The sequence below is a fragment of the Aegilops tauschii genome, chromosome 5, assembly GCF_002575655.3.
Source record: "Aegilops tauschii subsp. strangulata cultivar AL8/78 chromosome 5, Aet v6.0, whole genome shotgun sequence".
Taxonomy (NCBI): domain Eukaryota; kingdom Viridiplantae; phylum Streptophyta; class Magnoliopsida; order Poales; family Poaceae; genus Aegilops; species Aegilops tauschii.
Window position 1 is genome coordinate 517620860 of NC_053039.3, and position 72089 is coordinate 517692948.

At 47.0% G+C, this 72089-nt stretch overlaps 2 protein-coding genes and 1 pseudogene across 2 annotated transcripts; 1 reads left to right on the plus strand and 2 right to left on the minus strand.

The window, feature by feature from the left end:
- Positions 1-19707: 19707 nt before the first annotated feature.
- Positions 19708-26777, minus strand: LOC109764441 (uncharacterized; annotated as a pseudogene).
- Positions 26778-38844: 12067 nt separating this feature from the next.
- Positions 38845-39690, minus strand: LOC141023098 (uncharacterized). Its single transcript, XM_073499410.1, has one exon. The coding sequence runs from the start codon at positions 39688-39690 to the stop codon at positions 38845-38847; it is 846 nt and encodes a 281-aa protein (XP_073355511.1).
- Positions 39691-50569: 10879 nt separating this feature from the next.
- Positions 50570-52161, plus strand: LOC123494103 (uncharacterized). Its single transcript, XM_045228765.1, has 2 exons — positions 50570-50934; positions 51735-52161. The coding sequence occupies exons 1-2, from the start codon at positions 50570-50572 to the stop codon at positions 52159-52161; spliced, it is 792 nt and encodes a 263-aa protein (XP_045084700.1).
- Positions 52162-72089: the final 19928 nt, after the last annotated feature.

A 72089-nucleotide genomic window follows, 5' to 3' on the forward strand; every position in this document is an offset into this window, starting at 1 on the left:
AGTGTTCGGTGTCGCGAGTTTGGACTTATATGCATCAGCTCCGAATCATGTCTTTGGTCAAATGTTGGGTTTGCCCGGCTCCCGTGTTTTGATACCTTACGTTCCGCTCTATCGGCTAAGGTGCCACCGGGAGAACTACTGCGATTGTGCCCCGGTTCATCTGGGCGAGCACCTCAGTAGAGAAAGCCGAAAACTGACTGTCATGATAAAGCGTGAGACTGGTCAACCACTCGATGACTCATCGGAATCTTCGGGATTCCTCCGCATTAACGAAGGACCGTTTCCCGGTCATGTACGTACGCGCACCGTATTCGGATGAACGCGGAAGTACCAGGGGCTATATAGTAGCCCCACCGTCAAACTCCTATGGCTAAGTGAAAGGGTTAAAGCAATATAGTCCGATTGCCTTGTTCGCCGCGCTATCACCTCCTCAAATGGACCAAGACGTTGGATTAAGTGTGATTATGCATTTTACCGAACACCCCCGCATTATATGCGTGGGGGCTGAAGCCGACGACTGCAATCTTTCAGGTTATATAAATATATACATAAACGGCCGCACAGGAGGCACTTAATACTTTACGGGTAAAAGTATAAAAATAGCCTTTATAATCAAAATAGCATTGTTTTTGCAATCAAGATACATGTCATTAGAACATGGTACTTTTTGAGCACTGAGCCTCTATTAAACGGGCACCTTCTAGGACTTCTTCAAAATAGTGCTCGGGCGAGTCCTGGCCTCCGGTCGGACCCCTGGTTGCAATGGCGGTGGCCTCCATCTCTGCCCAGTATGTCTTAACACGGGCAAGAGCCATCCGCGCACCCTCTATGCACGCCGACCTCTTTATAGCGTCGATATGTGGCACAGCGCGAACAAATCGTTGCACTAAACCAAAATAACTTTCCAGACTTGGTTCCTTCGGCCAAAGATGATCCACGACAGATCTCATGGCAAGCCCGGACAACCTATGGAGCTCGGCCCACTCGGCCATTTGTTCATTTAACAGCAGCGGATGCTTTGGAGCACTGAACTGCGACCAAAACAACTTTTCCACCTCATGATCTTTTTGATCTTTGAAATAATCAGTCGCATCAGCAGCACTCTTTGCTAGGTCCAGGTATGCGTCTGCAGCACTCCATAATTTATCCAGAGGGGCATACTTCGGATCGCCGAACTTCGCCCGTAATAGGAAGGGCTTCTCAGCCGTGATATCTCCGGCTTGGCGAAGCTCCTCCCGCGCCGCTCTGATTCCAGAACGCGCTTCCTTGGCTGCTTCTAAGGCCTTCTTTAAGTCAGCTGCTTTCGTCTGGTTCTCCCTCTCGAGGAGCTCATAGCGGCCGGCGGCATTTTGCAGCTCAAGAGCCATGTTGGCTATTTTCTCTTCACTCTGGCGATGAGCAGCCTGTTCGGCTATCAACTCTTTGACTGCCTTCAGGGCAGCCACATCACTTCTTCTGGCTTGCTCCTTGGCTCAGGCAAGTTCCGCCCGCAGGGTCTCCACGGCAGCAGCTCCATCTGCAACCAAAGCATATTATAGATACTAGCATAATGCTCCTCTTAATATTCGCTGACCACCCGAAAATACATACCCTGTGCCTCGTCAAGCCGCTTGTTCACAAGCACGATGTCCGCGTCGGCCACGTCAAGCTGCCGCCTCAGTTCGGCGAAATCAGCAGTCCGGTCAGCCGCCGGACCCTCAGCCGCCTGCACATGAAAGCAGTGCGGTCATTACCTGGGACTATGATCCTATGTTCGCCGCTGGTCGGCAACCAGAGTCTCAGGGGCTACTATCTATACAGAGCACACCTATCGTGTGCGGTACAGTCAAAAATATATATATTACTTTGCGTACCTCAAAGCCTCTTAGCAGGCTCGTAAAAGCTTCATTTAAGCCGCTCTTAGAGGATGAAATCCTATCAACCACCGTACCCATTAAGGTATGATGTGCCTCTGAGATAGCCGCTTGCTCGAAAAGACCCATCAATGTGTCCGGTTGAGCACTGGACAATCCCGGGCTCTTTCTGTTGCTCTCCTTGGGAGCCGGATACTCCAGACTTCGGGCGGCCGAAGAGTTACCTTCTGGCCTTTGCGGATCCGGTGAAATCCTCCGCGACGACACCTCAGGGTTGTCCGTCTCGCGATGCGGGGAAGCAGGAGAAGGCGTCTCGCTCTCCATCATCTCCGGAAGAAGATCCCCCGAAGGCGAACTTTGCTGAGAAGGGCTAGGAGCCGGACTGTAAAACATGTGTCCTGGTCGTTATTCTCAGAGAAGAAAAAAAGATATATTTGTCAAAGTGCTTTTGTTCACTTACGGCTCGGTTGATGGCTGGCCCCCTTGCGGGCGCTGTGTGGCAAGGATGCCCTCCGGGCCGGGGCCCCTGGAGAAGGTTTCTTCCCTCGTTTGGAAGCCTCCGTTTCCAAATCTTCAGGGGCGCCCCTTTTCTTCCCATGGGGAGAGGCGATTTTTGATTCACCTCTCCGATCACCCTCCTTTGCGGAGGTACCAATTCCCCCGGTTTGGATGTGTAATGCATGAAGCCCGCTCTCGGCTTCTCTGCGCCTCCCTTCATCTTCTCCTGATGGCACTTGGTACGGTGCACGCTCTAGCATCCTGGCTAGAACAGGATTCGGCGAGCCTTCAGGAAGAGGGGCTGAACACCTAATCCTCTCCGCCTTCCTTATCCAATCCTGGCCGAGGGTGGTTTATCAGAATGATGTTATAACAAACATAATAACGGTGTGTTCGGTTGCAGAGTTACTTACTTGGGTATCTGGACGGTTGCAGTTCAGACCCGCATCCTCGGTGGTGTCCGGACACTTTATTCATGGTCCGAAGAATAGTTGATACATCCCTTCGAGCGTCACGCCAAAGAAGTGTTGAATAGTTCGCGGTCCTTCCGGGTTGAACTCCCACATACGGAGAGGGCGACGTTTGCACGGCGGGACCCGACGAACCAACATTACTTGCATTACTTGGACGAGACTGACGTCCCTCCTGAGGAGATCTCGGATGCGGCTTTGCAATGTCAGCACGTCATTAATTGGCCCCCAGTCCAGCCCTTTGTTAACCCATGACGCCCGTTGAGGCGGAGGGCCCGGGCGAAAGGCTGGGGCGGCCACCCAGTTTGTACCCCGGGGGGCAGTAATGTAAAACCACTCCCGCTACCATAATTCGGACACCTCCGGGAAGGAACCCTTCGGCCATGGGGCGTCGGCACCTTTGCTTATTATAGCACCTCCGCACTCTGCGTGTCGCCCCTCGATCATCTTCGGCTTCACATTGAAGGTCTTGAGCCATAAGCCGAAGTGGGGGGTAATGCGGAGGAAGGCCTCACACACAACGATAAACGACGAGATGTGGAGGATGGAATCTGGAGCTAGATCATGGTAATCTAGCCCGTAATAAAACATGAGCCCTCTTACGAAGGGATCAAGACTAAAGCCAAGCCCTCGAAGGAAGTGGGAAACAAATATGACACTCTCGCTGGGTTCGGGAGTGGGAATAACCTGCCCTTGAGCAGGTAGCCGGTGGGAGATTTCGGCGGTCAGATACCTAGCCTCCCTAAGCTTCTTGATATCCTCCTCTGTCACAGAAGAGGCCATCCACCGGCCTTGAAGGTTGGATCCGGACATGATTGAAGGTTCGAAGCTTAGCCTGAGCCTTGGGTGTTGGAACTCGAGGTAAGGGAAGGGAAGGATTGGGCGTGGAAAGAAAAGGACAGGTCTGGACCTCTTTATAAAGGGGGTGAATATCAAGCGTCCTCCGCGTGACCGTTTGGAACTTGCCTAAAAGCATGGAGTTATATCAGTAACACGATTGGGTTACCCATGCCCATATTGATGAGAATCCCATGATAAGGGGGACGCGATCTCTGCTTCGACAAGACGTGCCAATAAAACCGCCTCGCAATACGTGTTATGGCAGGCAGGGAGAAAACAGTTCGAATAATGACCGGGCCGCGGCGTGATGTCACGCTATGAAAAGTTGTCAGCAGATTAGATTCGTGAAATATATTCTCTCTACGGTGTTATGTGGAATTTGTTTTGCAGAGCCGGACACGATCCTCGTGTTCACAATCTTCTATGGAGTATTCGGAGAAGGAACCCACCTTGCAATGCCGAAGACAATCTGCGCGCCGGACTCATCGTCATTGAAGCCTTGTTCAGGGGCTACTGAGGGAGTCCTGGATAAGGGGGTATCCGGACAGCCGGACTATATGCTTTGGCCGGACTGTTGGACTATGAAGATACAAGATTGAAGACTTCGTCCCGTGTCCGGAGGGGACTCTCCTTTGCGTGGAAGGCAAGCTTGGCGATTCGGATATGTAGATCTCCTTCTCTGTAACCGACTCTGTGTAACCCTAGCCCCCTCCGGTGTCTATATAAACCGGAGGGTTTAGTCCGTAGGACCAAGATCAACAACTATAATCATAGGCTAGCTTCTAGGGTTTAGCCTCTATGATCTCGTGGTAGATCAACTCTTGTAATACTCATATCATCAAGATCAATCAAGCAGGAAGTAGGGTATTACCTCCATCGAGAGGGCCCGAACCTGGGTAAACATTGTGTCCCCCGCCTCCTGTTACCATTAGCCTTGGACGCACAGTTCGGGACCCCCTACCCGAGATCCGCCGGTTTTGACACCGACAGACACTCATGGAAGAAACTTGGTTCAAGGGATTTGGATGCACAAGCAGTATTCCCGCTTAGTACAGATATTTAGGCTAGCAAAATATTCTAAATAGCAAGCACCACATGTTGGAGGATCTATAACAATATAACTTCTATACAAATATACCCAAGCATAACTCATTACGTTGTCTTCCTTGTCCAATTTCAACTAATTTGCTCAAGTTTGAAAATAATTAATGGGGCTCACAATCATAGAAGATGTCCAAGATAGTATATTTATATGTGAAACCTCTCTTCCTTCAATATTCTTTCATGAATTGTTCAAGTGACCAACACAGAGTTTGCTAACCTTGAATAAATTTACCACCTCTACTTCTTAGATGTGAAGTCGTTACTCCCCATGGGAAAGGCATATGAAACATATATAATTTCAAATTTATGACATTCAACTCATTCAACCATTTACTCATAGGATATAAGTGAAGCACTCGAGTAAATGACAAACTACTCCAAAAAGATATAAGTGAAGATCAATGAGTAGTTAAATAATTATGTAGCTTTGTGAAGACTCTCTCTCATTTAATAAATTCAGATCTTGGTATTTTATTCAAACAGCAAGCAAAACAAAAGAAAATAACATTGCAAGGATAGCACAACTCATGTGAAGAAGCAAAAACTTAGGCTCAACTGATACTAACCGATAGTTGTCGAAGAAGAAAGGTGGGATGCCAACCGGGGCATCCCCAAGCTTAGATGCTTGAGACTTCTTGAAATATTACCTTGGGGTGCCTTTGGGCATCCCCAAGCTTGAGCTTTTATGTCTCCTTAATTCCTCTCATATCACGGTTTCCTAAATCTCGAAAGCTTCATCCACACCAAACTCAACAAGAACTCGTGAGATAAGTTAGTATAAGCCAATGCAAAAACCTTATCATTTTCTACTGTAACATATCACTAAAATTACTATTCAACATTGCATACTAAATGCTTCTGCATATTTAATACTCCTATCCTCAAATAGAATCATTAAACAAGCAAACATATGCAGACAATGCAAACATAACAGCAATCTGCCAAAACAGTACAGTCTGTAAAGAATGCAAGATTCATCATACTTCCCTAACTCCAAAAATTATGAAAGAAAATTCCCACTGTAGTAAATTTATCAGATCTTATTATGCAAAAGGTTTCAACATTTTATCACATTCTGACTTTTCTAGGGAATTCTTGCAACAGCGGTAAACTTTCTGTTTTGAAACAGCAACATGTATACTTGCAAAATAAGCATGGTAAAAGCTATCCTTGACATTTTTATTGAAAATAAATATGCAAAACAATATTATAAATAACAGCAAGCAAATATTAACAAAATAAAATGACTCTCCAAGCAAAACACATATCATGTGGTGAATAAAAATATAGCTCCAAGTAAAGTTACCGATAGACGAAGATGAAAGAGGGGATGCCATCCGGGGCATCCCCAAGCTTAGGCTCTTGGTTGTCCTTGAATATTACCTTGGGGTGCCTTGGGCATCCCCAAGCTTAGGCTCTTGCCACTCCTTATTCCCTAGTCCATCGAATCTTTACCCAAAACTTGAAAACTTCACAACACAAAACTTAACAGAAAATCTCGTGAGCTCCGTTAGCGAAAGAAAACAAAACACCACTTCAAGGTACTGTAATGAACTCATTCTTTATTTGTATTGGTGTTAAATCTACTGTATTCCAACTTCTCTATGGTTTATAAACTATTTTACTAGCCATAGAGTCATCAAAATAAGCAAACAACAGACGAAAAACAGAATCTGTCAAAAACAGAACAGTCTGTAGTGATCTGTAACTAACTCAAACTTCTGCAACTCAGAAAAATCTACCAAAATAGGAAGACCTAGATAATTTGATTATTGATCTTCTTCAATTGGAATCAGTATTTTATCACGTTCTGGTGATTTTAAACAATTGTTTTCGTGAGCAGAAAGTTTCTGTCTTTTTAAGCAAGATCAAATAATTATCATCCAAGAAGATCCTATAGGTCTTACTTGGCACAAACACTAATTAAAACATAAAACCACATCTAACCAGAGGCTAGATGATTTATTTATTACTAAACAGGAACAAAAATCAAGGAACAAAAAAATAAAATTGGGTTGCCTCCCAACAAGCGCTTACGTTTAACGCCCCTAGCTAGGCATGATGATTTCAATGATGCTCACATAAAAGATAAGAATTGAAACATAAAGAGAGCATCATGAAGAATATTACTAACACATTTAAGTCTCACCCACTTCCTATGCATAGGGATTTTTTGAACAAACAATTTATGGGAACATGAAACAACTAGCATAGGAAGGTAAAACAAGCATAGCTTCAAGATTTTCAACACATAGAGAGGAAACTTGACATTATTGCAATTCCTACGAGCATATGTTCCTCCCTCATAATAATTTTCAGTAACATCATGAATGAATTCAACAATATAACCAGCACCTAAAGCATTCTTTTCATGATCTACTTGCATAGAAAATTTGCTGCTCTCCACATAAGCAAAATTCTTCTTATTCGGAATAGTGGGAGTATCATAAGAGACTCGAATACTATAAATTGTTTCCACCTTGAAAGAATAAAGTTCAGAAAAAGGGTAATCATAATCATGACAAGTTTTCTAAATATAACCATCACTACTTTTTATAGCATAAGTTTCATCACAATAATCATCATAAGTAGCAACTTTGTTCTCATCATAATCAATTGAAACCTCTTCCAAGATAGTGGACTCATCACTAAATAAAGTCATGACCTCTCCAAATCCACTCTCATAAATATTATAAGATTCAACATCCTACAAAATAGTGGGATCATTACTTCCTAAAGTTGACACTCTTCCAAACACACTTTCATCAATATAATCATCATAGGTAAGAGGCATGCTATCATCATAACAACTTTGCATATCAAAACTTGGGGGACAAAAAATATCATCAAACATAGCTTCCCCAAGCTTGTGGCTTTGCATATCATTAGCATCATGGATATTCAAGGAATTCATACTAACAACATTGCAATCATGCTCATCATTCAAAGATTTAGTACCAAACATTTTATAGACTTCTTCTAGCACTTGAGCACAATTTTCCTTTTCATCATACTTACGAAAGATATTAAAAAGATGAAGCGTATGAGATAAACTCAATTCCATCTTTTTGTAGTTTTCTTTTATAAACTAAACTACTGATAAAACAAGAAACTAAAAGATTCGATTGCAAGATCTAAAGATATACCTTCAAGCACTCACCTCCCCGGCAACGGCGCCAGAAAAGAGCTTGATGGCTACTACACAACCTTCTTCTTGTAGACGTTGTTGGGCCTCCAAGTGCAGAGGTTTGTAGGACAGTAGCAAATTTCCCTCAAGTGGATGACCTAAGGTTTATCAATCCGTGGGAGGCGTAGGATGAAGATGGTCTCTCTCAAAAAACCCTGCAACCAAATAACAAAAAGTCTATTGTGTCCCCAACACACCCAATACAATGGTAAATTGTATAGGTGCACTAGTTCGGCGAAGAGATGGTGATACAAGTGCAATATGGATGATAGATATGAGTATTTGTAATCTGAAAATATAAAAACAGCAAGGTAACAAGTGGTAAAAGTGAGCGTAAACGGTATTGCGGTATTGCAATGCTAGGAAACCAGGCCTAGGGTTCATACTTTCACTAGTGCAAGTTCTCTCAACAATAATAACATAATTGGATCATATAACTATCCCTCAACATGCAACAAAGAGTCACTCCAAAGTCACTAATAGCGGAGAACAAACGAAGAGATTATGGTAGGGTACGAAACCACCTCAAGGTTATCCTTTTTGCTCGATCTATTCAAGAGTCCGTAGTAAAATAACACGAAGCTATTCTTTCCGTTCAATCTATCATAGAGTTCATACTAGAATAACACCTTAAGACACAAATCAACCAAAACCCTAATGTCACCTAGATACTCCATTGTCACCTCAAGTATCCGTGGGCATGATTATACGATATGCATCACACAATCTCAGATTCATCTATTCAACCAACACAAAGTACTTCAAAGAGTGCCCCAAAGTTTCTACCGGAGAGTCAAGACGAGAACGTGTGCCAACTCCTATGCATAGGTTCATGGGCGGAACCCGCAAGTTGATCACCAAAACATACATGAAGTGGATCACGTGATATCCCATTGTCACCACAGATAAGCATGGCAAGACATACGTCAAGTGTTCTCAAATCCTTAAAGACTCAATCCGATAAGATAACTTCGAAGGGAAAACTCAATCCATTACAAGAGAGTAGAGGGGGAGAAACATCATCAGATCCAACTATAGTAGCAAAGCTCGCGATACATCAAGATCGTGCGAAATCAAGAACACGAGAGAGAGAGATCAAACACATAGCTACTGCTACATACCCTCAGCCCCGAGGGTGAACTACTCCCTCCTCGTCAGGGAGAGCACTGGGATGATGAAGATGGCCACCGGTGAGGGATCCCCCCCTCCGGCAGGGTGCCGGAACGGGCTCCCGAGAGGATTTTGGTGGCTACAGAGGCTTGCGGCGGCAGAACTCCAGATCTATTCTTGTCCCCGATGTTTTTAGGGTATATGGACTTATATAGGCGAAAGAAGTCGGTCAGGGGAGCCACGAGGGGCCCACGAGATAGGGGGCGCGCCCAGTAGGGGGGGCGCCCTCCACCCTCGTGGCCACCTCGAAGCTTCCTTGACTTCAACTCCAAGTCTCCTGGATCACGTTCGTTCCAAAAATCACGCTCCCGAAGGTTTCATTCCGTTTGGACTCCGTTTGATATTCCTTTTCTTCGAAACACTGAAATAGGGAAGAAAACAGCAATATGGGCTGGGCCTCCGGTTAATAGGTTAGTCCCAAAAATAATATAAAAGTTCTTAGTAAAGCCCATAAACATACAAAACAGATAATAAAATAGCACGAATACTTCATAAATTATAGATACGTTGGAGACGTATCAAAACTGTTATTCAAGTATCCTTTTATGCTATCCAGAAATTCTATATCATTTCCAATCAACAATATGTCATCCACATATAATATTAGAAATGCTACAGAGCTCCCACTCACTTTCTTGTAAATACAGGCTTCTCCAAAGTCTTTATAAAACCATATGCTTTGATCACACTATCAAAACATTTATTCCAACTCCGAGATGCTTGCACCAGTCCATAAATGGATCGCTGGAGCTTGCACACTTTGTTAGCATCCTTTGGATCGATAAAACCTTCAGGTTGAATCATATACAACTCTTCTTCCAGAAATCCATTCAGGAATGCAGTCTTTACATCCATTTGCCAAATTTCATGATTATAAAATGCGGCAATTGCTAACATGATTCAGACGGACTTAAGCATCGCTACGGGTGAGAAGGTCTCGTCGTAGTCAACTCCTTGAACTTGTCAAAAACCTTTCGCAACAAGTCGAGCTTTGTAGACAGTAACATTACCATCAGCGTCAGTCTTCTTCTTGAAGATCCATTTATTCTCGATGGCTTGCCGATCATCGGGCAAGTCAACCAAAGTCCACACTTTGTTCTCATACATGGATCCCATCTCAGATTTCATGGCCTCAAGCCATTTTGGAATCTGGGCTCATCATCGCTTCCTCATACTTCGTAGGTTCGTCATGGTCAAGTAACATCACCTCCAGAACAGGATTACCGTACCACTCTGGTGCGGATCTTACTCTGGTTGACCTACGAGGTTCGGTAGTAACTTGATCTAAAGTTACATGATCATCATCATTAGCTTCCTCACTAATTGGTGTAGGAGTCATAGGAACAGATTTCTGTGATGACCCACATTCCAATAAGGGAGCAGGTACAGTTACCTCATCAAGTTCTACTTTCCTCCCACTCACTTCTTTCGAGAGAAACTCCTTCTCTAGAAAGGATCCATTCTTAGCAACGAATGTCTTGCCTTCGGATCTGTGATAGAAGGTGTACCCAACAGTCTCCTTTGGGTATCCTATGAAGACACATTTCTCCGATTTGGGTTCGAGCTTATCAGGTTGAAGCTTTTTCACATAAGCATCGCAGCCCCAAGCTTTAAGAAACGACAACTTTGGTTTCTTGCCAAACCATAGTTCATAAGGTGTCGTCTCAACGGATTTAGATGGTGCCCTATTTAACATGAATGCAGCTGTCTCTAAAGCATAACCCCAAAATGATAGCACTAAATCAGTAAGAGATATCATAGATCGCACCATATCTAGTAATGTACGATTACGACGCTCGGACACACCATTACACTGTGTTGTTTCGGGTGGCGTGAGTTGCGAAACTATTCCTCATTGTTTCAAATGAAGACCAAACTCGTAACTTAAATATTCTCCTCCACGATCAGATCGTAGAAACTTTATTTTCTTGTTACGATGATTTTCCACTTCACTCTAAAATTCTTTGAACTTTTCAAATGTTTCAGACTTATGTTTCATCAAGTAGATATACCCATATCTGCTCAAATCATCTGTGAAGGTGAGAAAATAACGATACCCGCCGCGAGCCTCAACATTCATTGGATCACACACATCAGTATGTATGATTTCCAACAAATCTGTTGCTTGCTCCATTGTTCCGGGGAACGGCGTTTTAGTCATCTTGCCCATGAGGCATGGTTCGCAAGTACCAAGTGATTCATAATCAAGTGATTCCAAAAGTCCATCAAAATGGAGTTTTTTCATGCGCTTTACACCAATATGACCTAAACGGCAGTGCCACAGATAAGTTGCACTATCATTATCAACTCTGCATCTTTTGGCTTCAATATTATGAATATGTGTGTCACTACTATCGAGATTCAACATAAATAGACCACTCTTCAAGGGTGCATGACCATAAAAGATATTACTCATATAAATAGAACAACCATTATTCTCTGATTTAAATGAATAACCGTCCTGCATCAAACAAGATCCAGATATAATGTTCATGCTCAATGCTGGCACCAAATAACAATTATTCAGGTCTAAAACTAATCCCGAAGGTAGATGTAGAGGTAGCATGCCGACCGCGATCACATTGACTTTGGAACCATTTCCCACGCGCATCGTCACCTCGTCCTTAGCCAATCTTCGCTTAATCTGTAGTCCCTGTTTCGAGTTGCAAATATTAGCAACAGAACCAGTATCAAATACCCAGGCACTACTACGAGCATGGTACACATCAATAACATGTATATCACATATACCTTTGTTCACCTTGCCATCCTTCTTATCCGCCAAATACTTGGGGCAGTTCCGCTTCCAGTGACCAGTCCCTTTGCAGTAGAAGCACTCAGTCTCAGGCTTAGGTCCAGACTTGGGCTTCTTCACTTGAGCAGCAACTTGCTTGCCGTTCTTCTTGAAGTTCCCCTTCTTCCCTTTACCCTTTTTCTTGAAACTGGTGGTCTTGTTGACCATCAACACTTGATGCTCCTTCTTGATTTCTACCTCTGCAACCTTTAGCATTGCGAAGAGCTCGGGAATTGTCTTATCCATCCCTTGCATGTTATAGTTCATCACGAAGCTCTTGTAGCTTGGTGGCAGTGATTGAAGAATTCTGTCAATGACACTATCATCAGGAAGATTAACTCCCAGTTGAATCAAGTGATTGTTATACCCAGACATTTTGAGTATATGCTCACTGACAGAGCTATTCTCCTCCATCTTGCAGGTGTAGAACTTATTGGAGACTTCATACCTCTTAATCCGGGCATTTGCTTGAAATATTAACTTCAACTCCTGGAACATCTCATATGCTCCATGACGTTCAAAACGTCGTTGAAGTCTCGGTTCTAAGCCGTAAAGCATGGCACACTGAACTATCGAGTAGTCATCAGCTTTGCTCTGCCAGACGTTCATAACATCTGGCGTTGCTACTGCAGCGGGTTTGGCACCTAGCGATGCTTCCAGGACGTAAGTCTTCTGTGGAGCAATGAGGATAATCCTCAAGTTACAGACCCAGTCCGTGTAGTTGCTACCATCATCTTTCAAATTAGCTTTCTCTAGGAACGCATTAAAATTCAACGGAACAACAGCACGGGCCATCTATCTACAACAACATAGACATGCAAAATACTATCAGGTACTAAGTTCACGATAAATTAAAGTTCAATTAATCAAATTACTTAAGAACTCCCACTTAGATAGACATCCCTCTAATAATCTAAATGATCACGTGATCCAAATCAACTAAACCATGTCCGATCATCACGTGAGATGGAGTAGTTTTCAATGGTGAACATCACTATGTTGATCATATCTACTATATGATTCACCCTCGACCTTTCGGTCTCAGTGTTCCGAGGCCATATCTGCATATGCTAGGCTCGTCAAGTTTAACCCGAGTATTCTGCGTGTGCAAAACTGGCTTGCACCCGTTGTATGTGAACGTAGAGCTTATCACACCCGATCATCATGTGATGTCTCGGCACGACGAACTTTCGCAACGGTGCATACTCAGGGAGAACACTTGTACCTTGACATTTAGTGAGAGATCATCTTATAATTCTACCATCGAACTAAGCAAAATAAGATGCATAAAGGATAAACATCACACGCAATCAATATAAGTGATATGATATGGCCATCATCATCTTGTGTCTTTGATCTCCATCTCCAAAGCACTGTCATGATCACCATCGTCACCGGCGCGACACCTTGATCTCCATCGTAGCATCGTTGTCATCTCGCCAACTATTGCTTCTACGACTATCGCTACCGCTTAGTGATAAAGTAAAGCAATTACATGGCGATTGCATTTCATACAATAAAGCGACAACCATATGGCTCATGCCAGTTGCCGATAACTCTGTTACAAAACATGATCATCTCATACAATAAAATTTAGCATCATGTGTTGACCATATCACATCACAACATGCCCTGCAAAAACAAGTTAGACGTCCTCTACTTTGTTGTTGCAAGTTTTACGTGGCTGCTACGGGCTGAGCAAGAACCGTTCTTACCTACGCATCAAAACCACAACGATATTTCGTCAAGTATGTGTTGTTTTAACCTTCAACAAGGACCGGGCGTAGCCACACTCGATTCAACTAAAGTTGGAGAAACTGACACCCGCCAGCCACCTGTGTGCGAAGCACGTCTGTAGAACCAGTCTCGCGTAAGCGTACGCGTAATGTCGGTCTGGGCCGCTTCATCCAACAATACCGCCGAATCAAAGTATGACATGCTGGTAAGCAGTATGACTTGTATCGCCCACAACTCACTTGTGTTCTACTCGTGCATATAACATCTACGCATAAACCTGGCTCTGACCACTGTTGGGGAACGTAGTAATTTCAAAAAAAATCTACGCACACGCAAGACCATGGTGATGCATAACAACGAGAGGGGAGAGTGTTGTCCACGTACCCTCGTAGACCATAAGCGGAAGCGTTATGACAACGAGGTTGATGTAGTCGTACGTCTTCATGATCGACCAGTCCTAGCACCGAAGGTACGACACCTCCGCGATCTGCACATGTTCGGCTCGGTGACGTCCCACGAACTCACGATCCAGCAGAGTGTCGGGGAAGAGCTTCGTCAGCACGATGGTGTGATGATGGTGATGGTGAAGCTACCGGCGCAGGGCTTCGCCTAAGCACTACGACGATATGACCAAGGTGGATTATGGTGGAGGGGGCACCGCACACGGCTAAGAGATCAATGATCAACTTGTGTGTCTATGGGGTGCCCCCCTCCCTCGTATATAAAGGATTGGAGGAGGGGGAGGGCCGACCCTCTCTATGGCGCGCCCTAGGGGAGTCCTACTCCCAGCGGGAGTAGGATTCCCCCCTTCCAAGTAGGAGTAGGGGAGGAAGGAAGGAGGAGAGAGGGAGGAAGGAAAGGGGGGCCGGCCCCCCTCCTAATTCGGATTGGGCTTGGGGGGCGCGCCCCCTCCTAGGCCGCCTCCTTCTCTCTCCCACTAAGGCCCAATAAGGCCCATACACTCCCCGGGGGGTTCCGGTAACCTCCCGGTACTCCGGTAAATGCCCGAACTCACCCGGAACCATTCTGATGTCCAAACATAGCCATCCAATATATCGATCTTTATGTCTCGACCATTTCGAGACTCCTCATCATGTCCGTGATCACATCCGGGAATCCGAACAACCTTCGGTACATCAAAACACATAAACTCATAATATCGGTCGTCACAAAACTTTAAGCGTGCGGACACTACGGGTTCGAGAACTATGTAGACATGACCGAGACTCATCTCCGGTCAATAACCAATAGCAGAACCTGGATGCTCATATTGGCTCCTACATATTCTACGAAGATCTTTATCGGTCAAACCGCATAACAACATACGTTGTTCCCTTTGTCATCGGTATGTTACTTGCCCGAGATTCGATCGTCGGTATCTCAATACCTAGTTCAATCTCGTTACCGGCAAGTCTCTTTACTCGTTCCGTAATGCATCATCCTGCAACTAACTCATTAGTCACATTGCTTGCAAGGCTTATAGTGATGTGCATTACCGAGAGGGCCCAGAGATACCTCTCCGACAATCGGAGTGACAAATCCTAATCTTGATCTATGCCAACTCAACAAGTACCATCAGAGACACCTGTAGAGCACCTTTATAATCACCCAGTTATGTTGTGACGTTTGGTAGCACACAAAGTGTTCCTCCGGTATTCGGGAGTTGCATAATCTCATAGTCATAGGAACATGTATAAGTCATAAAGAAAGCAATAGCAATATACTAAACGATCAAGTGCTAAGCTAACGGAATGGGTCAAGTCAATCACATCATTCTCCAATGATGTGATCTCGTTAATCAAATGACAACTCATGTCTATGGCTAGGAAACTTAACCATCTTTGATTCAACGAGCTACTTAAGTAGAGGCATACTAGTGACACTCTGTTTGTCTATGTATTCACACATGTACTAAGTTTCCGATTAATACAATTCTAGCATGAATAATAAACATTTATCATATAAGGAAATATAAATAACAACTTTATTATTGCCTCTAGGGCATATTTCCTTCAGCAACCACTTCCAACGGTGTGGTAGAAAGTTTAATGCCTTCAAGATATTCCTTGAACATGCCTTTAACCTCGGCCGTCAAGGAGGTTTTCAATGTGTCCATAGCTGCATTGAATCCTCATGAGAGACCGAGGAACCCCCATCGGCCGCGGACAAGATGGGACTGGCACCGGAGTGCTCCTCCACCTCGTCCGTAGTGTCAATCATACTCTTCGGACGACAAAGTCCTTAATAAAGAGACGAGGCTCTGATACCAATTGAAAGGATCAATATGGTTGACTAGAGGGGGGTGAATAGGTAACTAACATTTTTTAGCTTTTCTTTACCAAATTAAACTTAGCATCAAAGTAGGTTGTCTAGATATGCAACTAGGTGAGCAACCTATATTATGCAACAACAACTAGCACACAAGCAAGCAAAGGAGACAACACAATATAAACTTGCACAAGTAAAGGTAAGAGATAACCTAGAGTGGAGCCGGTGGAGACGAGGATGTGTTACCGAAGTTCCTTTCCTTTGAGAGGAAGTACGTCTCTGTTGGAGCGGTGTGGAGGCACAATGCTCCCCAAGGAACCACTAGGGCCACCGTATTCTCCTCACGCCCTCACACAATGCGAGATGCTGTGATTCCACTATTGGTGTCCTTGAAGGCGGCGACCGAACCTTTACAAACAAGGTTGGGGCTATCTCCACAACTTAATCGGAGGCTCCCAACGACACCACGAAGCTTCACCACAATGGAATATGGCTATGCGGTGACCTCAACCGTCTAGGGAAACACCCAAGAGTAACAAGATCCGCAAGGGATTAGTGGGGGGAATCAAATTTCTCTTGGTGGAAGTGTAGATCGGGGCCTTCTTATCCAATCCCTAGAAAATCAACAAGTTTGATTGGCTAGGGAGAGAGATCGGGCGAAGATGGAGCTTTGAGCAACAATGGAGCTTGGGGAGGGAAGATGTGGTCTTATTGGAGAAGAAGACCCCCTTTATATAGTGAGGAAAAGAAACCAACCGTTACCCACTTACTCAGCCTGCAGGACACGGTACTACCGCAAGCCACCACGGTACTACTGCATCATGTTGCGGTACTACCGCTCGTGCGGTAGAAGCCAGGAGAGGTCATGTTGCACTAGGCAACGAGCGGTAGAACCGCCGGAGCGGTACTACCGCGCGCCCCTGCGGTACTACCGCAAGGCGGGGCTCAACTTAGGCTGGAAAAAGCACGGACTAAATAAATTACGTCCGTGACTACTTCCGCTGAGTTTGGGACGTGCGAAAATCCGGCACGGTACTACCGCTCGCAGGGAGCGGTACTACCGCGTAGGGGCGGAAGTAAAAATTACTTCCGCGCGCGCCAGCCTTCTAGGCTAGAGGCAGCGGTACTACCGCTTGCTGGGGCGGTACTACCGCGGGCCCCGGCGGTACTACTGCTCCCTTGAGCAGTACTACCGCACGCCATAGAACCTATAGCACTTGGAGGCCTTCATCTCACAGCGACAAGGATAAACGGATGGTGCTTCAATGAAGCGAAGGAAAGGTGGTGCAAAGGAACAGATGTGTACGTGTTGATTCCACCTTAACCTTTTCGAAGCGGACCCCCTCTTAATAGTACGGCTTTCCTACGACTCAAATCCACCGGAGAAAAACGCAGAGAACCGCCGTCTTCGAAAGGCTCCGAGGGACACCGAATCGTCTTGTGCCTAAGCATGAGATCACTGAAATGCTCAATGCACACGATTAGTTCGCAAATGTACTGTCATCAATCACCAAAACCACATAGGGAGAAATATGCCCTTACAACTGCTACTGTATATGAAGGCGGCCCACAGGGCTGGCTCCGCCCCTGCTCGTGTAGACACGGCTCACATAGACATGCAACGTGACACGGAAACTGCACTATGGTGCACGAAGCCAAAATTTCTCCCTGTCGACACGCCCACGAGTCCACCACAAATCCCTCGTCGTCGAGGAGGACGATCCGGTGTGTCTCCGATCGCCGGAAAACCGCCCCCTGCCGATAAACGAGCAAGCTCACGGCGGGATGTACCACGCGGAAACGTGCGATGCACGAAAAGCCATCCGCCGAAACTCGACACGATGAAGGCATATATGAGCATGTAAACTGTAGGGTGGGCTTCAGTATGGTGAAGCTGGGTTGTAGCGGTCGTTTGGCGCAGAGTGTTGCTTCGCAGGAGTAGTATGTTATTTGGGTTTCTACCTATCAATGGAATGATACGCATCTTGTGTATTCGCGAAAAAAATTGGGTTTCAAACCTTGTCACTCTAGAACGCGGATGCACGTGATCCGGTGGCCGGGCATACGGTACGATCATGCATGCATGCATGACATGAATACAGGAGGGAGCTCCCGGGGCGATACGTGATCGCAGCGAGCGCGACGGGCACGTGATCCGACCGCGCGCGCGTTTGAAAATTGGAACCCACGGTGGCACGTACGCCCGATGCACGCGAGCGCGAGCGCGATTGCCGTTCCGGTGCAACGATACTGCGAGCGAGAGAAAGAGGGGTGGTGGAGCGCGCGTGTGGGTCGTGGGTGGGTAGGAAAGGGACGTGGGCGGGCGGGGGGACATGCACGGCCTGCGCCTGGCCACTACCATCCAAACCTTGCTCTGCTAGCTGCTGATCCGGCTGCCCGCTGCTGCGCCGGCCGGGCAAAAGCAAAGCGAAAGCCGCGCGGTGAGGTGGGTGCGTGGGCTTCCGGGCCGTGTGACGTGCGTACGTTCCTGCGCGCGCGGTGCGGCCAGGGAGGGAGGTGGCGTGGGTCGTACGCGCTGCCCGGGGTGGTGGTTGATCTGGCGCCGGGAGGGAGGGAGGGATGGAAGGGTGGATGGATGCACGCGTGCCATGGCGTCCGTGGAGGTGGAGATCAAGCCGCGCGCGCGTGTGAACTGTGATGGCGACATTGGCGAGCCGGTGGATGGTTCCAGGGGGATCTGGTCGTTTGTAACAATAATGGTGGAAGTGGGACGTTAACGGCCGGCATGCAGGCGCGTACCACCTGCGCGTCCGTTGCACCGCACCTACCTGGGCGGATCGGTGGCACGGATCCAAGGTTCAAAACGGCTCTGCCAAAAGCAGCGGACCGGACCGGACCGGACTGTGGCAGGCATCCTATGCATGCAGTTGAGACAGATGGAGCGAGAAAGAGGACAAGGGAAGGGGAAGGGGAAGGTGGCTTCGCGGTCAAGAAAGGCACACCGCAACGGGCGGAGGGAGGCATCACCCGCTAAGATGGGGACCCACCAAACTCCAGTTCAGCCAGACCCAGCCTTGCTCCACAGCGCGGGCCAGCAGTCTCGTCTCGGCCATTGCATGCATGAACCAGATGATCTCGTCCTCAGCTGTGACCACCTGCTCCCTCCCTTCTCGGCCTGCCATTGCGCGATGGCCGTTGCCGTGCATCCCTTTCGCTCCTCCCCCACCATCTTTTACCTTCCCCGGCTTCCATCGGGATTGGGATTGGGATTGGGATTGGGATTGGGGAACACGCAGACACAGGCAGGCGACAGAGGAGGGCAGAATCGCGACGCAGCTCTGGGGCCGGGCTGGGCTCCGGCGATCTCCCTGTCGGCCCTGCAAAGCTGATTTGAGGATATCCCCAATGCGTGCATGGTGGCCCCAGAACCCACACCACACGACCATGACCATGACCAGGGGAGGGAGGGAGTGGGATCAAGTGTGGCCATGTGCATCCATCTTTCTTTTCCAACCGCCAAAGTTTTCACAGTGCTGCCACCTTTTGTTTTATTGTATCATCTCCCCTCGCTCACCTTCGGCTATTTCATTTCTGCGCAATGGGTTTTACTCGTTTGGATATCTCTTTTTGACCAGCATGCACCGAGGGAGGCAGTACCGCCAACGTTCACCAGCTGCGTCTTCTTCTTTTTTAGACGGAACGGAACACAACCATCTTACGAAATGCTGTTACAAAAAAAAGACTGTACTGTAAAAAACCCACTCTAGTTTCGTAACATGGATGGATCTGCGCTATGTTACGGCAGTGAAGCTTCCGTCCTGCAGCTACCACAAAGACAAGTTTGTGACATGAAATTCTAGTTACAAACGTCCATCTTGACAACCATCTTACGATTTGGATCTCAACTATCTACTGATGCTACAAACCCAAGGGATTCAACGAAACACAACATCTGTTCACTATTTCAGTTACTCTGAATCTTTGACGAATAACCGCAAGCAAAAGACTATGAATCTGACAGTTTACTGCACGGAGGGAAAGCAGGGCAGAAATGGTCTTTGCTGTTAGGATGATCTCCACCGTGCGGGCCCAACGGCCCACCGGGCCCTTAGATCTGCGCCCTGATCGGGGGCGCTCAACCGACTATGGTTGACGGGCCCCTGTCACTTGCACTATATAAAGAGGTGGGGGCCGGCGGCTCGACTATGGTCTTTGCAACTCATGATCAAACAGGCCTCGCAAGGGTTATTATAAATAAACTCCTCTTAACGGACCGAAAACATTTCAGTGTGGATTCATTCAGCTAGAGCATCATTCCGTATTCAACGATTTCTTCACACCCCGAAGGGCGCCCCACATGACAGTTGATACAATGAAGAGAAGCACCCCGGTGCCAATGGCGTACTTCAGGCCGAGGTTCATGAGCAAGTTTACCAGCAACCCTGCGAGGACGACTCCCACGAAGTTCGCCGACAAGCCTGACCAAAACGGCATGCCCAGGACGGACGCGATGATGGCGCCGGTCCATGCTCCCGTGCCTGGGAACGGGACGGCGACAAACAGCATCAGCCCGAGCCACTGGAACTCCTCGACGGGCGCAGCCTTCCGTCGCGCCCGCTCGAAGAGGAGGTCCATTATCGGGGTCGCCCAAGCGCTTCTTTGCGAGTTTCTTCAGATAGAGGATGATGAATGGCACAGGCACCATGTTCCTGGAGAAACAGAGAGTAGATGTAAAGTTCTATGTATATTTGAAAATTCTGATATAGAGCATGAAACGTTTTCTGAAGAGAGATGTCAAGTTGCTGACACTAGTAACAACTCGCAATTTACATCAGCCGCGCACTGGAAATTGACCATAAAACATCATCATGGCCCAATACATCAATCACCAGGATAAGAAAAACTACTATAATATCAAATGCAATTTCAGCCGCACCGCTGAGAAATGACCATAAAACATTATCACGACCTATATATCAATCATCAGAATGCAGAAAACAGTAATATCAAATGCTAAATAGTCTAGTACTTGGCTTCAACATCATCACGATTTTGCAGACGCGGATGTCACATAAGTACGTCACCTCCCCCCCCCCCCCCCCCCCCCCCCCCCCTCACTCTCTCTTCTGTCTTCTGCACACTACAGAAATCTATTCAGAGTGGATTCTTTCCTGTTCTTCTAAAATGGAGGTGCAGATTTCCCCCGAATATTACTGCATTGGAATTCTGCAGGAGGTTGTCAAAGACGTTTCAAATAGAGGCGACACTGACCTTTGTAGTAGTGAAAGGCGGGCAGCAGTTGAGTCGCGTGGTTGGGGCTAAGAAGGAAGAGCTTGAGAGGAAGATCAACACGTTCATCTCATCCTCCTAAACCTAACTGAATGCCTGTACTCCAATATAAGTACTAGTTTCTCAGTGGAAGTGGGCTCCTATGGCTATGCCTTGTCCATATTGAAGTATTGAACTGCCTATTCTCCTGAAAATGCTACCAGTTGTAGTATATTCATCTTATTGATGTCAATTCAAAAGAAGAAACAAATCGCTGGTAGAAGTTGTACTAGATTCATGCAATCCCCATAGCACATTGCTTCCAACCAAGAATTAATCGCATGCACGGATCCGTCTAGTGCAATGGATTAACGGTCACCAGAATTCCTAAAACGAGCAAATCAAAAGGAGAGGGGATGGAATCGTCTCACTGCTATTCAGAGGTGATAAGCAAAGTCGGTGAGAAGGAGGCGATGGACAGCTCTCACTGGTAGGCGTGATGTGCAGCTGACTTCAACACCGAGTCACCGACACAACATGGAGTTATCAGTGGGCTTTGTGTGCTGGACGGAGAGCGAAAAGGAGAGCCAGCGTGCCCAGGCCGATAAAGACGTGCAACCGCTGCGGGCAGCGATGCTTAACCGCCTTTTCCTGGAGCGCATCAGCAAGCGGCTCTCAGATAGTCAACGTGTGAGTGGCATGGATTGGATTTCGGGATTGATCAGTGATGATAGGATGAGGTGGAGGGAAGGGAGGAGAGAGACAAGAGGGAAGAGAAGGAGGAAGAAGGCGGAATACCACCCGTATGTGCAAAACCAAGGTGAGGTGCATGCCACTCGAGCAAAACCATGCAGGGAGTATTGTGCTTTGTGGTCCTCGAGCTCCAGCTGTGCTGGTTATGTCGCCTCTGGTTGCTGCTTCCAGTTGGTGGATGCTCAATACAATCTTCTTGTTTGTTCACCGCATTGTTTTCTTCAATGGAATATAAAGCTCCTTAACTGGAACATGAGAGAGTTGAACAATCCAACCTGGAGGAGGTTGCTACAGAAATCTTTGTCAGCTAACCAGTGCAATATTGTATGTCTTCAAGAAACTAAATTTGGCTGATGTTGATAGAAGTATTGTGGCTGAAGTCCTGGGCAGCAGAGTTACCGAGGACTTCGTCTTCAAAGCTGCTAATGGTAAAAGAGGTGGGATCCTGGTTACCAGCGCAGATGATTTTGCTATTTTCTTCAACTAGAATGCTTCAGGCTCTCACTTAATTACTGATACTATTATTGATCTGACAAAAAATGTTGCTGTTTATGGGCCTCCGGAGGACAGCGATAAGATTATTTTTCTCAATGAGCTTAAGAGCATAAAGAATAGTGTGTTGCCTGGTTGGATGATTCTTGGGGACTTCAATCTCATTTGTCGTGTCAGCGACGAAAGCAACTCCAACATTAATCTCAGAATGATGGGCCGCTTTAAAAATGTGATTGAGGATCTTGAAATCCAGGAAATTGCTCTTAACGGAAGGAGGTTCACCTGGTCTAAGGAGAGAGAGAACACGGTTCATTCCAAAATCGATCGTGTTAATCTTGGGAGCTGAGGCACTTGTAATATCAGTTATCTCCGGCCTCAACTGCCATTTGGCATCACTGTCCAATTATCCTTCAGAAGATGGATGTCAAGCACTATAAAAGGTTCAGATTTGATGCTTGCTGACCAAGGAAGGAGGGATTTAGAGAGAAGGTGCTTGAGGCTGGGCTAAACCTGTTCGCTCGAAGGATGCTGTAAAGATTCTGCACATCAAACTGTCAAGAACCACCCATGCTATGAAACTGTGATATACAAGATTAAAGAAGGAAGTGAGTTCAGAAAGGAGGTGGCCACTGAGGTGATTTTCCAGCTGGATCTTGATCAGGAGGACCGTGAGCTATTTGCTAAGAAATGAAACCTTTGTTTTCTCTTGAAATTGAAGCAGTCTGGCATTGCAGCGCTTGACACAGTGAGATGGCATCAGAGATCTCGTATTTTGTGGATCAAATCTGGAGATGCAAACACAAAAGTTTTTCGCGTTAAATCGAATGACCCGGAGGAGGAAGAATCACATTCTTGTTCTGAAAAATCTGAGGGGTGAAGAGACGTCTGGCCATGATGCTAAAGCTCAGGTGATGCTGCATCACTTCAATTCCCTGCTCGGGGAGGCTTGCCAGATACTTTATGGGGCTTAATTGGGATTTCCTGTAACTCCCATCGGCTGATCTTCCGCACCTTGATGATACTTTCTCGCTTACGGAGCTCAAAGACGCCATCTCAATCTGCATGCTGAGAAGGCTCTGGGCCTGGATGGATTTATTGGGGCTTTTTAACAAAACCCGTGGGGATATCGTGTGCTCGGACCTTCTGACTGCCCAAGATCAAATGCATGAGTTGAGAGGTGATCACTGGCACCTGCTGAATACTGCCAGTAATTTCTCATTCCAAAAAAAAGATGCGGCTTCTTCGCCTCTTGCTTCCAGCCTGTGAGTCATACGCATAGTATTGCTAAGATATTATGGAAGTTGATTGCTTCTCTCTGCCCTGGAGTTGCATACCCTGATCTCTGAGAGCCAAAGCGCCTTCATTAAGAAAAGGTTGATCCAGGATAAGTCTCTGTTTATGAAGAACATTATCAAGGAAGCTCACTCGAAGAAAATACCTCTACTTTTCCTCAAACTGGACTTTGGTAAGGCGTTTGATTCAGTCAGATGGGATGGCTCTTCAGGCTTATGTTTTCAGTGCTCGTCGGAGGGATCATTTTTCATTGAACCTGAGTTCTTCCTACTCAAGAGTTCTGCTCAATGGGAAGCCTGGTGGCACTTTTATTCATAGGAGAGGGCTGAGACAGGGAGACCTGCTTGCCCCAATGCTCTTCATTTTGGCCCTGGAACCTTTACAGTGCATTCTGGCCAAAGCTACTGGTCAAGGCCTCTTATCCCCTGTCACGCAAAGAGCTGAGAAGATGAGAATAAGGTTTTTATGCGGATGACGTTGCTCTCTTCTTGAACTATATCAAGGAAGAGCTTGTTGTGGCCTCGGGCCCCTTCATTTCTTTGGCAATGTCTCTGGTCTTCAGGTGAATCTCAACAAGTGTATGGCCTATCCTATTTGCTGTGACCACCTGGGTCTACAGGATCTTTTATCTGCTTTTGGTGGTTTGCTGGGGTCCTTGCCATGCAACTATTTAGGGCTTCCTCTCAGCACCAGGAACCGTAGAAGAATTGAACGCCAACCTCTCTTGGACAGAATTGCCGGGAGGTTGAAGCCATGGAAAGTAAAATTCATGCCCGGAAAGGAGTGTCTAACGCTTACCAATTCTGTGCTGACAGTGCTCACAAGTCAAAACCTATTTCTTCACTGTTTTTCCACCCTCCAAGTGGATTATCAAAACGATAGACAAGATCAGGAGAAGTTTTCTCTGGTGTGGATAAGAGGCGCACAGGGGCAAGTGTTTAGTAAGCTGGATGAAAGTCTGCTCGTCTAAATTCTGTTGGGGATTAGGAGTGAAAGACTTGGAAAATATTAGCAGGGCATTGCAGTTAGGATGGCTATGGTTCAAGTGGGACAATGTGGACAGACCATGTAAAGGACTGCCTGTTCCTTGCAATGCGACCAATCAGCAGCTCTTTGCAACATGCACTTCGATTCACATTGAATGGGGAAAAGGCCTCATACTGGTTCGACGGTTGGCTTGATGGATTCCCTCTGAAAGATATGGCGCCCAGCTTATACCGCACAATGATGTGTGTTCCATGTGTGACCAGGTGCTGGAATCAGCGAACCATCTAATGTTCGGATGTTCTTTTACTAAGCAAATTTGGTTTGCCTTCTCCTCCTTTCATCCTAGAGTTTCTGCCATTACCCTGAGGTCTTCCATCACTGGCCGGTGGAGAAAACTTTCTCATGGAGTAAAAAATCCCCAGTGCCGGAAGATGGCGTCCATAGCTTATGTAGTCTGTCCCCTGTGGAAGGAGCGCTGCACGGGATCTTCCACAATGCCCAAGCCTCTGATGAGGGCATATCTTTAAGTCATGCTGACCTTCCATGTATAAGCCAGCTTGATCGAGAGTAATTGGCATGTATTTTTCTTTGGGTTTTTAGCTGGTTTTGAGCTATGTACAGAATTCCCCCTTCTTTAATTCAAAGCAGAGCATAGCATATAACTTAGCTGGTTTTGAGTTATGTGCCCGTAGAAAAACAGGCAGGGAAAGAAGTAACTATCTTTTGGGAGACTAAGTGTGAAAATTTGTTTATGTGATAAAGTGAGCATAGCATATAACTAAGGGGCAAAAGGTGAACCTCTTCCATTCAACTATAGTTGCTAACTTGCTCATTTCAGTCCCTTGATCATAATGTGCTCTCCTCAGAATCAGCTCTAATACCATGTAGGAACAGCAAATCTGTAGTAACTACTAAGCGATAATCAAGTGTCACTATCTCTAAACCTTAGTAATGCACAACTAGTGAACTACTCCCTCCGTCCCGTAATGTAAGGCGTTTTTTGACACTACAATAGAGTCAAAAAACGTCTTACATTACGGGACGGAGGGAGTACCAATTAACCTGAGCAAAAACAGATAATAGCTAAGTTGTCTTGAAGATGGCCGTCAGTTAAGTAGCAACCTCAGTTCCACGCACTTACTAAAACGAGTCACATATTAATATTCACTTAGTTTGCATGTCAGGGTAGGCATCATTTTGCAACAGATGACTTATCTGCCCATTAAACTTGTGTATCAAAGGGCAGCAACGCAAATTGATTTACTGTGTTTCCCTCTTTGGGGCTGTTCTTCAGGTTTAGTAGGAACCGGGGTTTATTTCAGGAAGCAAAATAAAATGCTACAGAGGCAATCCACTTCAGCAGTAGTTGAAACTGTCGAACACCTTGAGGAACTGACACTGAGATAAGAAATATACCACAAACTGCCAGGACGGTCAGCTGGACGGGGTGAAGGCGCATCCAATACCCGGCCGGAATTGCTCCCCGCAACTCGAGCACCGGCAATGTGGCAAGTGTGAACACGACGGCGTCGTCGGGCCAGCCGAGGCTCCGCAGAGACGCCGCCACCCGCAGCCCGAACCCGGACGCCTAGATGGAGTCCTCGGCCGCCGCGAGTGCCGCACCAGGGCAGCCGAGCAGGGCGGCGGAGCCCAGGACCGCGCCCAGCGCCAGCCGCCCCGCAAGCGCGGCCCAGTCGCCGGGCGCCTGGCCCGGCTCCTCCGTCGCGTCACCGCCGCCTCGCGCCGGCGCCGACGCGCACGCGGCTCTGGCGACGGGAGCGAGAGCTTTGCGGGGAGGCGGCGGGGTTCCGGGAGGAGCGGAGGCTGGATCCCTCGGGCGGAGCGAGGGCGGCGGAGCCGCGAGGAGAGGCCTCCGTCTCCAAAATGCCAGCGGGAGAGGCGAGGGCGTGGCGGCGAGAAGTGCGGCCGCCATGGGCCCATGGCTGTCTGGATCAAGGACAGAGGATGCTTTAGCTTGCCGTCGCGGCCATGGTGCTCTGCGGATTTGGGTCGGTACGGACGGTGGTTACGAGGAGAGGAGGGCTCGCCGGAGTTGGTCTCCTGTGTTTCAACTGTTCAACGAGCCACACGTGTGTCCGGTTTTTCTCTGGTTCAACTGTTCATTGCCTATCACGAAAAAAATAGCATATGCTTTAGCATTTTGAACAATGCCTCGCTAAATAAACCAGTCTAGTTCATTTTTGGTTTTGTAGTGTGTTTATACCGCTGAAAAAATAGCACGCTATAGCACCGCTAATAGCAAACTATAGCGTCGTGAGCAATTCCTCGCCAAATAAATCAGTGTATAATAGATGTTGTACTGTGTTTAGATCACTGGAAAAATAGCACGCTATATAGCACCAATAATAGCAATCTATAGCGTTATGAGCAATTTCTCGCTAAATGAATCGGTGTATAATGTCTCGCTAATAGTGTATTTTAAAGGCGGCGCTATAGCACACTGATTTTTTTCATTGGTTTAGATTAGACTAGATGTTTCTCATGGACTCCAGAAACTGCACGGGTCCCACCCTATCACTTTATCCTCTCGCATCGATCTGGCGCAACCGCATGTTCTTCTCTTCTTCCTCCTCCGGTTCAAATCCACCCTTCCCTTGGGAGTCGGGTCCAGTGCGTCAGGATAGGGCTAAAGTGGCATGACACCACGCGCGAGTCGAGCAGTTCGATGATTGGCGGGAACATCAAGCACTAGGGTGCCTTTGTATTGGTTGATGGAGGTGCCATGGAAGATGGCCTCGAACGTCGAGGGTCTCTTTGTCTACCGTCCCGCTGACGCCAGCGCCACCTGTGGTCAGTAGCTCCCAGTAGATGAAGTGGTGCCTGGGGATGCTCTTGGTGCATGCCTGGCTGGTGTACTCCGCGCAGTGAATAGCATAAAACTACCACCTTTTGCCCTATGGTTTTAAAAAACTACCAGATGTTTCTTTGTGAATGATAACTAACAACATAGGTATCGACTGTTTCAAAAAACCCAAATAGCCGGTGGTTAACATTTAATCAGGTTTATGACAGCTGGGGTCCGCTCCTAAACAAACCGTTTGTTTGACTGTTTAGTTTGGCCGTTAGCTTACATGTGGACCCACATGTAAGATACCTAACACGAAAAGTGGTAGTTTTATGCTATGCAGGCTGGTGGTTGATTTGGCGGCGGCTTTGAGCGGGAGGGTGGGATGGTCGGATGGATGGATGGAATAGATGCGTGGGTGGCGGGGGAAGATTCGTCCGTCAGTGGAAATCAAGGCGCGCGTGTGTGAATTGTGATGGGCAAGCGAGTCGGTCGATCGTTGTAGGGAGATTTGGTCGTGTGTAACAATAACACGGTGGGACGTAACAGCCGGCGGCACACACACGCGCACCGCTTGCACGTCTGTGGCACATGCACCGCACCTGCTACCTAGGCGGATCGATGGCATGACTCGAAGGTTCAAAATGGCTCTGGCAAAAGCAACAAATCGAAAAGGACCGGACGAACACTGGTCGGCATCCCATGTTATCACTAGAGAACAAGGGGGGAAGAGGATAAGGGAGGAAGGGACGGGCACATGTCTTCACGGCCAAGAAAGACACACCGCAACAAGGGGAGGGAGGGAGGAAGGCGGGAATCGCAGTACTGCGCAGAGGGAAAGGAGAGCAGAAATGTCTCCGCAACTAATTAAACATGGCTCGCAATGGTTATTATAACTCCTGGGACCACATACAGGAGCACCCAAAAAACACTTAAAATCGGGCTCTGCGTGACTTGTTGAGGGACAAACATATGTACCATCTACTATTGTTACAAATTGAACAGTTACAAATTGAAGGGATTCAGTGAACGGGACGGGTGTTCATAGCCACGGCTAGGAAATGCCGCGACACCTGCGGGCCGGTAGGGGGGAGGAGCCGGGGGAGGCGACCCATGCCGCCCTGAGACCGGATCTCGAGGAGGGGGGAGGAGGAGCCAGAGGAGGCGACTGTGCTGCCCTGAGACCGGGTCTCGAGGGGAGGGGGAAGGAGGGTTGGGGCTTGTCAAAGAAGAAACTGCCTGCCGCTACCAGCCCTCCGACGACGGCGACAAGAGAGTGGGCAGAGGGTGGTGCTCCGGACGGCGGCGGTGGCGGAGAAGCCGGGGGAGGCGATTGTGCTGCCCTGAGACCGGGTCTCGAGGGGGAGGAGGGAGGGTTGGGGCGTGTCAAAGAAGAAACTGCCCTGCCGCCACCAGCCCTCCGGCGACGGCGACAAGGGAGTGGGCAGAGGGTGGTGTTCCGGGCGGCGATAGGTCTTCCCACGCGTCGTCCGTCGCTTAGCTGGGATGAAAAAGTAACATGGTCCTTGTTGTGTACTCCCTGCTTGGTATAGTCATCACTGGTAAATTAAATGTGATTACTGTTTTTTTATTTTGACGGCTAAACGAAGCAAGAAGAATACTTGCCGTGCTTTGAACAGCAGGGTTTTGACAATCGTTGGGCGTAGAGTGTTAGGAGGGAGTATATGTTAGTTGGGATTAAAACCTTGAGTCGGTATAGAAAGCAGATGCACGGGAGTGTACGATCATGCATGCATGTAGACGATACGTGATCGCTGCGAGCGGGACGATCGACGGAGCCGGGCGCGCGCGCACTAGGCGTTCCGGTGCAACGGGACTGCGAGAGACGGCGTGTTGGTGGAGGGCCGGGGGACATGCACGGCCTGCGCCTGCGCCTGCGCGCCTGGCCAGGTCCGGCCACCCCTGCCCTGCCAGCTGCTCCGGCCGGGCAAAAAGCAAAGATAGATCAAGCCGCGCGGTGAGGTGCGTGGGCTGCCGCGCCGTGACGTGCGTGCGTCCCTGCCCATCTGCGCGCGCGGCCAGGAAAAAAGAGAGGGAAGGAGAGAGAGGTCGCGTGGATCGTACGCGCTCTGCGGGAGGGATGGAAACGCCCGCCGGCACGTCGCATGCACCGCACCGCACCTGCTGCCTAGGCTAGGCGGATCGGTCGCACGGATCGTCGATCGAAGACTCGAAACGGCAGCAGCAGACCGGACCGGACCGGACTTGGCTTTCCATGCATGCAGTGGAGACCGAGGGAGAGAGAGATAGGACAAGGAAGGGACGCCCTTCCGCTCCCTCCCCCACAATCTTTTACCACCTTCTCTGTCCTCCATCGGGATTGGGTGGGGTCCTGGGGGGACCCACCAAACTCCACTTCACCCAGACCCAGCCTTGCTCCGCAGCGCGGGCCAACCGTCTCAGCTCGGCCATTGCATGCATCCACCGCATGATGCGACCTCTCGTCCTCGCCTGTGATCACCTGGTCCCCTCTCTCGGCCATCGGCGAATGGCGATGGGCGTTGCATGCATGCCGTTGCTCTATGTCGTGCTCTTCTGCAACCAAAGGGAATGAATGAAGGAAGGAAGGAAGCAAGGAAGAATAAATAATTCCGAGACAAGAAATTCACCATGGTACTATTCCATGATAACTACGATACCATGGTTAAAAATAATGAAAATGCCATGATCTAATTAACAGAAATTTTCCAATGATCTAACTGAAAAAAGTGCCTTGATCTAAGGAATAACCACTAACATGGTCTAAATAATTTTCTTGCCATGGTCTAATTAATTGCACCCGCAATTTTTTTAATTAAAATGCCATGCTAACTACAACAAAAACTACCATGGTCTAATTTAGCAAAATTTACAAGCAAACACGGGCGCGTTTTGTTCCTTGAAAATGATGGCTAAATTATGGATGTTGTTCTTTCAAAAGAGGGAAAATTAGGATTTTCTTCCCATGAATATATAAAAACTGCCATGTGACAAGTTGAAAAAAATATATGAATGCCATGTGGACATTATGGGAAATTGTAAAAATACCATGTTTGAAAACAAAAAATTGTTATGAATTTTCCCACGCCACAAGTAGAAAATTTACATTTTTGTTAAATGCAATAAAAAATGCCATGGCAAGAAGGTTGTATAAAAAGTGAATGAAAAAAAAGATTTGCCATGCCATGACACACCGGTACAGTTTAGTTTGGCCACGGCGGTGGTAGGTTGTCACGCGGTGACATCGGGGACACCCATGACATGACCCAAAAGGGGGTATGTCGGAGGGACCGTAAGAGTGCCACGCAATAGACCGGTTTTGTTGGAGCAGCACCGGTCCACCTGAATGGGAACATGTACTAAAGTATGAGGCCAGGAGCTCCATAGTGTGCGTTAAGTGTGCTGCAGAGTGTAAATATATTCGAATAGTCGTGTCATCGGTCATGGAACACAGTTCGTACTAGGTCACACTATTTGGTCTGTGTCGAGTCTAGAGGAATAAACCATATAATGTTGTTGCTAATAATAAACTAGATAAAAGGTAAGGAGCTCCATATAATGTAAATCTACTCCCTTTAACAATTTATCCATGAGATCTTTCTAGCAATACCAACCAGGAGCTTATGAATTTGTAGCCAAACCTGCATGTAAACAATGCTCACCTCCTCAGCTTTGGTAAATCCATCATATGGGCACATCAAGACCGCCCAGTTTCTGAATAACGAAGGACCATGCTCCATCATGCGCTCCCAATCCCCCAGGCAAGATTCTTGGACAATTAACAAATTCGGTCTTGCCGGGCGGAATCCGACTTCCTCCGTCGGGCTACACGCAGCTCTCATATCTTTATAGAAAGCGGTTGACTAAATGACTTCTCTGTATGAAATCTAGCTAGGGTAAGCCAATGAACACTATAGTTGAATGCTGGATCATCCTCATCTATCTCAACATCATCAAATACTTCATCGTTCAGTTCAAGCTGGTAAAAATTCACCTAGATTAGAATTTCCAATGGCCGCACCATTGCAGCTGGTCGTAGAGTGGCGTCCGAAAAATCACACCTGGACCGTCAGAGGAGACGACCGCCACACGATCGTCCAAACCCTAGGCCATGGAGGAAAGGAACCCTAGGCACGCCATATGGGAAACTTGTCCGCTTATTAACTTTGACCTAAAGTTTGACTAAGTTTATAGGAAACAATATGAACATTTACAATGACAAATCCGTATAACGTGAAAATATCCAGAAATAAGAGATGAAGCCTCCACCGAGCCTCCTCAGAGCTTAGGCCCTCTCGACCGTCCCGATCAAAACACTTGATGCATTTTCGGCCGTTGGATCGAGAGGTGGGAAGAGTTGGGCCGTCGGATCTGGGACAAACACTATAGGAATGAATAGTTACTGCCTCCTCCGAAAATATCTCCTGCCACCGCCGTAATACCCATGCCCCGCCGAGGGTATTTTCGTCATTTCGCATCCTCCGGTATAAAACGGGGCCGCTCCTATGGAGAGAACCCTAGCCGTCAGTCCCCGTCCCGCCCCGCCGTCTCGCTCGCCCCGCCCTGCAGTCTCGCTCGCCCCGCCCCGCCCTGCAGTCTCGCTCGCCCCGCCCCGCCGTCTCGCTCACCCCGCCCTGCCCCGCCGTCTCGCCCGCCCCACCCCGCCTGTCCCGCTCGCCCTCGCCGTGGCCGATGACCGCGACCCCGTCGTCCCGCCCCGCTCGTCGTGGCCGATGCCCCGCCGCCTCGCCCCCCCTCCCCCGCCCGTCCCGCTCGCCGTGGCCGGTGACCGCGCCACCAGGGACCGCGGCCACTCGATGAGGAGGCCTGGACCTTGGCGCAGACCCGTGCCCCCGTGCGGCGGCGGCGGCGGCAGATCCTTCCTCATCGCGGAACCAGCCCTCCCGCCGGTGCCATGCCGCGCCGCGATGCCGCTGGCTTGGAGGCCCGTGTTCAGGCAGCCGCCGCGGCGTCGGCGCCGGATGCGGTGGCAGGCTCTCAGGGGACCGCTTGGCAGGGGGGCCGTCGCGGCTTCCGGCCGTCCTCCTCACCATTATCACCCAGCGATCCTCCCCGCCCTGGCGCGGCCTCTGACCTCGACGGTGGCTGCTAAACCCGCAGGTCTCTCTCTCTCTCTCTCTCCACTGCTGATCCCCTTTTTTGCAGCTCAGTATGCTAGGGAACGGATTCACAGTCACAATGGAGAACTGGGTGTGACATCCAGCCTCAGGTTGGTATTCTACCCCTCTGAGATGTAATCTTGTGTGCTGCAGTCTACCTTGAGGAGAGGGATTAGCAATTTTTGTTTTCTTCTTGTGGAGGAGATTCTCAGATTTAGCTAGGTTCCAAAGAAGAGATTTTTCTTTGTCTTTCTTGATTTGTTTGTACCTTGCTGCCAAGGAAGGCCTTGGATCTATCTAATTATTTACATAGCACATGTTTGTTGCCTTGCTTGGCTTGTTGGCCGTATTCTGCTCTATGTCCGTGTATGCGTAGAGGTGCTAGCTAAGATACATCTGTATGCATATATGTGTGTGTTTTCTTTGCTTCGGCTGAAGATGTACTGATTTTGCCCCAAAAGAAGCCATGAATATTGCAATTTGTTTGATTCCCACTTGTGTTATTGTTAAGCATGATTTTTTTTTTCCAGGAGCCTATGTGATGTGTACCTGTGTTGGTGCCTTTACAGAAGATCCATTATGCCTCCCTCTCGGTAAGCACGACAAGCTTTTACTTGTACCCTGAGACATGGTGTGGATTCTGTCAATATTAGGTTCTCAGCTACATGGAAGTGATGGTACATTTTAGTTCTCCATGCTTATTATCATTCTTGACAATTTTATATTTGCAGTGTTAGAAATTTTCAGTTCTCCATCCATGGTAACTATCAATATATAACTCCAGTTCATGTTCTTCTAATTATACATGAGGGTATGAAAAATCCACACTCTTATACATTACTACTACTTTACTTCATATATGTGTCTTGATTAATATGTGAAGGACGTGGGGTGTCGCTGATGGGACCTTTGTGTTGGCCGGTGATCATGTGCAACGTTATATAGTTAGTTTGATATGTTATATGGTCCAGCTAGGTTCGAAGGAAGGGGATCTTTGGATCAGTCCCATATTCATGTTAGTTTTATAACAAATCGGTGAAAATTACTTCTGTGTGTTGTTGCTTCAAGTTGAAGTTTGGTCACTTGTTTTAAGGTCTACCCCGCCGTCATTTCTATAAAAATAATCAAATTCTTTTTTTTTTGAGAAAACCATGGACACTAAGCCATAGTTGTTACAACTTCCTTTTGCATTACAAAAATCGCATCATTCGGGACGTTCGCCAGTAGACTGAAATCGCCGTTCCTTCTTGCTGATGCAGCCAACACATGTGCTAATGAGTTTTTGTTTCTGCCAATGATTCCGACTTCCCAGCTAGCAAAGGTCGACAGTATGCGTCTTGCATCTGCCAGAACTGCGTAGCAAGCGGATCTGATTGCTCCCTCATCTTGTATTTGGCATCCCATGCTCTTGCAGTCCGTCTCCAGGATTAGCCGTCCATTGTATCTTCTAGCAAAGGCACTGAGCCCCAGGACAGCTGCTGCACCTCCAGCCTCCTCTACCGAAAAACATTGGTTCAGTCTTCCTCCTACTGACATAAAAACCCGTCCCAGGTGGTCTCTTGCTACCGCTCCTCCCCATGCCTCACCCGTGTCGGCGAGGAAGGACGCGTCCGTATTTACCTTAGCTACACCCATAGGGGGGCCTCCCAGTGATCAGGTGTAGGGTGAGCAGAAATCTGGGGCACCGTCGGAAAGACCGACAGTTTGTTTATGTTCTTATCATCCCCTTGGCCACTTTTCGCTATTCCCAGATCCTCCTGCAGCCTGATTAGAGCAAGCACCGCTCCTGCAACCCTTTCCTTCCCGTCTCCATGGACAACGTTGTTTCTCAGGTTCCAAGCCTGCCATAGCAGTAGGAGTGTATTCCTTCTGACTGCCTCAGTGTTTGCGAGAAGGAGGAGCTGTAGCCAATCTGGTCCTGTATCCCAAATGTCACCTTCCCTTGGCAGCTCCCAATGCCTCCTCATTTCATGTCTAAGTGGTTTGCTCCTGGTACACGCAATGACAGCATGGAATTCATCTTCGGGAGCCGTGCCACATATGTCACACACACTATCAATGGCCATAGTTCTCCTGCAAGCATTTTGTTTAGTGGCAAGGGTTTTTGTCGCCACTCTCCAACCAAAATTTTTCACCTTATTTGGTATCTTCGCTTTCCAGATAGCATCCCAAATTCCGCGATCCTCTGGCTCGTTCCCTGAAGTGGATGCCTCGGCTATGGTGTTCCTTTTCAAAGAATCTGCAAGTTTGTATGCACTCTTCACCGAGAATATCCCATTTTTCTCATAATGCCAAGCCACAGTATCCTCTACTTCAGCTGTTGGGATTCTCATCCTACAGATGTCCTCCGCATCAAAGTCATGAAAAATCTGATGCACCAGCTCATATTTCCATTCTTTAGTCGCTTCATCAATGAGTTGATTGACCCATCTGAGCCTTGTTCTTCTCACAAAAGAGGCAGCTTTCAAGCCTTCCTTTCTTAGTATCCATTGGTCCCTCGTTATTTGAATCTTTCTACCATTTCCAACTCGCCAAATAAGTCCCTTCTTAAGTAATTCCAGCCCAAACTCAATACCTCTCCACGCAGGAGATACATCCGAAGCAAAGACAGTATCAAGGATGTTCCCATTAGGAAAATATTTTGACTTGAGGACCCTTGCACACAGGCTATTCGGGTTTTGGATTAATCTCCACCCTTGCCTGGCCAGTAAGGCTTGGTTGAAGAGGTGCATATCACGGAACCCTATGCCTCCTGCTCTCTTAGGCTTTGTCATATTCTCCCACGACATCCAGTGAACTTTCCTCTTGTCCTCCTTATCCCCCCACCAGAAGTCCCTAATAAGTTTCTCATACTTGTCACAGAAACTCTGGTTTAGTCTGAACACGCCCATGATAAAGGTGGGAAGAGCTTGTGCCACAGCCTTAACGTTAACCTCCTTGGCTGCCTGTGACATGAATCTTTCATTCCATCCATTGCATCTTTTCCCAAACCTCTCTATGATAGGCTGGAATTTATCATTCTTCATTCTGCCTTCGGGGGTAGGGAGCCCTAGGTACTTACTCTCAAAACATATTGCCTCAACCTCCAGCGTCTCCTTGATGCTCTCTCTTACCTGGGTTGGGATTGATTCTGGGAGGAGTAGTGAGCATTTGGCACGACTGAGCAGTTGGCCCATAGCACTTTGATAGGAGTCCAACACCTCTCTCACTTTCTGTGCCTGATGAGCCGATGCCTTGAAAAAAAGGAGGCTGTCATCGGCGAACAGCAGGTTTGAGATCCCCGGGCTTCCACAAGCAATCTTGATGGGTGTGATGCTTCCCAATTCTGACTCTTTCTTCAGAAGGGAGACTAAACCATCCGCCATAAACAAATATAGGTATGGGCTGAGGGGGTCACCTTGTCTTAATCCTCTAGTTGGGATAAACAGATCCAGCATCTCACCATTGCACCTGACTGAAAATTTTACTGATCTGACACACACCATGACCCACTTGATCCATTTTTCGTCAAAACCCCACTTCCTTAGAGCCCCTTCCAAGAATTCCCAGTCAACACGATCATATGCTTTTGCAAGGTCTAGCTTGTAAGCGCAGTGAGAACCCCTTGTGTTTTTGTTGTTCTGGATCTCGTGGAAACACTCGAACGCAATGATTGCGTTATCTGTGATCATTCTTCCTGGGATGAAAGCGCTCTGAGTATCAGAGATAAGATCATCCAGGAAAGGCCGCAGCCTATTGACCAACACCTTAGAAATGATTTTGTACAAGACATTGCATAGGCTAATTGGGCGGTAATCTTTGATGCATTGTGGATCCTTTGTCTTTGGGATCAGAACAATCGTGGTTACGTTCACCCCTTCCGGCATCTCACCCTTCGCAAAGAAACTGAGAACACCCTGAATGATTTCCTCTTTGAGAACTGCCCAATTCCTTTGGAAGAACCATGCTGGGAAACCATCCGGTCCCGGCGCCTTTAGTGGACCAATCTGGAAGAGCGCGTCGCTGACCTCCTTCTCTGTAAACGGCTTGATCAGAGCATCGTTCATGTAGCTCTCAACCTTGTTAGGGAGCAAGTCTAATAGCGGTTGAGGATCCACATTGTTGTCCCTCTCATATAGCCCCTTGAAATAATCATTGATTTCTTTCTGAATCTGCTCTCTGTTATCAGCCCATGACCCGTCCTCTCTCTTCAGTTTTTCAATTTTGTTTTTCTTTCTCCTCCATGTCGCTTTCCTGTGAAAAAAGTCTATGTTCTTGTCTCCTTCCCGCAGCCACTTTATCCTTGATCTCTCCTTCCACATTAGCTCCTCCCGTAATAGCCATTCATCAAGGTCTGTTTCAATCTGCTTTATTCTTAAAACAGTTCCTGGGGTTGGGGGAAGCAGGCGCAGTTTCTGCAGGCTCCCTCGGAGAGATCGAATGCTGTTCTGAACCGAATCAAACTCTCTCTGCGCCCATCGACCCAGCACATCCTGCATAGTCATTAGTTTGCTGGCTACCCCTTTGAGGTCCGCTTCCATATCCCCCTCTTTCCAAGCGCTACTGATCACACCCGAAGGGTGTCATTTCTTTCCCACATTTCCTCATACCTGAAGGTTTTCTTTACTGGCCTCCACTCCTGTCTCTTGCCGAGTCGCAATAAAAGTGGTGAATGATCAGATCTGGATGAGCAGATGTGCTGGACCGATGCCTCCCCAAACATCCTGCACCACTCAGGAGAGGCCACCGCTCTGTCGAAGCGTGCCCTCACATTGTTTATGCCCTTCTGCTTATTATCGTACGTCCAAGTTGTGCCTTTATACCCCAAATCATATAAGTTGCAATCAGTTAGAACCCTCCTAAAATCTGCCATATGTGATTCAGATCTTCTAGTGCGCGAGAAGTGCTCGCTTTGCCACATAGTTTCGTTGAAATCACCAATCATAAGCCATGGTTCGGATGCATTGCATCTAATTCTTCTCAAGAGTTCCCACATATGATGCCTCTCATGAGCTCTCGGTTCCCCATAGATGAAAGTACCCCTCCATTGCACACCACTTGGACACAAGCGAATCAACACATCTATGTACCTCGGGCCAACAACGATTTTATTGATTTCGACACTTTCATCATAGAACAAGGCCATGCCAGCCCCCTTCCCGGGGCCAGCTTGCACGATACAATGACGGAGACCTAGCCGCCATCTCAGATTATTCACGAACTCATCGCTCTTCCGAGTCTCGGACAGGAACACTAATTTGGGCTTGTGGATGCGGACCAGCTCCACAAGCTCTTGAACTGTCCGGGGTTGTCCAATCCCCCGGCAGTTCCAGCTGATGAGCGTCATGGCTCCTGACAGGTGCTTTCCTCAGCACGCGTCAGTTGACCGAGAGCCCCGAGCTCGGTTGCTGCCATTCCACCCTCCTTGTCCTCCAAGCTCTTAGCCTCCTCCTCCTCAGTAGCTTTCTTTTTCTTACATTGCTCATTTGAGCTGCCCCCCTTCGCATCCACAGGATTGCCCGTTCCAGGTGATGCACCCGGGCCTCTTTTCCCTAAAACTGATGCGGTTCCATTCTGCTTCTTCTTGATTTTCCGGTTCACTGCCAGCTTGTTTGTTGCACCCTCTTTCTTTCTATGCTGCAGCAAATTTTCCTTCTCTATATCTCCTTCTCCTCCGTGTCCATCCACTGACCCGTCTCCTGCAGCTAGACAGACCTCTCCATTTGCGTGGCTCCCCTTACCAGCTTCAACAGGCAGCACCCGTCCATGGCAGTGGTGAGGAGCAAAACCTGGTGGGATAGTCGAGTCTGCCTCCACACGCTCTCTGTCAGTAGCAACACGATCATGAGCAGAGTGCGGGGGAGGATTAAATTTACTGTTGCTTGCTCCTTTGTCAGCCGGGCCATCCACCGCCTCAACTTGTCCAGCCTGAACCTGGTTCTGGGTGCCGCTGGCAGCGCTGCCCGAGTTCCCATTCTCGCCGCGGTCGGTGTCCAGCTTGATCCTGCTAACTGCCGTAATGGCAGCCTGAACCAAGGGATCAGCCAGCACCTTCTCTGGGATTCTGCCATACCTCTCTGCTTCCTTCTGCTGTATCATCTTTGTTGCGCCCTTGTTCTCTGGTTCGAACAGGAGGAAGCGGCGTGCACTGCTCGCTTCCGGGACGATGACCCCTCCTCTCATACTACTTCTTTTAAAAGGGGAAGCGCGCAATGCTGCCGAGTATCTCATCTCTTGGAGATCCTCCGGTAGCTTACAATCGCGCTACCCATGACCTAGATGGCCACAGGCGCTACAAAACCTAGGGAGCCTCTCATATTTAACATTCAGCTTATACATCTTTCCCTCGGCATTATCATAAGACTCTAACTTATTTCTAATAGGCTCATCCACATCATGGTTGACGCGAACACGCATGTAGTTGCCCCAAATTCTGCCTTCATTGTCTGCGTCCACCTCCAGCACCTCACCCAGTTCGGCGCCAAGGGCTCTGGCCACCGATTCGAAGAGCATGATCGGGGGGGGGGGGGCATCATAGATGCGTGCCCACATTGGCATGTGGGCCACCTCCACATCGCCTGGCCTCGCACTCCCGTCCACCGCCACCATGAGGAAGACATCTCCTTTATGGGTCCATGGCCCATTGTTGAGGATGAACCTGAGATCCCCTTCGCGCTCGAACTCGAGGGTGAAGCGGTTGTTCTTGAGTGGAGTGTAGCTGAGGCGCCCCCTCAGCCCCCACTTGCTCTTGAGCTCTTGGAAGAGCCCACTGATGCTGAAGATCTGCACTAAAAAGAACAGGCCAACAGCGATCCACCTTGAGCGCATGGCTGCTCTCTGCCTTGCCAGGTTCAACTCCACCACCTTTGGCCGCTGCACATCCATATTAATCGGGAACACAGGAGCTATGACATGCTCTCTCTCAACATACCTAACTCCCTGGGACACCTGCACTCCTTGGCCGGTTGGGGTGCGGAACATGTCACCCCTGTCCCTTGAGGAGCCACCACGGACACGCGGCCTCGATCCCAACTCCGAGTCGCCCATGTCAGCTACCTCACCCCTAGGACTCATAGGAGCCTTGTCCCTGCGGTTGTTCTGCTCAGCCATGGAGGGTTCGCTCTTGTCAATGTAAAGCGGTATGTGATGTGTGTAGAACGGCTCTGCGAAACGCTGAATAATCAAATTCTTTATTTATAGTCGACTGCCATTTTTCCTTTTGGCTATGTGTTGGTCGCCACTCATCCGCGGCTGCTCGCGGGCGCTCCCGCAATGCCGTGGGTAAAACTGGTGGTGGCCATGGCATTGCCAGCGGCTCTGCCTCTTGCGGTGACTTTGTAGAATACAAGTCAAGTTTAAAGCTTTCGACCACGACGGCTGAAAAACCAAAGTAAATGCATCATATATATTCTAATAAATGCATGTGAATCATAGAAAATATGGTAAGCACCTATCCTGCAATTTAGGACTGGCGTGATGTTGCTCTTTGTTGATAGAAATCATACTTGCATAGCTGTTTGATTGATTTGATTATAATCAAACTGCACCGTCATAATTTTAATACTGTGATTATTCAAATGAAAAATGATCAAAGAAATACATGTACCAAAGTCGCATTTGTTGAGATTTAGGCATAAAATCTTGGTCATTATGTTTTTACATTTCTGGGTTGTGTGCATTTTTAACGAGTTATATTGTTTAGTGCACAGATAGGGTTCTTTCCTGAACAGAGTGCATTTGCGTTGAGATATCAGACAGCTGGGATGCCGGATATTGTCCTTCGAGCTGGTGTGCCGTCAATCTCTTGTTCGTGCCATCGCGTGTAATTCCAGTGCCCTGCCGATGGGCTGTAGCCGGCCGGTCGGAAGCCATTCTTTTTAGGGGATGATGATTAACCGTGGCTGAAATAAGTGTGCCTTTGAGCAATCGAGGCACCTGTGGGTATCAAGTTGGATCCTCCCTCGTGTCTCTAGAATCCTTTTTGATCTTGTGATACCTGTTGTTCTGTCCTTGGATGGTCATTCTTGTTGAGTGATAACCAGGGAAGCTCAACTGTATAAACAGATTGATCTGGTGATAAGAGATGACGGGGTAGGTAATATGATTGAGGAAAGGCAAATCTGAGCCCACTATGCAATGGACCCTGAACCCTTTTTATTTGATTTAAAGGTGTTGCTTATTTATGCTCCGGTGTTTATAGTCGTCTTATGTATAGATCTCTTCTCTCTTATATCTTTATTGCATATAAGTTGTTCTTGATCTTTTATTGTTTGTTGTTGGTCCTTAATTTAATCTGGTTAAGAGTAAGTTGGTCCTTGATTTAATCTGGTTAAGAGTAAGAGTGAGTTCCATATAAGTTGTTCTTGATCTTTTATTGTTATACTTGATTTAATCTTTTATTGTTTGTTTTTGGTTCTTGATCTTTTATTGTTTTTTGTTGTTCCCTTTTATTATCCTTGTGTGACACGGCTCTATAACCCGCTGAAAAGGTCTAGACTGGTTCATTTGCTTGCCTAATTAGAAATAACTCACCATTTTAATTTCATCGATTTTTTGGACACTATGGCCCTTACTGTTGTTGCATGGCAGGGTTGTCTTAACAAAAAGTTCTATCTATAGTTCATTCGGTGTCGTTGGAATAACATGATGATGTCCAGAAGAAGGATGTCAAAGTAGCGCAACCAACAATTTGTTTTCAAAGACTTCTAATTTTATTCTGAAACTATCAAGGTTGAGAAAATATGATTCACAATATCTAAAAACCTTTTATGCTATGTGTCGTGGAATTGTCACGGCAGATGTCCTAGTATCAGGACTTAGTCGTGAGGCCAACGCATCTTTGTAGTAGCTTGAGAGGGGTTGAGCGGAATCGAGAGACGCAACACAAGACAAGGATTTAGACAGCTTCGGGCCCCGGAAAACATCATCCGGTAACAACCCTACATGCTGTTTGAGGCTAGGTCTCATTATCATCACGAGAGAGTCGCCGGTAAACCGGCTCTTTGTGTCTAGCCCTAGAGATTGTTTCTTCTTGCTTGTCTCTCTTGGGGTGCCCCGCCCCTCCTTATATAAGTTGAAGAGGCGGCTTACATGTAGAGTCCTAGTAGGATTAAAACTAACTTATTCTCTATTACAAGTCGGATACAAGTACGGGATTTGCTTCCTTGTAAAATAAATATTCCTCATGCCTTCCGTCTTAAGCCGGCCCACAATAACATGAGCCGGCCTACTGGGCCTTGGGCCCTTGTCATCCGTCTGATCCGCCCGCCGGGTCTCCAGTGAGTCACAATTCCAGGCGGGTTACCTGTGAATCGCCATGTTCGGGCGGATCACCAGTGAGTCACCAAGCTCTAGCCAGGTCTCTGGTGAGTCGCCAAGTAATGCCGGGTCATACCGCGGGGTATATCCCCGACATTAGCCCCCAGTTTAATTTTGGATTTATCCATGTTAAACTGATCCTGTAAAACAAACACAAGAACAAATTTGACAGGTTGTGCTCTGGGTTAAACATTCTTGTAAGCCGGCACCTGATCATCCTTAAGTCCTTGACATTTTCTCCTGGAAAATCCGGGTCAATAGGCCAGCTTCATAATCCATTTACTGACATTGGCTCTTTATAAAGAAATATTATACGAAATAATCCATTTGAGTCGGTTTCCAAAACTCTGACTTGACAAAAATATTGGTCTTGAAATATTCAACTGATATTCAGCCGACTTAAAGATGTAGATCTTGCCGATTTATGATTGCCAAAATTGTCGGGTTATAAATAAATGATGCCGGGTCATGACTGTTGCAGACACCGGGTTAATCTGGTCTACTCCAAACTGAGAATTTGAAGATTTTTTCTCCCTTATATGCATATCACCTGTAGCCCCCAAGTGCCGGGTTGTCATGCTTGCAGCAACCTAGGACTTGTAATTGCCTTATGCTCATGAAAACTTCAACCAGTGTAGCCCCCAAGGGCTGGGTCATTATGCAATAATGAGTAGGGACTTTGTAGATATAACCATGTAAACTTGAAGAGCAACGTGTAGCCCCCAAGGGCCGGCTTAGTAAGATAATACTGAGTTGGGACTTTGATAATAACATCATATAATATAATCTCCACCATGGGGCTTGAACCCACGTCCACAAGGTTAAGAGCTTTGTACTCTACCAACCGAATAGTGGATCGTTCAATATAATGGATTAATGCTTGTGTACCTTGAATTGTTGACAGGAGCAATTGGTAGCCCCCAAGGGCCGGCTCATAAGCCTGCAGCGACTCGAGACTATTCTTTCCATTGTAGAATAAATCATATCCATTGATAAAATAATAGCCATTGCGCCAAAGCGACTTTGAATACCTCATCTGTTGATAAGTCAATCCGGAGTTTAAATACCCGGCGGCTCTTGGCCGATGGCGATTTAATACGCCTCCATTGTAAGCCAGAATTTGTACAACCCGGCGGCTTATAGCCTTTGAGAAAATCAAGAATTGATAACCCTTTTGAGACACCAATTTCAATCTTTGATGATGGGTTTGAATTTAATCATTTATGTAAGTCATAGCTCTGTAAATCCTGCAGAGTTTAAACAACATATGCCCTGGCGACTTAACGTCCAAAACCAGGGCGGGTAACCACCCAAATGTAGTCTTATCCTACACATAATTAGATCACAAGATCCCTTGGCGGTTTACCGCAGGGTGGGTCATAATATCTCACATATAACCATTGATGTGTAACAAGGAGTCACAGATAAGCCTGTTATGAATCATAACTTTGAAACATAACTATAATAATAATATTATACCTGTGATATTGAATTTTCACTGCCGGTTTATGTGACCTGTGCAGTAAGGGTGATAACCCAATCTTTAGAAATCAAGACTTTCGAATGTTTATGATTGTCATATGATGGCGACTTATCATCCAAAGTCAAACCGGGTTAAATGGCAACCACTCATATACACTTTAGATATGATCAAAAGAGCTTCAAATAAAATCCAAAAATTGTTTGCAAAAAGAGACTTCAAAAAATTTGAGGCTTCTGATTCGAATACGATCAGAAAACCGTCCCAAAGGGGTTAAGCTAAGATTCGAATACGATCATATAGCCCCCAGTGGCTTTGGCGTTGCCGATCAAGAGGGTATCGACAGCTATGTTCTGTTTGGTTCGAATACGACCTATGTTTGAACAGGAAGCCCCCAAATGACCTTGAGAGTTGTTTAGCGACGCTGATTCGAATACGATCCACGTCGGTTCCCAAAAGGGGTTGAGCTATGATTCGAATACGACCAAGAAGCCCCCTAGTGAGCTCGGCAGTGTGCCGATCAAGAGGGTACCGATAGCTATGTTCTCTTTGGTTCGAATACGACCTATGTTTGAACAGGAAGCCCCCTAGTGATCATGAGAATATTTAACGACTCTGATTCGAATACGATCAGGGTCACACTAAAAGGGTTAAGCTAAATTCGAATACTTTCAGCTCCCAATGGTCATTAAAGCAGGGTACCTATGTTTGGGTTGTGCTTTGTAACAGACTCTTTTTGGTCCCTTTAATTTTTCCTGAGAACTCGAACTTTTGCGAGAGATAAATTCTTTTTGAACCGGAAAAACCGGATATTGAGAGTTTCAAAGCTTTGTGATAAACAAATTTACCTTGAACCGGATTTTGAACCGGATTTGAGAGCTTCAAAACTTTGTGGCAGATAAATTTCCCTTGAACCGGATTTTAAATCGGATATTTAAGAGCTTCAGTGCTTTGTGGGAGATGTCAAGTCTCTTGAGCCAGATCTAAACCGGAATCCTTCTTCTTAAGCCGGAAATTTTCTGACGGCCTTTAAACTTTTTACCAATATGGCGGTAGCCTCCGGGACCGGGTTATTTTTCCCTCCAATGACCCGGAGTTCTTGAATGCATTGAAACCGACCAATGCTGCCGAGTCATATCATTGTAGCCCCCGAGTCTCAAGACGACTCGAGGAGTTGGCTTTGAGATTCTCCATATTGACCATAGCATAAGGTATATATCATTGGTGTTGATAGCGCGATGTGAATCCACAGAAGGTTGAGGTGACTGCGGCGGGTTATAAATGATCCCATTGAGCCATCCAGTGCAGACGGCGGCTGATAAGACATGATAACTTGCCTCCAATTTGTTGGAAGAAAACCGGGCTACCCAAGCAGTGACTTGCTCATACTCAATAAACAGCTCATGCAGACAGGTGCAGCCCGGTGTGTTGATGTAGGCCAGGCCGCGAGAGATGGACGGTAAAGACGACCGCAACGTCTGAGGCGGCACAGACAGATGAACCGGCCATGGCGTTGTAAGCCGGCGCGGACGGGCAAGTCGTCCTCCTTGTTGTAAGCCGGCGTGGTCGCAGAGACGGCCACGGCGTTGTAAGCCGGTGCGGTCGCGAGAGACAGCCACGACGTTGTAAGCCGGTGTGGTCACGAGAGACGGCCACGGCGTTGTAAGCCGGTGCGGGAGTCCATTGAGTAACGACGACCACCTGTGCCAAAAGATGTTGGCGTGCCTCCATCTCCGCGGTACAATGTCACTTTTTGTCATAAATAATTGCCCTGCATAAACAATATTGCAGACCAAGGCAAAGATAAACTTGTTCTTTAACAAAAACAATATGTGTTAATAAAACAAACTTGGATGAATATCACCTGATTCGCCCGGACAACAGATGAGTCGGACGCGGCGCTGTAAGCCGGCGCGGACAGGCGAGTTAATGTAAACTGGGCCACAGAGGATGGTGACTTTGCGCACGTTCATTCACCGGGCAGTATGACACGGACGAAACCCCGGTGCAGAACATTGCCATCGCTCGCTCCATCCCCACAATATAACACCTCATTCACAATGAACAATTGTCCTGCATCAAAAAGTATTGCAAGCCAAAGTATTTGTTCTTTTAAAGAAAGCAATATGTAATATTAAAACATATTGGATGGATTTCACCTGATGTGCCAGGCCGGAAATAATCCGCCATGAAATTGATGATCGCTATGTGAGCTTGAAGTCGCTCACGGGTGAACCGGCCGCGGTGTTGGAAAAACATCACGGACACGGGTGAGTCGGCCGCGACGTTTGTAAGCCGGCGCGAACAGCGAGTCGGCCACGGCGTTGTAAGCTGGCGCGGACGCGTGAACCGGCCGCAAGGGCGAACGGGTGAATCGTCCGTGGCGTTTGTAAGGCGGTGCGGACGGGTGAGTCGGCCGGTGTGTTGATGCAATCCGGACCGCGACTCACATATCTGTGAGGCTGCGCGGCACAGCCGAATGCGCATCTATGGTGTAATGGCGGAAATAATTGTCCTGATGTATTCGGAGGACAGCTCTGTACGCCGACCCTGTCTCCAGGTCCTCTTGATCATCAAATTAATACGGAGAAGCTCCAAGGCAGGAGATCGACCCGACGGCGACTCAATAGTGGAACAAGCCGGCTCAATGCCGCGAGAAGCAGCAGTGGCCAGACGGCGCGGGGCAGAGCCGCTGCTGTGGGCCGAACAGAGTGCATTGACCGCAGATACTTGCGGAGGCCGCGGGCGGCTCGCGGCTCGCAGTCACGTCGGGTCAATGGAGTAGGGGGCGGCTCAGACGTGGCGATAGCGACTGACGGACCGGCAGCAGTCAGCATGCGAGCGACAGGCTGGTGAAATCAGAAGTGACGCTACGAGGGGAAAACCGCAGCGGCGGCTGAAGGCAGGCGTCCTTGCTTTTGTTCTGTTCGAATGCAATCATGTGGACTGGATGGTTGATGCGTGTGCTTGTGACCAGACATTAAATTTGCACTGTACGATGTCCAAATAACCATGCATTGAGAGTCTGCGTGCCTAATCCATATGCCAGGTGGTAGCACTACTAGCTCATGGCAACGTTTTATTCTTTTCCTTGGGCCCAGAGCTCTTTCCCATCGGGAATCTTTGCCACAGATTGATTTCTCCTTTTTTACGCTAGTCTAATCCGGACCGTTTTCGATTCCGATAACGAGCAGCAAACCAACCAGTCAAATATCCTGTAATTTGCTACTACAACTCTCGATTGCCTCGGGACTTGCCTTGCTTTGGTTGATGTTGTAGCAATGTACGGCGGCTATCCGGATCAGCGATCCAATGGAAAACCAAAACTCGTGTGGATCTTTAGACAACTCAATCACGCTTTAATTTTACAGTAGCGCACCAGAATCAATCTGCCTTACGGGTCATGTGCGGCGGCGCGCACGGATCCATAATCTCTTGATCGCGATCTTCCATCTGCTGTTCCAAAGATTGACCACAATTTTGACCATAAAAACGATGATTTTGTCAGGCCTGCTTGAGACTTGTCCAGTACCGGTTCTTCTTTACCCGGCTAACCACGGACTTCTCGATCCTTGAGAAAAAGATCCCTCCAAGAACGCATCACCACCGTGCGCCTGGCCCCACGGTGGGCGCCAATTGTCGTGAAATTGTCACGGCAGATGTCCTAGTATCAGGACTTAGTCGTGAGGCCAACGCATCTTTGTAGTAGCTTGAGAGGGGTTGAGCGGAATCGAGAGACGCAACACAAGACAAGGATTTAGACAGCTTCGGGCCCCGGGAAACATCATCCGGTAACAACCCTACATGCTGTTTGAGGCTAGGTCTCATTATCATCACGAGAGAGTCGCCGGTAAACCGGCTCTTTGTGTCTAGACCTAGAGATTGTTTCTTCTTGCTTGTCTCTCTTGGGGTGCCCCGCCCCTCCTTATATAAGTTGAAGAGGTGGCTTACATGTAGAGTCCTAGTAGGATTAAAACTAACTTATTCTCTATTACAAGTCGGATACAAGTACGGGACTTGCTTCCTTATAAAAGAAATATTCCTCATGCCTTCCGTCTTAAGCCGGCCCACAATAACATGAGCCGGCCTACTGGGACTTGGGCCCTTGTCATCCGTCTGATCCGCCCGCCGGGTCTCCAGTGAGTCACAATTCCAGGCGGGTTACCTGTGAATCGCCATGTTCGGGCGGATCACCAGTGAGTCACCAAGCTCTAGCCAGGTCTCTGGTGAGTCGCCAAGTAATGCCGGGTCATACCACGGGGTATATCCCCGACACTATGGTTACTCTAATCAGTAATAAGAAAATACTTACTAAGTTCTATATATATGCATGTTCTGTAAATTACAAGTTTTAGAGTGGTTGGGCTTTTTTAGAACCGTTCGTTGATGTCGATCTAACGGCAGACAAATACGAAGTACTGGGTAGTACTCCGATGAAAGTACGCGAAAGTACTAAAACGAGTGGGGCCGGTACTCGTGACAAGGTGGGGACGCGTTTTAATATAGGGGCAGTTTAGTCCTAGGAAAATTTGCACGCGCCGCCCCTCTCGACGAATGCAAAACCGCCGCCATGGTGCTACACCTTCCATAATTACTCATCGACGGCCATCTCCGCCCTCTCCTCCAAGTCCACCGCAGTCATCTCCTCCTTCTCGCCGCTGCAACTTCTCTCCACTCAGGCAAACCCCCCCACCCACCCCCACCCCCTCTTCCATCGAAGCAAGAATCGGCAGATCGAGCTGATGGCCGGCGGCGAGAACACCGACTTCGTGCAGATCGCCGGCGGCGACCAGGTCAAGTTGGCCAGGTTGAGGGAGATCCGTTCTTGGTTTGACAACACAAGGCAGATGAGCTGGACGGCAATGGCCACTCTCAAGAATTTGACGAAGAAGGAGAGGGCAAAGCTTTGCCCCCCGCCCGCACAACCGATTCACAAGATCGAGATCCTCCTCTGGGCGATGGAGCAGGCCAATTCGTCCAGCAAGTGGACCAGGCGGAGGTGGTGGGCGTTCAGATCCAGGGTAGAGCATCCACTGGATCAGGAACCCACCGTGCACGAGGTGCCGTTGCAGATTGTGCAGCCTCCAACCGAGTCATCGGAGACTCCGAAGCACAAGATGAGGAGGACAGTGGTCGCGACCTCGCTTCCCCGCCGTTCTCCACGCTTCCCTCGCCGCTCTCCTCGTCTGAACGGCGGCGGTAGCTATGTTTAGAGTAAGCTTCCCCACTCCTCATCTTCCTACTGCTCGTGCTTACATCGTGGTGATACTGATCATAATAGCTCAGAGAGGGAATGCTATATGGCATTTTAATCTCAATGAATTGCATGAATATTTGAGTACATGGATTTGGAGGATGATTATGATGTATGTGAACCCTAGGCATCATATGAACCCTAGGAAAAATTAGTAATGTTCTAGTGGTAGACACTGAAATATTTCGGTACACACCGGTAGGCACTGAAATATTTCAGTACTGCCCTAGGCAAAATTTGTAATGTTGTAGTGGTGGACACTAAAATATTTTGGTACACACCGGTAGGCACTGAAATATTTCGGTACTGCCCTAGGCAAAATTTGTAATGTTGTAGTGGTGGACACTGAAATATTTTGGTACACACCGGTAGGCACTGAAATATTTCGGTACTGCCCTAGGCAAAATTTGTAATGTTGTAGTGGTAGACACTGAAATATTTCGGTACACACCGGTAGGCAATGAAATATTTCGTTACTACAATTTCAGTACACACTGATGCACACTGAATTATTTCAGTACTGCAGTTTCAGTACACACCGGTACACACTGAAATATTTCAGTACTGCAAATTCTATACAAAGTTGGCATTTTGTCATTTATTTGTGAATTAATCCATGCATCATATGTCCTAACTTTGTACATGAGTTTGGGTCAATTTCATGTCTATTTATTGTTAAAATTATTGTCATGCCATGAAACACAAGACAAGTCACTGACCCAAGCTTGCAAAGATGCCATATCAATGTTGCTGATATGAATATGCATGTTTTCACCAAGTCTTGTGTCTGAATTAGAACTGAGCATTTTTTCTTGATGGTATCCATGGATCTAGAACTCCTATGAATTTGCTCATGTTGGATGTTTTGTTCTCCATCATTTGTACTAGCATTCCGTGCGATTAGATGCCATGACAAGACCCCTGGCAAATTTATTTTCTTGCCTCCAACATCCCATGTGTGTTTTGCAGGAAAAAACCTGGAGTTCACCAGGCTGGCTGAAGTTGTGAGGCTGGGAGGCTGATGGTGCTTGCTACTGGCTGATCCTTCTTCTTTCAGCTTTTGTTCGTCCTTTCTCAAGCCGTTGGACCAGGGCTACTTCCCTATGTGTTGTTACTGTATTAAGTAGTTCCTTCGAATTTGTAGTATTAGTTAGTTTGAATGTGGAAGTACCTTAATTTTTAGGAACGAAATGTTGCTTTGTATGACCAAGGGTTTGATACCTTAATCTTTGGATAATTAATTATGTGAACTGTTGGATGTGGCGCACAACGAAACGCCTCTACCATTGATACTAGTTCAACATGTCGGTCTAATTAGAGACCAACCACTACCATATAGAACAGTTAGCATTTCATACTACAACTTGGCACGTACAAAACATCACACAGTGGAATAATCCCAGCGAGTAGATCACTAAATACCGAAAACATCACAACATGTCAGAAGTGTTTTAAGCATTTTATCGTTGCAAAAACCTTAGAAAATCCATACAAATGCCGACAACCTTAGCAAACTAGTCATGATTGCTTTTCATGTTGATACAAAGATGTAGAAAAATATTGGGTCCGTTTACAACCTTAGCAAACTTGCTTCTCATGTTTACATCACGGCCGCCGGGTGAAGGAGGAGAAAAGCCCACCTACCTAACATGAGTTTTCTCACACACCACGGCCTGCATACGACTACAAACCCAGTGATATGGGCCACGATGCAGGCCCATGGGTGGTTACAGAATGGAACAGCAACAGCACGAGCCCCACGACCCCCACGATCACGATAACGACGAGCGCCTCCCTGACGCGACGAACCGCCTCCCCCAGAACTCAAAAAGGCACCTTCTCCTCCATTCCTCCTTCATTATGTGAACCACGTCCATCTACTCCACAAACTGCAACCACCGTCTCTGTCTCAAAACCGCCGTCGCTGGAGAAGGGCAATGGCGGAGGAGCCGTCTACCAAGCGTCGGTGTGCCGAGACGTCCGACCAGAGCATCAAGGAAGAGCAGAGCATCAAGGAAGACGACGTTCAGGTCCCCGGTGAGAAGCGCGACTACACCACCAAACTTGACAAGGTGGAACTCCACGGCAAAGAGACGCTGGAGGTCGTCTGCACCAGCAATCCAGACACTGCGGACGAAATGCTCACGAGGCTCTTCATGAAAGCCGCTGGCATGTATCCTAGATTCGTCGGCGTTGATGTGGAGTATACCAGGGATGACGAACCTCCGCAGTACGCAACAGTTCTGCAGTTATGCGTGGAGGAACTCTGCCTAGTGTACCACATCGCTGCGGCCACAAAATGGTGAGCCATCCTACTCATATACCCTAGTTTCTCAACTACATGTACTAGTGTAGATTGTGAAGTGGACGCACTAGTGTGGTTTCTCAAGTACATGCACTGGCATAGATTTTTACCCTGATGCACTGGATTAGTATCTTAAAATCTTGCACCAGATTAATCACCAAACTTGATATACTAGTGTAGTTTCTGATCTTGATGCATTAGTGTTGTGTCTACCGGTGTGGATGCATTAGTGTTATTTTCTGAAGTTGATGCACTGGACTAGATGTATTAGTGTTGTGTCTACTAGTGTAGTTTCTGATATACTAGTGTAGTTTCTGATATTGATGCATTAGTGTTGTGTCTACCGGTGTGGATGCACTGGACTAGATGTATTAAAAGTTGTTTCTGAAGTTGATGTAGTGAAGTAGTTTGCTGTAGTGTTATTTTCAACTGTATGATCCAAAAAGAGAAATAACATCATGTACTTCATGCATTGATCACTCGTATTGTTTGGTTCTAGCACTAGCATTGTCACACTTTGCCACAATTTTTTTGCCAAGTTTGCCTAAGGTTAGTTCATCAAAATGAGGGCCACAAGTTGGCAAGCCTAAGGGAATCTTGCCACACTTTTTGTGTGTATGCCATGTGGGACCCAAGTGTGGCTTGCCTAAGGTGTGGCTTGAACCAAACACACACCTAAGTTGGTCAAACTTGCCTAACCTTAGGTGTGGCAATCTTTGGAAAACTTAGCCACAAACCAAACAACTCCTAAATCTTCAAAATTACTACTAATCTTCAATATGTCTCTCCCCTTGAAGGCCCAAGCGCCTCAAGAGCTTCCTCCAGGAGAAGAAGTTGTTCACCTTTGCCGGTTTCAGCATTCATAATGACAAACAGATGCTGAAGATGTCTGGTTTGGAGATCAACCCCGAAAAGTACATCGACATTCAGAAAAACTATAGAGTTCCATATGCCTGCAGAAAGAAGCAGTACGACTCCTTGGCTGATGTTGCAGCCAGCGTCATCCACCCATTTTACCAAAACATGAAGAAGAAGATCAACAGGACCGAAGACCATAAAATGTGGGGGATCAGCCCGCTGCCAGACTACCTCATCGAGTACGCAGCGAAGGATGCGTACGCCACCTACAAGGCTTGGAAGATAATAGACAACATCAAATCAGGTGTGGAAATTTCAGAAGCACAGGAGGCTGACCCCTACTACCACTGCCACTACGCGGCATGAAGAGAGATCAAAGTCTGCCTTCAAGTTGCTAGCGCCGTGTCCTTTTATGATATCTATGTTTCTTTGTTGTTCGGTGTGTCTGAACTTATGTCCTATGGTGTGTCTGAACTTATGCTGTGCGGTGGTTGATCTGCCATTTATCTTAAGAGTTTGCTGCTACTCTGGTTTAGTGTTCCAAGTTGTTAATACTATTTTGGTGATGCATGATAAGCCTTGTACAATGCTTGATGCGTACGGTGGTGCTTAGAAAAATAAACAGGGTTTTTCTGAAGCACCGGTGCCTATTTCTACAGGAGAGACGCCTAGTTAAGCGTCTACCCTGTACAAATAAGCACCTGTGCTTAAGAAAAGCTTCGTATTTTGTTTATGCATTATTTCAAATTCATAGTAGCTTGTGAATGGAACTTTGTGGCAGCCAGCCTCTACCATTGATACTAGTTCAACATGTCGGTCCAATTAGGCCTTGTACAATGCAGGGTGCTTAGGAGAGGTGCTTAGAGAAATAAACCAGGTTTTCCTTAAGCACCGGTGCTTATTTGTACAAGGTAGACGCTTAACTAGGCGTCTCTCCTGTAGAAATAGGCACTGGTTCTAAGCACATCCCTAAGCACCTTGCATTGTACAAGGTCTTAGAGACCAGCCTCTACCATATATAACAGTTACCATGTCACACTACAGTCTATAAAACATCACACAGTGGAATAATCATAGCTAGTAGAGCATTAGTTACCAGTTAATAATAGTTGCAATCCATCACAAGCAATAGTACCTAGATATGAGTAGATATAGGTACGGTAATACACGACAAGTACTCGCAAACAAGAGCTAACATAACAAGTTCTAAATGAGGTGGATGGTGATCATCATCCTCAAGTCATGGCGACTGGTGTTCGCAACAGTGAGTAGGATGGCCTGTCCTACCCGAAGATTCTTGCCACGAAGGAACTTCTTCCACCCTGCCCTTCTCAAGACAGTGCGACCGTCCGTGTCCACTGCATAGGCACAGCTGGTGATGGAGCCCGTTCTGGTAAGGCGTAGTCCAGCAGCCATGCCTTCTTCGTCCGGGTCGATGCCACAGCTATCAAGTAACCTCTTAGGTAATTTCTGAAAACAGTTGACATGATATATGATCATGTCACGTGCAATTATCAACAAAGCATACACTTCAAGACACATATATCATTGGATTCAACACTGAGCATATATATCATCACATCACTACACTATACGCCAAGCATCAAATTACTACAGTAATTAGGCATATCATTAGATTACTGCGTACACTAAGCATATCATCGCATATTACTACACTACATGCATGTCATAAAATTCTTCACTAAATGAATTCTAAACTAGGCCTCCCATCACAGTACTACAACATGCATATCATATGAGCTACTACACTAACTAAGCATGCATATCATGTAATTACCACACTAAGTAACATACCATGATATGCCGTTTAACATTCGTCCTTGTGAGGCGGGTCACGAATGGCTTCCCTAGGTAGTCTTCACGTAGCAGAAGCATATCCCAGAGGTTGCCGATTTCCTCGTCGCCCAGTCTGAGTCCTTGGGCATACAGGTATTCAACAAGTGGGTTCTCATCATCATCTGAATCATCATCATCTGAATCAGCACCATCTTCCTCCTCATGAACTTCATCCTCACTATCCGGAATCAAATTTAGATAGATAACAGAAATCCTGGGCCTATCTCTTCTGAAGGATAAGCTGATCAATTCACCCCCACTAAGACGCATGCGGGCGATGAAACGATCCCAATCATCTCCTCCTATCTGGGTTATCTTTCGCCCCATCTCGACCTGCATAGTGTATGGGCCCCCAAGAGCGTCGAAGGTCACGGTGTCTCCGATGAGCTCATTGAATGGCAATCTCACATTGCATGGTACGATCTGTGTAAGATAAAAACAAATAACAGACACAATACATTAGTGGAAATAGCAAAAAAAAGAATGTACTGTCAGAAGGTTCATATAAATTGTTACCGCTGCAACAACAAAAGAAGGCTGGAAGTAGATGCCGAACAGCGTGGCAGTAGAAAGGCTGGTCCGGCACCGTGAGTTGCAGCGTCCACATGGTGCTTCCTCCATTCTACACAGAACATGTTGAACTCTAAGTTGAAATGTACATAGTACAATACAAAGATCATACATATAATAAATCATAGTGATAACCTATACTGGCAATGGCCAATCAATCTATTTACTATCATCTACGTAATAAAGCAATGCCAATGACAATGGCAATGCCCGTCTCATCTAAACCTGGGAATAGTTCGGCATCCAAACTAAAACCAGTCCAATCCACGGCACACATCAAAACCAAACCAATCCAGATATTTTCATTTAGAATCTAGACCAAACCGAACTATACATGCTCGTCATCCAACCCAGTCCAAACCGTTTTCAACTTTTGGATTGAATCCAAAGGTTCAAACCGTGGACAAAGGCATATGCGAGGGCACGTCATGAATCTAGATCAGACATGACATTGAGAGATCCGACGAGCTCCAGCCGGCAACAGCCAATCGGCTCAGATCCGCCTCCGTAGGGAGACGCGGTTGGGGAAGGGAAGAAGAGGGGAGATCTCACGTACTTGCCGGAGTTGGCGGCGGCCGCGCACCAGCAGCGAAGAGAGGGGTCGTCGGGAGATGGCGGCGGCGGCGCTGGTCGAGAAGGGGAGAAAGAAATATGTGGAGTGGTCGAGACGGGGAGAAAGAAAAATGTGGTACATGTGGTGGCGTGGTTGTGTGGATGACAAGGGGACCCACTTGTGAGACCGATAGCAATTGATGGCAAACCGCAGGAGGTGCACGACCGCGTGCACGACCGCCACGTCCCCACGTGCAATGGGGACGGCCGGGTGGGTGTGTCAAGTCAAATCGGCACCCGCGGCTTCTCGGTAACTCCAACAGGCAGGAGTAGTGCATTTCTTCCCCAAATCGGGTAGAAAACCCTCGTCCTCTCCCGAACCTAACCACCCTCTCTTCCTTCCTCACCACCTCACCACCCTCTCCTCCTTCCTCACCACCCTCCTCCCTTCCTACGCCTCCCTCCTCCTGTCTTCGACCGACGATGAAACGCGGGCGTGAAGATGCGGCGGACGAGCCGGAGGCAACCATCGGAGCAGAGCAGTCTGCTGCCGTGGCTGCAGCCGTGGGTGGAGCGGCCGAGTCCGCCATAGCGGTGAAAGCTGGCGGTGCAGCGACCGTTGTGCCTGCTCCCGCTGCCATCGCAGCTGTGGAGGCACCCGTCGGCGAGCAGAAGGTCGGGGAAGATCTGGAGGAGGAGGAGATGAGAAGGCTTAAGCGCAAGGTGCATGACGAAATCGAAGAGCTCTACGAGGAGAACGCCATAAAGGAGTTCGACGTAGATTGCAGGAAGGGCAGCGACTTCGACGAGGATGCCATCGACGAGCTATCTGAGGTAGTACTCTGTTTTTTGCTCTGTTTTTCTCATGACATTGGGGTTTTTCTTGTTAACTAGATGAGCATCAATTTCACTTGGGCGTGCTAGTTGTACATATGTAGGATTGTAGGGATTTAGCATAGATCTTCATGTTGGATCTGGATTTTTAAATCTGATTCCAGCAGATACTCTGGTTTTTTCCATGGCATTGAGGTTTTTCTTGTTAACTAGATGAGCATCAAATTCATTAGGGCGTGCTAGTTGTACGTATGTAGGATTGTAGGGATGTAGCATAGATCTTCATGTTGGATGTGGAATTTTAAATCCGATTCACATTCTGATTCCAGCAGATACTCTGTTTTTTTTCATGGCATTGGGGTTTGTCTTGTTAACTAGATGAGCATAAGTTTCACAAGGGATACATTAATGAAAGAAGTGGGGTAATGAACCCAAATACAAGAAAATGTTCATGGCAGGGATACATTAATGAAAAAAGTGGGTTAAATAATGGATATATGGCAGGATTCTCCATTGGCTTCCCCAGGACAGTGACAAAATGCTGCAGTTCCTGATTCATTTTAGTTTATGTAGATGAATTAATTTGCACACATGTTCATAGATGATCAGTTTGCACACATGTTCATAGATGATCCTTTTGCAAATTCTGTACAGATTTCCATTTTGCAAAGGAAGTGATTGCTCCCTTAATAATTATGGGCTGACACAAAATCAAAACATTTCATGTAGCCAATTTTCCCCAGTATATTATCTAGATGATCACAGCCACATCTCTCATCAATATGAGCAGTGAGACACCCCATAGCTCCTTTACCAATTTCCTTCTGAAACTTATCAGGGTCTAACAATGTTGGAGAAGCAGTATTGCCGCTGTCAGAAAGAATAATGGTTTCTTCATTCCAGTAGATAGAACAAACCCCCCTTGTGTGAAACATGGAGGAGTATAATGAAGCCATTTTTCTGATTCCAATCAGAATTACACCTGTAACAAGTATCAAATATCATTAAACCAAGCCAGTTCATGAAGTCTTTCATGTGTTAATTATGTACTACTTGTGCACTAATCTATAAATGCAACTATTCCACCATCCATATTTATGCATGTCAATTTCTTTGGCTCAATTATGTATGTGCACATGCGCCTTATTTCTAGCAAATAGATAGTTGCCATGTTACACATGTGTACTTTCAAAACATTGTAATTAAGGCAATGTACCATAATAGATTAGCTGAGTTCTTCTATGTGTACTAATTCAGTAATTCACAGGAGGATGACGACGACGTGGACTACGGCATGGACAGCAGGCACAACAAGAGCCGCTACACCCTGAGGCATCTGATTGCTGGCAAGATCAAGTACCGTTTCTTTGGCAAGATTGGGTGCCCTTTCTGTTGCAAGGTGATCGGTGGCGGCATAGATGGCATGATCCAGCATGCCTTCAGCACTGGCAATGGACATGGTAAGAACCATAAGGCCAGTACTCTGGCTAAACATGCGGCCTACGCACGCTTCCTCGAGATTGTGAAAGTCAATGAGCCCTACAACCTCCATTGAAGAAGGGAGAGAAGTGATGTGCTGCTAGAGTGCTGCTGCTGCCCCAGGACCGCCGTGTCCTCTTATGTTATCTATGTTTCTTTGTTGTTCGACTCTAAAACTGATGTCCTATGGTGTGTCTGAACCTATGCCGTTTATCTTAAGAGTTTGCTGCTACTCTGGTTTAGTGTTCCAAGTTGTTAATACTATTTTGGTGATGCATGTTAAGCCTTGTACAATGCTAGATGCTTAGGGTGGTGCTTAGAAAAATAAATAGGATTTTTCTGAAGCACCGGTGCCTATTTCTACAGGAGAGACGCCTAGTTATGCGTCTACCCTGTACAAATAAGCACCTGTGCTTAAGAAAAGCCTGGTTTATGATTATGGTAGTTGTAGCTTGGCATGATTATGTTTAGTTTATAACTCAGCATGATTATAGCTTCACAAAATTAAAGCATGCAAATGATTGCCGATTCCACCTATTGCCAAATCAAGCTTTGTACTGATGATGCATTAGATATTGCTATAAGTAGAGGATGCTCATGATTGCCAAAAGTACCTATTTCCACTTTCTGATAAGAACTAAACATGTATGAAATGATGCTAAAAGTAGAGCATAGCATGAGCATTTATCAATTGATGATCAATTGATGCTACCTATTTGTGTTTGAATGGGCTCAATAAAGCTGGTGCTGGTTTATGCTCTCTGCGTGACCGTGATGGTAACGAAGACACTTGGTTGGCTATGGTCTTGCTGTCAAATTTAAGTTTCAGTTCTTTAAGACTCTTTGTTTTTGCTGCTTCCTCGGGATCGACTAGCTTTCTCGGGCGTCCACATGCTCTCTTCCTTTTTGGGGAGTTGGGTGCACCACTTTAGGGGGAGTTGGGTGCACCGGTATCCTTCTGGGAGTTGGATGTGTCGGGTTCGTTGGAACCATCAGGATTGTTGACTAATTGTACGTCGTCTTCTGAACCATCAGGTAGAACTGCTTGCTGGGCATCGTACACCTCCTTCTGTATAAGAGAGAGTGCTGCGTTCGTTCTAATCATGAGACTTATGAAATAAATGATATATTCTTGATGTAGCACTAACCGTTATGGGGAACTTATATGATTCGAGACGAAGCGCGTTGCAATTTGAATGCAGTAAGGCTGTACATATTTTCCACCTGAAAATATCTATCCTTGCCTATATTTGATAACCGACACTTACGTCAGCATAGCTTTCAAGCTAAACAAAGTACAAATGTAAATTAGGCATTCAATTACCTGGTTCAAAATATCGGTCATTTCATCCCCGTTCCATGACAACATGTACTGCAGTGTCCAAACCGCACAGGAAGTCCTACGATGTTTAGTTAAAGATCAGTAATCTTATTCGTGTAGGCAAATAATAATTTATGAGGCCATGCGTACCCATCGGTCTGTTGTGGTATGTTCTCATAGCGTTTTTTGGTCCATTCGGCAAAATTGATGTTCTTAGCTGGTGATATCAACCCATTCTTGACAGCTTCGTCGATGCAGAACTGAATCGAGTCCACCTAGGGTACGACGAGTTATACATAGGGTTACGGTACTTTGGGAGCTCATGTGCCATGCGGATCAAAAGAGGCAGCAAGAGAACACTTACAAGAGAATCTTCCTTGGTCTTCTCGCAATGATAATTCATGGAGTTCAGAGTCTGAATTTCTTTTTTGTCAAAATTAAACATCATTAGCATCCAATGGTTTTGGTGTACATTCAGTGGGACATGCACCTGCAGTAAAATTTGGGTTGGGTTGAGAACCGAAATTTGTCGTGTACAGTGTGTACATAAACTATGAAAGTGAGGAAAACATGTACCTTTCGGCGCCCTACAAATTTTTCTACTACACGAGCTAACCATGAGGCTGCACGTCCAACAGGAACCACCCCTTCATTTGTAACAGCTTTTCGGTTTCTTGAGGGGATATGATTGAGGTAGTATCATTCTCAATTTGGCTAATGCGAGCATATGCCATAATAACCTGCCAAATTTTCAATCATACAATAATAAGAAAGTTGTTGCAGTAATGATGTAGACTAGAGTATAATGGGCTTACATCACCATAAATGTATTTGTCGTCCAAATTTCGCTTCAGTTTTTCTGCTGTGAGGGTAATGTCTCCGATTCTAGCTATTTCAACAGGGTCGTATGTTCCGCGGATGTAAACGGCTGTCTCTATGTCCTCATCCGTGAACTTGTAATCATTACCAAAGACAGGCTTCATCGGAGTTAATTGTGGTTTCTCATTGTTTTCCGTCACATGTCTTGCACTTGGTGTAGTCGAAGTCCCTGCCGTGAATTGGCTAGCCCTAGGAGTTCCTGTCAGGGATGAATTGCACACATTGAGTTGATCCTACAAAGAACAAAGGTAGTTCATCATTAGTTTGTTACTTTTAGATATTAACGTGTTGGGCCATAAAGATCACCTGCACGCCTCCTTTCTGTGACACTGATTGTCGGTTGCTTGTAAATTCGTATTTTAATTCCTGTAACAATGCAAACAATAATGAACATGAAGGAACATATTCATACAAAATACAAAATGCACAGTATGACATACATGTAGTTCCCTCCTTAAGTCTTTAATTTCATCCTCGGCCTTCGAGAATCTAGGATTAGTGCCAGTTTTAGTCTTCATGTCGATCAAGTCTTCACCTAGCGTCTAGTATTTGACATCAAATTTGTGCTCAATTTCCATTAACTTCCTGCCTACCTTCTTTCCATGATCAGCTAAGCATGCATTCATGGCTTCAACTACCATGTCAATCTGTGTAAACAAAATAAAACCCCGTTGATAACAATAGCTAAATGAATGAGGTTCCATGACACCTATTTGTGATATTGCAAAAACAAATAGTCTTTGGAGTACATACTTGCTGGCTACTAAATTGCTGTCCTTGTGATGGTGCTCGATACGAATCATGTTGATGCACATGTTCATCATTTTTTCTTGGAAAATTATTAGAATTCTCAGACGGTCGTTGAGGACCACAAATTTCCATGACAGCCTTTTTTTATAAAATATAATGAACCATTAGTACCAAATAAAAAATCGGATATAGAAAGTTCAATTGTAGATAGGTACCAGCCCGTTATGAAGACCTCCTTTGTCGTAGGCATCGCTTCTTAAAGTAGCCGTCATTTCGTCCCATCGTGCGATCAATGGAGGGGGTCTAGAAGCATACATCAATCGGCCACTACGCACGTGCTCCCAGTACCAATACTACACAATAAATTAGTTCATCACCATACAGATATGCAACAGAACAATAATTAAAGGACATTAAGTAGTGATCTAGCACTAACCTGGAGCAGAATTAGATTTCCTTGTAGATTTACGTGATCTCGATTTCTAAACTTGTGAACGGACTTGAAGAAGTGATTAAGTGTGAAACATCCCCAGTTAAATTTCCGAAGGTTTTGAAGATCTGTAACAAGGTTGAGAAATTTCGAGTCCACATAATGTTGTGCTGTTGGTGCTAGAACAGTACCAATTGCGTACAGAATGAACCGTCTCAGGAAATCACCGTCTGGGGCTTTGGAAGCTCGGATCGCCGTTTCAAGGTCAGAAATCAAAATTTTCCCATTGTTTGCATAGGCGGTAAACAATTCTGTGTCGGTTTGCATTTCCAGATGTGGCTCTATATCCTCCCCTTCTATTGGAATGCCAAATATACACTGCATGTCCTCTTTTGTTATAGGAATTGGCGTTTTTCCGATGGTAATGGATTGGGTGTCCATATCTATGCTCTTGGCTAGTCTAACCAACATTATGCGCCGTAGAGTCACTTCATGCATCTGGGTTAGACCGCCAAGACTGGTTTCTGATATGATGTACTTTTTGTGGTCTGGTGACAACAGTTTCATGGTTTTTCCGAACCTTGTCTGTGAGCATACTAACTTCATATGACCATGCTTTTCGCCGAGTTCCTGTTACATGCCATTAAATTATACTGAGTACACATGAATTATGTGTACGAAACGATTGTACACAAACAGTCAATTACTTACCGCATCGGTAATTTCGGAGATGGGCTTTTCTCCATTATGAAGGTTTGTATCTGAAACTGACATTGCTGGCTCATATGCAATGATAAAATCCGGCTCAATTAATCTGAACAAAATTGGAAAATGTATAACAAAATTAGCAGCGAATTAATTTTAACAAAATTAACTGGGTCATTTAACATATGATCCACTTATGGGTTTAAGCACAAAACCTATTTGGGTGCAAAACCTATGAGGGTTCAACTACTAAAGGAGCGGCCGACAACGATTATAAAGAGTTACGATCAGGTAATACCTTCTCTCGGAGACGGTGCCGCCGAGTAGATGGCGGCGGTTAGTGCGTCGCAAACTATAAGTGCCGGTATAGCGCGGTCGACGGCGCAAAGGAAAAACGGCGCCTTCACGCGAGGAGGAGGCGGCGAGAAGAACACTGACGTCCGAGCCCTCAGATCACGTTGGCGGTGGGCGGCGAGTGGTGGCCGCCGACTCCTGTATTCCGTGGGCGACCGGCGTCTCCGATCTGATCTTGCAGCGGTCGTGGGAGGTGCGGACGGCCCGGGTGGTTAGAATGCAGAGCTGTAATCATGGGATTTAGGGAGGGGTGGGCCGCGTGAGCTATGTGAGATTTGGATAAATGATATAAAAAAAATAAGAAAATCATGTCAACTCGTTTAGGGGTTTAGGGTTATTAGGGTTTAGGGGTTTAGGGTTTAGTGGGGGGGGGGGTTCAGGGTTCAGGGTTTAGTGGGGGGGGGGTAGGGTTATCAGGGTTTAGGGTTTAGTGTTGACATGCAAGCCCGGAAATGCGTGTGTCAGAGATCGTACTTGCATGTACATGTACTAAGGATCCCAAACTTTCTTAATGGCATCCCATGACCACTTAGAGAATGCATGCATAATGGTTTCCTTGTGGGGCAAAATTTTGAATGTTTTTACGGTTTAGTGGGGGGGGGGTTAGGGTTATCAGGGTTTAGGGTTTAAGGGTTTTAGGGTCGACGGAACTATGTTTGTCTTACAGTGGACGTAGCACACACACCGGACATTGGTGGAGCGTTGGTCTACAATGGATTCCCTCCGGTAGCATCGATCCGGTCCGTTGACTGGCTCGACCGACAAACTTCGTCCCACATAGAGCATGCATCCATCCACTGGACCGGATCGATGTTGGGTTGGTTTCATACAGGTGAGGAACCCAGCTAGTGCTTTCGGGGTGTTGACATGCTAGGCCGGAAATGCGCGTGTCAGAGATCGTACTTGCGTGTATAATCCCAAACTTTCTTCATGGCATCCCATGACCCCATAGAGAATGCATGCATAATGGTTTCCATGTGGGGCAAAATTTTGAATGTTTTTACGGTTTAGTGGGGGGGGGGTTAGGGTTATCAGTGTTTATGATTTTAGGGTTGACGGAACTATGTTTGTCTTACAGTGGACCTATCACACACACCGGACATAGGTCGAGCGTTGGTCTACAATGGAATCCTTCCGGTAGCATCGATCTGGTCCGTCGACTGGCTCGACCGACATACTTCGTGCCACATAGAGCATGCATCCATCCATTGAACCGGATCGATGTTGGGTTGGTTTACATGTACATGTACAGGGACCGGAAATGCGCGTGTCAGAGATCGTACTTGCGTGTACATGTACTAATGATCCCAAACTTTCTTCATGGCATCCCATGACCCCATACAGAATTCATGCATAATGGTTTCCATGTGGGGCAAAATTTTGAATGTTTTTACGGTTTTGTGTGTGTGTGTGTGTGGGGGGGGGGGGGTTAGGGTTATCAGGGTTTAGGGTTTAGGGTTGGTTTACAATGGATTCCATCCGGTACCATCAATCCGGTCCATCCACTGGCTTGGCCGACAACCTTCGTGCCACATTGTTCACATTGTCCAATTAACACTTTGTATAGATTTTTTGGGTAAAAAAGAACGAAATAATGCAACTAATCTGAACGTAACGTTTGGCATGTATCAAACCAAGTAGCCACTATTCCTAAAAAAAAACCAGTTAGCCACTAATTGCGCCAAACATATCACGTAATTACCAACAAAAATGGGTTGACAATTATTTCTGGAAATTCTTGGAAGGAATTTATTGCTCTTCCTTTTTTAGAGAACAATAAGTTACAAATTTTATTTTGGAAACAAGAAATCAGTTTTCAATTTTATTTGTCCTTTCCAATATATTTCAAATGAGCTTTGCCTTTCTCTGGTCATACAAGGCATTAAGCACACATGACATTGCTTATACAGAAGCTGACTGAAATAATTTGTTAACAACTACTAACGACTGATGATCAACAAGTAAACAAATCCCACAACAATTATTGAAAAATAAAATCCCGCGGCCATCAGCTTTGCGTGCTTCTTCAGATCGATCAACTGCCTTAAGTTCTTGTTGATCTTCTTCAATTCCACCTTGAGTTCCGCATCCGCCACCATCGGAGGAACATTGGCATAGCCCTTATTATCCACCGCCGATGGCAGATCTACCTCTAGGGTTGCCCCGTGCCTCAAATCAATTAAGCCATCCGTTTGAAGCCTCTCAACGTATTCATCCAGCCACTCAAAATGCTTGCATGTTTTCAGCTTCTGAAAAAGGGAAGGGAAACCCTAAATACCAATTCCGAGGAAATATAAATAAATCTAGGGTCAGAATTCATAGCAAAAAGACACAACAGAACATAGATTTAACCTTCCCCGCTTCTGGTTTGCTCTCGCATTTCACAAATTCCCGCCCATGGTTTCCATTCTTCTCCGATATGGTTGTCAAACGCTTCAGTGGCGCGATGCGTGGGCAGTCGGGGCATCTGGTCATCGGTAGTGAACTATACCGCGGCCATGATGACGGAGAGGCCGAACTGGACATGGACATCTCTCGTCTCTCACCGTCCGCCGGCGATGGCAGGCTTCATCGCCGGAGAAGAATAACAATTTGGTGGGGCAAGGGAAAGGGAGGCAATGGTGGGCCGCGGGTTGGCACGGGCACGGCGATGGCTCGGGCTTCTGTGATATGTGGTTGGACCCGCGGTCAGTGCACATGTTTTGGAAGCCCCCAAAAGATCGTGCTCGTTAAAAAAAACTTGCATCGAAGCGCATTACTTCAAAATAACTAATTAACCCTACAATCACGGATATATACCTTCCCATTCTACCGCATATCAACCCTATCCTAACCACCCCCATCTACCTTGTTTCTCCTCACATAGCCATCGCCGGGATCGCGCCATCGCTTCTCAAGCGACCACGCCGACGCCGGATTAAAAAGGTCTCCTCCACGGCTCCTCCCATCTTCGATTGCAGTGCTGATTATTTTTTCCATTGATTCGACCAAGAAGTCATTTCCGAAGAGATTAGAAAATACAGCCTTTGCCATAGTTGAGTAGTTCTGGTGTAATTGGAGTACAGGATGTCATGCAAGAGCTTTTTGATTGATAGTTTGTAGTAGTTGTTCGTACGAACTGGTTATGAATATATTTTCTCGGTGGTATTGTTAGGAATAAGTTGGATGAGGTTGTGGATACAGTTTTCATACTATGGGTATATGTGTTGTTGTAGGGACCATGGTCTCAGAGGCGCATAACAACCGTGCGGAGTACGCCAAGTCTTTGCATGAAGCGCGCCGGGAGATCGACTTGAAGGTGCAAAAGGATCGCGCTGAGGTAGATAAGAAACTCAAAAAAGAACGTTCATACGTGGACAGGATGATAAAGGAGGAGCGTGAGGAGTTTTCCCGTAAGATGGCGAAGATGCATCTTGAGATTGAAGAAAAGTATAAGCGGGACTGTGAGGACATGGAAAAAAAGTTTTTCCTTGGCTACAAGGAAATGCATCAAACGTTGCAGAAGGACCGGAAGCTTGTGACAGTATTATACAGACAGAGCGAGTCAGGATGGATGCCTATGTGTTGCAGGCACGTTCGGATATGGACAGCAAGCTGCTACAGGAGCGGTGGGACATGCATTATAAGGCCATGCTGGAGAAGGTCCGTTTGGAAGGACATATGTTAGAAGCCGTGCGATCTCACGGCCACCCCGACAACATGTCTTCAATTTTTCTCCCCCTGTAAGTATCTCGCACCGATTCTATATATTAAGGACCTACGTATTCTATGATACAAACATCTTCAATTTGTGGCAACCTTATGTCGGCGATTGTATGTAGGCTAAGCATCATGAGAAAACAAGGTTTTAATCGCCTCGCTCGCATGCATGCACGTCCGCCACCCGCGCATGCAAACCCACGTCGCCGCCCTTCCCATGCATGCAGGCCTCAAGGCGCAGACAACGAGATGGCCCAACGGTCCATCCAGCGACCCAGCGGGTGAGGCTGGCGTGGGACGGCCCACCCGAATTAGGCCCAAGCGAGCTTCGCGCCGGGCACATTCCAGGGGTGCAGGGAGTTTAGTCCCACCTCGCCGAGCGAGGGGAGCTAGCACCGGTTTATATAGCGGGCTGAGCTTTCCTTCTCAAGTTCCTTTCTAAAGCGGGCAGCACATTGCCTAACCGTCTCCGTCCCTGCCCTGTGGGGCCTACTTGCTACCTGTTTTCACGATCTGGCGGGCCTCTGCATCCTGGCCCAATAAATGATTGGGTTACTAGTCGTATGCAGGCCGTTGAATTGTGAAAGCGGGCAAGTAGGCGGGCTTTTTTTGTCTATTTCATTTTTTTCATTTGTCACCATTATTTCCATTGCAGCCTGTCCATCATGCTGCATTTTGGCAAGAACAAGCTAGAGTTGTACACACATTTTGGCAAGAACAAGCTAGAGTTGTACACACCCTGATTTAATGCTCAAAACGTCGGTCTATACCTCAAGGGGACATTCTAAAATAATTGTTTTCAAAAATTTCTTTCATAGACATGTTGCACACAGGATCTCTTCCACAAACAAAACTAGGTTTCCAAGTTTTTGTATTTTTTTGAATTTATAATGCCCTCTAGACTGACTGCTGAAAACATCGGTCTATGCCTCACGGGGGCATTGTAAAATAATTTTTTTCAAAACTTTCTTTCATAGACATGTTTGGCACATGTGTGTCACCATGTACAAGAAAATTTGGGTGATTTGGAGGCGGTGGAAAAATTCACCTTTTTTCAAAAACTGGCTTAAGTAGACCAAATGGTCCCTCCGGAATGCGGGCATTTTTTCGACCACCTCCAAATCACCTCAATTTTGGCACACATGATCTCTTGCACAAACAATGCTAGGTTTCCAAGTTTTTGTATTTTTTGATTTTTTTTGAATTTATAATGCCCTCTAGACTGACTGCTGAAAACATCGGTCTATGCCTCAAGGGGGCATTGTAACATAATTTTTTTCAAAACTTTCTTTCATAGACATGTTTGGCACATGTGTGTCACCATGTACAAGAAAATTTGGGTGATTTGGAGGTGGTGGAAAAATTCACCTTTTTTCAAAAACTGGCTTAAGTTAGACCAAATGGTCCCTCCGGAATGCGGGCATTTTTTCGACCACCTCCAAATCACCTCAATTTTGGCACACATGATCTCTAGCACAAACAATGCTAGGTTTCCAAGGTTTTGTATTTTTTTGAATTTTTTATGCCCTGGGCAATGTCAGTTCGAAACACTCTAGAGATACTTCCTCAACCAATGATGCGACCCAAGGACCTTCATGCAAAAACCAGGCACCTGCATGCAAGAGTCGGGGACCTGCATGTGAATAGTGATTCATCAAGGCCTTGACAGCTGCTGGCACAGCGGCACAGCGAGGTGGGACTATTTTTAGTTACACGAGAACAACGCGCGAGATCGTACGTGACGTGGGCCGTCCGGAGCTGCAACCTCGGATGGGCCGGTGTTTGGGTCGACGTAGGAAAACGGCCTGCCATGCATGAGCCATGCAGACCATGGGATCGCGCGGGGATCCGTCCGGCGGCCGTGCGTGCGTGCAGAAATACATCACAAAAATTATTCTACTCGACAATAACAAGTGCTCCATGCTAGCCCTTATTCCTGTTCGAAATACATCATCATTCTTAAAGTTGGACATCAAATGATACACACAGAAAATGGAAACGAAAGATGTCGAACTAATACAGTAACATGGCAGTACAACCGCACTTCACTAAATTACTGTCACGATGAAATAGAATGTAAAGACCACGTCACACAAAGCTGAATGGCACACGACTTTCTCCGGCTCATCGTCGGTTCATGCTGTATGTAGACATCACAGTTCAGCCTCGAGATCCTACACAGAAGAATAGAATAAATCACATGGACATCAATTATGAGTAAAACACATGCAAAAAATAAATATGAACATATTTCGTACCTCTAGCAATTTAGCGCATTTACGTCGATTGTGACCAGGATTCTTGCAATAGCCACAGATATTCTGTGATCTTGACTTCTTTGTCTTTGCCTGCAGCCTTTTTGCAGCAGTGGCACCACACCAATGGCAGCGGGTTGCGATGAGCAACCGGCTGCGATGCGTGTATCGGCTGGGGTGTGATGAGACCCACAGGCGATGGTACGGGTGGTGACTTGGCGCATATCTGGTTGTTGCCTGTTGAAGAGTAGGTGGACGAGCAACCAGCGGACATGGTTGTTGCGGCCAGAGGTTCTGATACTAGGCAGAGTAAGTAGAGAAGAGGAGAAGCAAACATTGGATATGGCAGTTTCATTACTTGCAGAGTAGCATAGCACCATATATAGTCATAGTCTAGGTTTGGATTCGAACCAGCTACAAGAGCACATCTCTCTTTTTTCTAAAACTCAGCAACGTCTCTTTACTGGTACACTAGCTTGTTCTGTACGCCTTCTCAAGTCTTAGATTTTATTTTTTTTGTGAGCAAGGAAGGAGGACAAAATTGAGAGTTCCTGGGACTCGAATCCAAGACCTCTCGGTTGAAAACCAAGGGTGCTAGTCACTTATGTGGCGAATGTTCCCTGGGAGGAGGACGGCATACAAACGCATTTTCCTCGCAGTTTTAGTTGCGACGCAAGATCGAATGATCACAGTTTCGGGAATGTTATCAGGCGAACGGGCCCAGTTTTTCTTTCCTTCCTATATATAAAAAAGTATGCTACTTGGTGTCGGCTTAGTCAACAAACGATTGTGCCAACCTTGACCATTGGATTGACATTCAACGTCTGTCGTGTTTCTTCAGTCTCTTCTTCCTGCAGTCGCTAAAGCCAAACCAGCGCTGGCGGGACCGCCTGCTCCCGCCTCCCACGGCTGGCTGTCCTGCCGCGCACTCGTCATGGCCACATCGCACCCTGAAACTCTGTGCATCTTCCCCGGCTCCTGTTTGTTCCCGTCTGAGGCCTCACCATCGTCCTCCGCCTTGGTTCGCTCGCCGCAACGCCGCCCTCCGGCGTTGTCAACATGGTCAACAACCAAGAGGAATAAGGAGATGACTATACATGGTGAGGATGACAGTAGGGACCCAGTAGCGGGCACCGTTTTTTTCGGGATGGAGAAGGGTATCGACTGGGTTGTGCGGGAGTTGTGGCCCGTCTAGCGCATGCTTTTATTTCATATCTTTACCACATGACCAGCCCAATTTGTTTTTTTTCTTTCTGAAAATGGCTAGCCAAGCTATTTTGTTTTTTGCAGAATAACCAACGTAGGCCTACTTGCTTTTCTACGCCTTGCTGGGCCTGAAATCTTTCAAGATGAGGAGGGATGCATAAGTAATAATAAACGGGCTATAAGTAATAATAAATGGGCTATAAAATGTAAAAATACAGCAAACAGGCAATTAGTTCCAAAATACTTTTTTCTTTCAGATTTTTATATTTTAAATTTCATTATTTTTGTGCGGGTGAAATTTCATTGGATTTAAATTAAGGTATGTTTAGTTTTTAAATTAATTTGAATCTGGCTAGAAATATCGGGCTGTATGCTGTTTGGGACAGATTTAGAGGCTGACTTGTGGGTTTACTAGGTTGACGTGTACGAAAGGCTTTGTCAACTTAGTCCACAAACGATTCTAGCAACAGTGGCCGTTGGATGTTAATCCAACGGCGGTGCTGCTTCTTCAATATCTAACCTTCTTGCTCCAGCCGCCCAAACCAGCGCTGGTGGGACTGCCTACTCCCGCCTCCTGTGGCCGTCTGTGCTGCCGCACAGGCCTCACCACCCCACCCTACTCCATCGTTGGCCAGGCCATTCCTCTACTCACCCACACCTCCTGTTATTTTCCGGCGACGACAGTCGAACCAGTAAACCCTCGTACCCCCCACCGCGTGGGCAACCACTGTTGAGTCTTCGCCGGTTCCGTGTCGTTCTCTTCCTGGGCCTCGCCGTCGTCCGTCGCCCTGGTGCTATTCGCGCGATATGGTCAACGTGGTCAACGAATGACATCCATCGGAAGTGGACTATACATGGAGAGGCTGACAGCTGGGTCCACGGCCGCACACAAGGAAATGCCTCCTTATTACTGGCAAAATAATGATTCCTCCACCTGATAGCTGGGACCCACCGGAAGGGCCTCTGTATTTAGCGAAAAAACGTTCCCCTGCTGACAGCTCGGACCCACCAGCTATATCTTCGCACGCAAGGAAGTGCCTCCTTATTACGCACAAAAAAAAGAATAGTCCCCCCTGCTAGCTGGGACCCACCATAGTGGGAGGCTGACTTGTGGGCCTACTAAGTTGACGCGGATGGAGGGCTTTGTCAACTTAGTCAATATGAATGATTCTAGCTCCAGTGACCGTACGATGTCCATCCAACGGTTGTAGTGCTTCTTCAACCTCTGGTCTTCTTGCTCCAGCCGCCGAAACTGTGACACCCCAAAATTTTGGCCTCATTTTATTTATTAAAATGTTGCCAGGAAATAAAACTTTTCCAAATTGTCAAGTTTTACCTTTTGTGATTTTGGATTTTTGCCTCTAGTGGGAGAAACCTTCAAAGGTATTGTTGGATTTGTTTACTCTCTTTTATAAAACCATTATTTATCAGTGGATTCAAATGTTGCAAGATTTATTTATTCAAAAAGCTTTATCTCTTTAAAATGATTCCTTTTGCATTTGGGGCCTATTTGCACTACAACCACTTGACAAATGCTTTTAAAAATTCCACCAAAATTTGGGGATGTCATGTGATGTTTCCACATCACTTTTATGCAAAGATACCTTCTGGCCATTGGAGATTTTGAGCTCTACACCAATTTTTCCAATCTGGTCCAGTAGGCACTTTTGCACTGCAACCCATTTAAATATTTCTTCAAAAATTCTTCCAAGTATTTGGAGATGACTGTGGATGCATACAACTCATCTTCAAGCAAAAACCCAATGATGTTCTTTGGAAAATTTGAGTGGATCAACCTCTTTTGCTTTCTGGTCCAAATTGGTGATTTGTACTGCAACCATATTTTTCCTTGCTCTAGTGACCCTGAGCTTTCTCCTACTTGTAGCCCTCCCTACCAAACTCTTAAGTCCAAGAGATTGGGCTCATTGGAGGTTTTGAAGTGCATGCCCTAAACCCTTCTGTTTTCTGTCCAGAACTGGAGTTTTGCAAAGCTTGCACTATCAACTTTCTGTTTTTGCCAAACTGACCCTACCACTATCTCCTGTGTCTAAGGAGGCACTGATCTGGAGTTTTTGGCCACTCCAAGAGTTGCCTATGTGCATCTGGCATTCTGTCGAACACCTGGTGTGCACAGCCACTTTTGGCAAGCTCTCTGGTTTGCACTATGGACTTGAACCACTGACCTACCCACCTTGTCCACTAAGTGCCTTGCTACCCCTACCTCCGTCCTGTGCAGTGCCAGCTCCACCCTCGAGCTCTAGAGCGCGCTGGCATTGCGTCGAACAGGTGCCGTGCATGCTCTGGGCGCGCCCAGAGCGCACGTTTTGCACGCGCGCGCACTACGCCGACACGCCGCACTGCCGCACGCGACGCGACCCGACCCTGGCTCCCTCTGCATCGCTGAGCCACACACTAGTCGCCCCCCTGCTCCACGATCTCTCTGGCGCCCTGCTGCGCCGCTGGCCGCGCCCTGGCGGCACGCCGGCGTCGGCAGTGGCCTCTGCCATGTTCGGCGCCGCCCAAGCCACCAGCGCACGACAGCTGCCCCGGAGCACAGGCCGTGCTTATCCTCCCGCTCGTCGGAACGCGTTCGTCGCCGCCACGATGCCCTGCAACTACAGGAAAGCGGTCGCCGGCGATCTTATCTGCTGCCACCGCGGAGCCAGCCTCGCCACGCTATATAAAGGGTCCCCGAGCCCCTCCGAGCACTCACGCGACTTCAGACACTCCTCGTAGAGCTTCCCGCGTAGTGAATCGAACAGTAGTGGCCGTCTCCCTCAACTCCGGCCAGCCCGGCCGCCGCCAAGCTCCGGTGCGATTCGTCGCAACCGGCCACCCTCTCGCCCAACCAGCACCACCAGTCGCTCCCTCTGGTCCTTGCGGAGCTGCCCAGCTACTCATCTTCGATCAGAGACCACCGGAGCACAAAAAGCACTCCACCACCGCAGCTTTCCTCCGCCGCGGAGCTCGCCGCCGGCAACTCCTTACAACTCCGCCGACCCATCAACCACCCCGAGGACCGCCTCGGTCTTGCCGTTCCATTCCCGCCCGCAGATGCCCTCGAGGAGCCGCCGTCCGTCGCCGGCGATCGCCGGAGCCCCGCTCCCGTCGGGCAGAAGAGAAGAGAAGGAGGGAAGGAACGGTCGAACCTGACCAGTGGGCCCTCTGGACCCACTGTCAGTGACCCACGCAGCGCCCTCTCTCTGTTTAAGTGGAGGCGCAAAACCCCCGAGTGCGTTTCCTCTGCTGCGAAAGCGTATTTCTGCTGAAACGTTTTCCTTTTTTTTTTCTGGTTTTATTTAAAAACAGAGTTGACCAAACTTTGACTGGCTATAACTTTTAAAATAAAACTCCAAATGAGTTGATTCTTTTTCCTACCTCTCTCAAATTTCATCTAGTTTAT

What these genes read in the sequence shown, in the direction of transcription:
- LOC141023098 (XM_073499410.1), bottom strand. Translation starts at nt 39,690, where the DNA reads ATGGCTGAGCAGAACAACCGCAGGGACAAGGCTCCTATGAGTCCTAGG.
- LOC123494103 (XM_045228765.1), top strand. Translation starts at nt 50,570, where the DNA reads ATGGCGGAGGAGCCGTCTACCAAGCGTCGGTGTGCCGAGACGTCCGAC. An exon ending in ATCGCTGCGGCCACAAAATG is followed by an intron (nt 50,935 to 51,734) that starts GTGAGCCATCCT and finishes CTCCCCTTGAAG; the next exon opens with GCCCAAGCGCCTCAAGAGCT.